The sequence below is a fragment of the Myzus persicae genome, unplaced genomic scaffold (genome assembly GCF_001856785.1).
Source record: "Myzus persicae strain clone G006 unplaced genomic scaffold, MPER_G0061.0, whole genome shotgun sequence".
Taxonomy (NCBI): domain Eukaryota; kingdom Metazoa; phylum Arthropoda; class Insecta; order Hemiptera; family Aphididae; genus Myzus; species Myzus persicae.
The window spans coordinates 211,874-272,271 of NW_019100825.1; the positions used below are offsets into that span (position 1 = coordinate 211,874).

Consider the following 60,398-nt stretch of genomic DNA (forward strand, 5'->3'; position numbering starts at 1 on the left):
ACTTTCAAAATTCTTATGGCCACTAATTTTTAATGTGCACAAAGAGTCATAAGTCATAACTTTATCAATTCAAATGTTGTTAACTTAATTTACAAGACTCACAAAATATGTTGTAAAATTTACAATTGAATGTGTCAATATTAATAAAAAACCCTTTTTATTTTTATTAATTCTTATTCAAAATTCTTACACAAAAGCAATCCAAAAAAACTGTTAGAAAGTGGTTACCGCTTTGCTGTGCAATAGGTGCCGTGTAAGTAACTTTAATGGATGTATTAAATACTTATAAATTTGAATTTAATTATATAAAATCATTGAACAAGAAAAACGATTCTGAGCGAAGACACAGTCTTTTAGTCTATATATTACAATAAGTATCTATATTTTATGATATTAATTATTATTCCTATTAATTATTAAAACCAGCGGTACCTACCTATTTTTCTTTTATTATTGATGATTAGTGATACAATATTGGCTATTGTCTATATTTATCAATAATAATGATCGATATTAATTTTTTCAAGTTTTTGTATAATAGTACATAATGTTGGCACCTCATTTGAAAATCAGTGCACCTCGAAGTGTTAAAAAATAAAATACAACAGTCTCAGTAGAGGTTAAAATATTTTGAAGACTAAATAGTTTAAAATTTTTAGTAATTTACATTTTAAATCACCATGGTGGGAGTTCGTCTCTCGAAGTTTCCCGCATTTTATATTAGTCATTAGGGTACTCATTAGACATAAATGTTCTCAGTTCTGCATTCTCTAATTTCCACACCCCCGATATTTCGCGGTTTCTAGTTGTTTTTATACTGGTGAATTTATCATTATATGTATACATTTATTACCAGCTATTAAGTCATACGGAATAGGTACATTTTGAATTCGCTAATTCTGTGGGTATTGTACCCAAAAGTTATTTTGCCATAATATTATACTTATTGATCTTTTATAATAATTGCTAAGAATATTATTAATAATCAATAACACTGAATGAAGGATGCTGTAGGTGCGAGGAGGGAGGTTAAATCGTAGTTATCCCTAACTGTTTCTTTAATAAATATACGGCTAAATGCTCTAATAGTCTAATAGCTCTGATACCTATACAACATCACTGATAACTACTATTGTAGTACCTATATTGTCTTTGTCTATATAGGTATTAGGTGTGGTGGTTATATTTCAATTTGGAAGTATTCACATGTATAATATGATATGCCTATCTGCTATCATTGGGGAATACTAAGCTAAACAAATATTTTTCAAAATAACACTACAGATAAGTATAATATAACATTATATTTAGAACACATTATAATATATTATTATGCATACATATAGAAACTTAAGTTTCGAAATCGAAATGGTTAATAATTTGATATTGTTAGATATTGCTCAGACCTATTATAGGTACCTATATATTTACTCTTAAAGTCCCAGCACTTTTCATCAAAAATATATTTTATGAATAATAATTAGTATGAATATAGGAGGTATGATACCTAATATCTATTTTGTATAAAGACAAGTTGTTGTACATATGGCTAAACTACTACTTATATTTATTAAATAAAAGTTACTCATGATTTCTAATTGTTGGTATTAAATGTGTTATAATTTTATAATTAGAAAAATACAATTTTAAGAATAAGTTATTATACAAATAAAAGCACAGTATTCCGATTATTTTAAAATAGTAGTTATGTATAGCCGTATAGGTACTTACAAAAAATAAGTGATGAATATTGTACATACAATTTTAATTCAACTAGTTTGTATTGTATATATTAAAAACTATTATTACTATTACAGTAATACATATCATAATTTATACTAATATTATTAAGATACATCAAAATGAATAATAAATACTAAATATTAAATCGATATAATCTTATAATAAATAGTTTAAGTGCAATAAACGAAAATATTGAACTACGCGTTCTTTAACCACGATATCCTTAGACATATTTTTGATCAAATCTAACTTGTTTTGAAAATTTGAACATCATAATATCTAATAATATTACTGCTACAGGTTTCGTCGAGCCCTAATCTTTATGTTAATAAAGAATATTCTTCGGACATATTTCATTATATTTTATAATGTAATTAATCTAAAAGTCTACCTACTACGATAAAAAATGTTTTAGTTAACATTAAGTTAATTGATTGTACAGCCACAATTGAAATCGTATGAAGTACAATTGTGTCCCAGCATTAACTTGACTGCTTTCTCAACATCTTCATATAGGCAAATCTTGTTTCTGTCAGATTGACGTTTTCGCCGTAATTCTGGATTTGCTGTAGTTGTACTCGGTTCTACAGGTAATTCCTCTATGACATCGCCTATACCGTAATTTGTATAATATTGTGGTAAGAATTCATGTACAATACGATACCGATTTTTTCTATGTCCTGCACTTGTAGTTATTTCATCAAGAAATTCCCAATTTTGATGATTATATGGTGTTACTGAATGCGGAAGTAGTTGTCTAAACAAGTCAGTTACTCGATTAATAATAAAAAATTTTTCAATTCGCTGGTCACTGGTAGACTCATGGAACATGGTTTCAAATGTAATCATATATAAATTTATTAGTCTCAAGATATTATAACGTTCGGGTCCAATAACGTATAGAGCATTTGTTTCAAAATCATCGCCTGGATCATCACTTCTGGTGGATGGACCGATGAATATATTGGCATTTGGCAGGAAACCATACGAAAAATCTGTGAATGTGTTTTATTATTTCTAACGGATTATGAGCAGTTTCTATCAATTCTCTGCGTGTAACGGTATTAGTACTTAATAATAGTTGTGCAACAAAATTAGTTCTTATATTACCTATGTTTATGTTATCAAACCCATTATCTGATGTAACAATAGACATTACAGTGTCCATAATAGCATATAATGCATTACATACATTTCTTTGAATTTGTGAGTTAAATGATAAAACCCTATTAAAGAAAGTTCTTATTCGTGAAAATGGTATCACATGATGTCTTGAAAATTGTATATTTTCGTTGTTAAAAATGTCTCGATTCAATACATCTGGATTGCGTAAATCTATAGTAGTTTCATTTGTCAATGATCGACGGTCAATATGTAGACAATTAAACTCTAAGTAGTATTTCGGTGGTATACCACTATGTACATTTAAAATCAAAACACACAACGACATGAATACCACGAAAATTAGTTTCATTTTTTTGAATACAATTCACTGGCGCCACCGTATGACGTGTCAAAAAAATAGAATAAACTAACACTCGTATCATTGCATTGGTCTTTTATACCTCTTTTTGTCATAGACATTGACTCTTTTTTATATATCAATTTAGACTCTACTCTACATAGTAGAATTTAAATCATTTAAACTAAGGTTATTATAATTTATGATAATAAAAAATATTATTATGAATATACTCATTTTTTTATGTCTTGTAAATTTATAACAGAGGTATTTGCATGCAAACACAATTGTTGAATGAATGCGCAAGAGCAACAAAAGTGCGATTTAATTTACGGTGTGAGTTGTTGGCCCGTTTGTACAGATACATCGTATTCGTATTTTTACAATTTTAATTGTTGTAACGGACAGCAAAGAAATATAGACCAAGATGTTGTAAGTTAGGAAAATGATAGATTAACATTTTATCATAATTGGATATCGGATTAGGTACCTAAATTTATTAGAGAGCTGTGCTCCATCCAATTCTTACTCTCTACAAGTTTTACAATGTGTAAAATATGGTCCATCTTATTGTAATCGATATTCACCATAATAAAACAACAGTTTAGAATATTTTAAATGTATTTTAGTAATTTTCAAACGTTTAATTAACTATTCATAGTACGCATATATAAAATTGTAACAAATCAGTTGTCGGGTGAATAGAGAATAAACAATTTTTTTTTCGTTAATTTGTCCGATAATGTCTGTATCGAATAGTCAAGTGTACGCACGTCTGACGAGTACATATTCATTTATACTCGTTTAAGAATTTTATCATAACAATTAAAAGTTGAAAATAAAACTTGGATTTATACAAACGATCAATACGCAACCAGGTCGCAATAGCTGAATAGCACATAGATGAACAGGATTATATGACTGATTTGAACTGTATGAACCGTGCCAAAAATAAATGACGAGATGGTCAGGAATTGTGTTCGGCTAGACGTGAACGTTTTATTCTATTCTACAGCGAGAGCGAGTTAAAGTCATAATTTCGCACAATTTTTGTAAATACAAAAGCATTTGCAAATGTAAAAACGTACCTATAATGCCTAGCTATATAAATTTATGTTTAATGACGCTTCTCTGGAAGAATGCTTCAAGGCTTTAGAAATATTATTTTTATTTTACCGTACATTTATTAAAGTTTACAAAATTCTGCATAAATTGTATTTTTTCGTTTCCTTTTCTTTTTGCTGTAAATATAATTTCTCAGTATAACTAAACACTAATGATGAGTTACAAATAATATAATTATTGATATCCATTGCGATGTCCTTACGTTTTTATTGACACAACACGCATAACGAGTATGGGTTTCGATAATTTTTTTTATTTTCAAATGACAAGTTTTTTTTCAAGACCCATTCCAGTAATTTTAATGTACTTATCCCTTTATATGTATATATATATATTTATTCCTGAGGACTGTCGTCTGCCTTTAGCTGAGACGAGACTTGCTGTTCTCGCGGTGTTTAGACAGAAGTCCTGACGTACGCGTTTGTGGAAAATTTATAAACGGTTGAAACGATGAGAAGAACTCATTCAACACATTGTAGAAGGAAAAACAGCCAACAGAGAAGGTTAATCACAGGTTTATAAAAACTGTTCAGAGATTAGAAAAAAAATGTGGACCATAGGTGTAACAGTTATTATGCATGTATACCTACTATATTTAGGTACTTATTTATTTCAATAAATATCTTATTAATAGCAGTTATAGAGTCCAATGACCAAAGGTCAATTTGTATGAAACAACTTTTGGGCTTTAACTCTTAAAGTAGGTACTAGATATGTGCTATTTAAAAAAGTATATTGAAAAATGTATGGTGTGTGTAGACAATGCAAACACAATCATTCAGTGAAAATTTCATGAATAAATATTCATTATTTTTAGAATATCTAACAAGATAAGTTTATTGAATGACTGCGAGGCTCAAATTGTTTTTAAGAAGGTCGGTTTTGGGATTGCCTGGGATCAAGCTTAAAGACACATATTATATCCTCAACTATGGAAAAAGTTGTTACTTTCTTCCCTTCCCATCAATTTTATCTAGCAGAAAAAGGATTCAGCGATGTTGTTCAGCTTTTTTAACGAAGCAAAGAAATCGGTTGCATATATGCAATAAAGGTGATCTGAGTTCTTTAACCAACATTGATATAGACATCGAAACATTAGCTGCTTATCATCAGGCCCAGACATAGGTATGATATGACATTTTCTTTGTGTAGAAAAGTTTAAATTAGAGTAAAATTAAATCATTTATTTACTAAACATAAAGAGTTTTTATTTTTATTTTAAAAAACTGATCCATAAAGGTATGAGAATTTTTGTCGGAAGGGGGGGGGGGCGTAAGCCGTCAGACACTGAACCGAAAACGGTAAAGAGCCACTGGTCTAAGATGTATACAATTAATGTCCAGACTCTAGACCTAATAGGTAGTCTAATCATACATATTATTTTATATAGCAACCTATTTGCTAGGAAATAGGAATACCCCACATAAATAAAAAAAAAGTTATAATTCCATATTACAATACCATATTGTTATCAAATTGATAACGATATTATCATGACAACGTTATCAAATTTTGAATTCCATAGAATATAAATGTTGCGAATCGCGCGTAGAGTGCAATATTTATAAATGTATTGTGAATTGCGATTTTTAGATTCGTTGATTTTTGTAGACAATTACATGAATGAATGAATACCCTGGTATGGTATTATGTTGTCTAACAGCACTTAGCTTTTGCTTTCGACGACACAGTTTGCGTTAGTCATTTGTTTGTGCTCAGTTATTATAGTGGCATATGTATTAACTGAAATTATTAATGTCGTATGAAATACTACAGCCAAAATGCATTTACTACTGTAGAAAAACCTCGTAAGTATAAAACAAATGTTCAACTCACCTTTTTGTTTGGATATAGTCTGTTTTATTTTATCCCTTTGTTTGATTATTCAGCCTGTGGGCGTCATCAGAGGTACCTAGCAAAAATTAATGATAGGTATACAAAAATTGTTTGACTTGTTTGCTCCTCTCACTAATATCTGCAATCCTATACTTAAATATAGCTATTTGCATATATCGTTGCAATATTTTCAATATTTAGACCCAAATATTAAAATTAAAAATTAAAATCTGTACTTCTTGCACTCTTATCAAAAATAATTCAAACTATTACGAGTTATTAAATATACCAAACTTATTATTTGTAATTTGGCCATACTCATTTAAAATGGTTGCATAAGTTCCCTTCGATACCCTTTGAGCTCCTATGATTAAGTCCACAATGTGTGTTACGATTAAATAATTACTTTGGTAAGAAAAATATGTCCATTTTCATTAATTCGTACATAATCGTGCAAGCATAATACTAAAATAATCACTAAGTAGAGGATGAAATTTGTATTTGATTGAACATTAATCATTAATAGTAGAAAACTATCTATACAGTTGATACTGAAAAAATAGCTGTATGACACTAACAAAAAAAAGTACTACAACCTGTAATAATACAATACTAACTTTTGTTCTAGGTTTGGATTTTCAATTCAAAATAAAGGAAGTTGGAATCTCTAATATTTTTTTTAATTATTTCATAAATGTCTAAATCTTATGTTATCTTCTCTGTTAAAATAATTTAAAATGTTTTGCTGGCCATATTTGAAAAGAAATTTAATTTTTCGTATTATATTTTTACTACTTATTTCTTTGGTTATTGTGTACAATTTGAATTTTCTTAGTAATATTGACCATTTCTTAAATTCATCACAGAAACATTTAATTTCTTGTTACTTTGAAGAAAAGAAAGATAATTCTTTACCTGAATTAAATCCTAATGAAGTAACAAAGAATAGTATATTCTTTATTGAAACATCATGTAACCATAAAAATGGAATTAATTTAAATCTGAGACAAGGCTGTGCTATAGAATCTGCAGCAAATTTAAATCCTAATTTAAATATATTTGTTTTATTTGTTGCTCCTAGTTTCATAAGCAATGAATCTGATATTGTTAATAGATTTAAAATGTATTCAAATGTTAATCTAAGATACATAAATTTTGTAAAATATTCCCTTAATAGTCCATTACAAGAATTTGTGAGCTCAAACACCATATCCACAAGTCAATGGCCAGTTTCTCATGCAAGTGATTTATTGAGATTCTTAACATTGTGGAAATTTGGAGGGACCTATTTGGATCTAGATGTAGTTCTAATGAAGTGAATATCTTATTTTGTTGAAGTATATAAACAATTTAATTATTGATTTATTTATTGTTTAGATCTTTGGAGGGCTTATCAAATTTTGCAAGTATTGAATCAAACACATCAGTTGCTTCACTTGTATTGAATTTTGATGTTGATAAAATTGGAAGAAAAGTTTCAAATACTTCAATCAATGATTTCGCTTCTAATTATTGTGCTGATAATTGGGGGTATAATGGCCCTGGTGTTATAACCAGAACACTTAAAAAAATCTGTGGTACAAATCTGGTGAGTAAATAAAAAAAAATCAGTGTATATATATTATTTATCATAAACCAGGATATCTATCTTTATTTGATATTATAATTTAAAACTGGTTTAGGCACCTTAGGCTATAGATTAAAGTTATATAGTTTCTACAACTACTAAAAAAAGGTATACTAAATATTTACTAAACCTAATAACTTGAAATTCTGTTTCAATGATGACAATATTTTTATGGTATTATAAATTCGTACACATATCCATCCAACAACTTAAAATTATAATTGCTTGGAACAAGACTTTATAACTAAACTTTTTTTGTGTACAAATTATATTTTGCTTGGATGCTAAAGGTTGTAGAACACATAATATAATTTTATTTCTAGATACTGTTTACTATTTCAAATTTTTAATCGGAGTATCACATAGTCAAAATATGAGATTTTTATTTGGTGAGGGGTTCTAAATTTTAAACGCAATACCTAACCTTTAATTAAAAAATTGTACATTAATATCACACTCATAAAAATGAGTTACTAGGAATGGTAAAATTATATTAAAATAAAAATATGGATGTTGTTGATCTTTCATTAAATTCAGCTAGCAAGTTATGCCATGTACCTATATAGTAATAATAGAGACTTCAGCTTGCAAGGAGGAATCTTCTGAAGATTCTTAGAAACAATAAGATAAACTCAATTGAAAACAAAAGAAAACGACCGTCAGCAGGGCCGGATTAAGGTTTTTGCCGTCCATAGGCTGAAATAAATTTACCACCTAATTTACATAGGTATTAATATTTTACTAATATCCCAACGTAGTTTTTGGGTCACACCAAAAAAAAATTTGCCGCCCTAGGCTTTAGCCTACACAGCCTAAGCGGTAATACGGCCTTGACCGTCAGTATAAATAACAAAATAAAAATAAATGTATATTTATGTATTATTAATACATAAATAGTAGCAGATGTCAGTCCTGGGAATATAGATTAACTATAGTGAAAAAATAGAAGTGTTTGAATACCAGTTTTCTTAATCGCTTATTTTAACAATAATATTTATGCTTACTTTAATACTGAAAAATTATTCAAAATCAAATTTTGATTCACTTCAACAAATACCAACAATTTAAAGCTAATCAAATCCAAGTAACTGGATTTAATATATTTTAATTTCAATGCGGGTATTAAGAAAGCCCTTTATTAATTTTAAATTTAGACTAAAAAAATTTACATCAAATAATATTGACTGTAAAATAAAATATTTATAATTAAGATTTATATTCGATAGTTTAACTTTAATACAATTTTTTATTTTTCTAGGTAACTGATATGAATAAACAAAAATGTAATGGATTTATGGTGTTTGGGACAGAAGCATTTTGTCCAATTAGTTGGACTGATTGGCAGCTGTATTTCAATACAAACACAAGTGATAAAGTAATGATTAAACTTAAAGACAGTATAGGTATTCATGTATGGAATTTACATAGTAAACACACGCCTATTAACATAGGTTCAAAACAGCCATATGGTTTAGTTGCAAAAAAATATTGTCCTATCATTTTTTCCATGGCAAAGTCTATATTTTAATTCGTTTTAAGCACCGATTGAACAAAAAATAACCCAGAATTGTACAATTTTTTTTATGACAAATTCTGTATTTTTGGCAGCAATTGAACAAAATGAAACCCAGATCTAATTCTTTTGCTTAAAAAAGTCTATATGTTAACTAAATGAACAAAAATGAATCCAGAATCTCTAAATTTTAATTTTATACTATAATCCGTCCGCCGACTGAACGCTACTGAGCGACGAATAAAACTGGTCCATTTTCGCGCATAACCACCACTGAACCTCCCAAAAAACTAGCCGCTGCTACTGTTGCAATGAGTAAGGGAATCTATAGCAATGAGCAGGTAACTAGGGTGGGAGAAATTTGGATAGGCGAAAAAGTAGCTTTCTCTCGGCGACCGGATTAAAGGCCATTGACTTAAACAACCAAAGTTTGCAACTTATGAACTTGGTTATTTGTGATGCTGTTATAGTTATCTATATAAATTGAATGTAATGTCTTAATTCGGTAAATAAAAATATATTTTTTTTATCTTGTTTTTACCTTCAACCACTTATATCACAACATAAATTTGAATATGAGATTGAAAATTATTCATGAGTTGGTATTTTAACCGATAATATATTTCTTTGACTTTCCAGGATCCTTAAAACTGGGTGTTCTGGAATAGTTACATAAAATACGATCTCAATGACTATTATATAAAAAAATCTAGATGTAATTTCCAACTGAATGGATGATTATAAATTAAACCAATTCGTCTTTGACTTGCTAACTCCAGATTCAGTCCAAATTAATACATTTTAAGGATATTGGAAAATAATTAATTCAATACATAGGTAGACTGAAATGTCTCCAAAGATTTTTTATTTTGAGTAGTAAGCGTTTCATATTTTTTTCCACATAGTTTTTCAATTTCTTACTTAAATGTATATATTCAATTCAGTTTCTTTGAGTGCATCAATAAAAATATGAATACTTATGTGCAATGCATAGATTAAAAACTATTAAGTTTTTTTTATGCAAAATAATGATAACATGAAGTAAATCTTGTTAGTGGTTACTATTATTGTTTGTCATTATATATGGTACCTAAATAATTAGAAGATAATGATGATTTTTACCTTTGTAAGCAAGCATATTAAATTACCAGCATATTATGTTTTTTCCAATTTAACACCAATAATCAAATATTCCATATTGAAAACGAAGAGAATTATCTGATCATAAAATATTCATTGTTCATTTATAATCTCCTTTTATTACACTAAATTAACATTTATGTTAAAAATAACTACATGAGCACAATAAGTTTAAATGTAGGGATAATTTGATCATACATTAAACAAATATATTATGAGGTTAATACACATTAAAATTAAAAATATGATTAATGCTCTAGTTATTTTTCCTTTGATGTGTATAATCTTGTTAATGGTATTAGATTTATTGTAATTTTTTGTTGGACAAATTATCAACAATCTTACTGCTCAATTGTGGTAATATTTTAATGTATTTTGTAAAACATTGTGACGTACATCCTTCAGCTTCTTTTATATATTTATTCATCTAAAAACAAAAAATAGCCTATTAATATAATAAGATAAACAGTTAATAGTAGCATTTTTTTTTGACTAGGTATAGGTATTAATGTATTATTATATTTTTAATGAAAAGTTTGAAAATGAATTAAACTGAAAAAAAATATAAATTCAAACTTTTTGATAGGTAGGATTTTGTTTTGACATAGTAGAAAAAATGTTCATTTAACACTAAAATAAAAGGATTTAAATGTATTAATATTTTTTTATTAATGATAAAATCAATTTTTGGTATAACAAATACAAGCTTATCCTAAGTGGAACAAATGGAATAAGTGAATAATTAATGATAACTTAATCATTCTATGTTTCAGAAAAATATAGTTATTATCCATTATAAATACAAAAGTATTTGGAAATTAAAACCATAAATGTGTCAAAACTGCAAACAAATTATTCTGTCTGCAGACAGCAAAACATTTTTTGTTCAATAAAACTGTAGAAAATATGTTTTCTATTTTTAAATTTATAGGACATGTGTAGACTTAATCTTAATACATAAAATATACTTTTATAGTGCACAACTTAAACATGAATACATGATAATTTATTTTACTTTATCTACAAAAAAAAATAAGATCATTTGCCAAAGCTGAAGTATCATGAATTGTAAAAAAAACATGCATTTAAATAAATTTAAAAATTAATTAAATTTTATAAAATAGAACATATTAAATTGCAAGGCTTTGTTAGATTAACATGATAAAGAAAACATTTAAATTAAGTGCATTGAAAACAAACATAAATACATAAAATGTAAAACAAAGAATTTTACTAACTTTTGTTAAAAAAATTGTACATATACAAAAAAACAATAAGTATACTTCATTAACATGAAATTTATTTAATGATTCAAACTATATTAATTTTACAAACCTCATTTTCGTTTCGATTTCTCTCACTGGGCATTTTGTCCATAACAGCATCACCACAATCTTGAACACAACGCTGTATTCTATGCTAAAATAAAAATAAACATAATATGCATTTTTAAAAATCTTAATACTATGAAGATGTAAGGTTATAATACTATTCAATTAAATTTAACTAGTATTAATTTTAAAAATTGAAAGATAAGGACAAAAAAAATTCTCATTATTTCAAAATGTATAATATTTTTAAGTTTTCTAAGTCTACTTTTTTGAATGACAACATTCAGTTTTATACCAAAGCTGTATCAGTGTGCGGTTAGTCTGCAAAATGTTGGTCCAGTACTCCTAAATTCAATTTTTATGGAAATACTTATACAAATACTCTGCTTTCCAAAATGAAATTCAAATTATATAATTTTAAAAAGCAAAACAATTATTTTTTAATATAATTTTTAGTAAAAATGTTGTTTTAAAATATACACCATGTATTATACCATTATTTTCAAAAACATAAATCCTTTTTGAATAAAGTGTTATACGTTAAATGAATCACCCGGTTTATTATAAAATATAAAGTCTGTAGTATTTATCAATAATACTAACAATAGAATAAACTGTAAATAATATTAGTTAAATAAAATTTGACTTAAATTAATAATTGCATTTAAATTAAAAGAAGAGAACAATACCTGCCACTTGTTAAATTCATTTTGAACATAGTTTCGAGCAGCTGTTACTTCCTTTGCACAATTTTCATTACACACTTCCAATGATTCAATGTTTTTTGAAGGGTCCCTACAACATTCAATAGCGCATTGATGCATCTGAATCTGTGGAAATAAATTATAATAATAGTAATAATTATTATCATATGTGCATATGGATAAAATGCATATATTATATAATGCATACAATTTTAGATTATATAATATTAAAATATGTAATGTAAATTGAAATTATAAAATACTAATGCAACCACTGAGCAATATAATATATGTTACTGTGAAAGACTGACATTGTAGTAACTAGTAAATTAAATCTGAAAATATAACTGTTAAATATATGCAAGAAGTGTTTAAAATAATCATAATAGATTAAATAACTTGTTGGCTGCCAATACTAAAAAAAATGAGTTGTGGAATGATAATTCACAAATCAAAATTATAGATTATGTAAGGTCATCAAAAATTGGTACTTTTAGCAAATTATATATTAACATTTAGTAAGCAAAGAAAAGCGTTCTTGATCATATTTAAATGTAATTAGTTTGATGTGCATTAGTTGACTTTATTTCATCTACCATATAAAGTGATTATTGAATATTATGTCGAATGAAAATAAGAGAGGAGTATCTAAATCTTAAATTACAAATATAGTTCTAATAGTATCACTAATTTACGTTTACTGGATATTTAGTTAAGGTTATAAATGTTGCGATTGTAAAGTGCTTTACGAAAAAAAAATCTGGTTGCAATATAATGTTATTCTAGTAGATACGATAGATCCCACCTTATTGTAACAAATAGTATTTAAAATATCAATTCCTAAGAAAATGTTTTTATGGTATTAAATAAGCATGAAAAAAAACTAAAAATTAGATATTTACTTGCAAAGTCCTTAAACATTTTCTATCTATGTCATTTAAAACATCATATACTGCACTCTGCATGCGGCGTTGTTCTTCTTCCATTGTAGAAATAGTTCTGAAAAGTAATAATACTACCAATGACTTATACATTTTTTTAAAATTTTAAAATATACGGTTAAGTATAATTTATTTAATTAAAAACAATTTATATATTTTAAATATTATTCTTTATTTCAATCAATTCATAAATATCTTAAAATTATATTTATTAAAGGTAATTCTAAGGATCGGTATTTGCTATTGATTTGTTGATTTCCACAGCATAATTCTTATATAGGTATATTTATCTATATATTTACTTCTTGTTATATTTTATAATTTAAGCCACAGTATGAGTATCAGAGGGAGTTTGAAAAGTTGGTGATGTATAATACCAGTGCCCAAACAAAGTTTTAAGGTTGGATGGTCACTCAGTACATTGGTAGTATTAAAATACGAAAATTATAAGAATGTATTATATCATATATCATTCAAGTAATAATATTAATTAAACACATTTACAATAAGTAATTAGTTTAGTTGGCATTCTACAGAATAATATATATTTTATATTACCTATGCATATAAATTTTAAATTCTTATTCCAGTAGTGGTTATTCTAAAATGTGGATAATGATAGTATTACATCATATGTAATATAAATTTGTTTGCCAACATTAATCAATTAGTGGTTGCCTATTTAAACCGAAATAAGCAAAAACCATTTTTTACAATTTCAAAAAAAAAGATATTTCATGTGTACCTTCTGTAAGGTAAAACAAATAAAAATGACTACTAAATAAAATAATACTGAAAAATATTGCATACTAAGTAAAACAACTGGTTGAGTACAGTATGATGTAATGGCACATTGTCTAACTTGGTTATAGTGGATCTGGCTGACAAAATGTGTGTAAGATTCAAGCTTATTGCAAAATTCAGAATTTATTAGTATTTGCTATTTAGCATAATTAACTTCCACAGTTCTGCTGTTTTAAAATATTTTCAAGCCTTATCAAAGGAAGCAATGGCTCTCGATTGTAGGTGCTCAATTTCAAAATAGACCTTAATATTTTAAAGATTTGTATCAATCAGACAGTGGGCGATGACAAGCCAATACTAGCTGTGTCCAGCTGTGTCAATTAAAATAGGTAGACAATACCTTAGTGTATAATACGTCCCATGACTTATGCTGGAATACACTTCTAATCAGTTGACATTTCAACCATTTTTTATAATTTAAAATTTCATATATATAATACAACAAAATTTAGCACTTTAGGCTTTAAACAAACAAGTTAAAATATTTTATTGAATACTATATACCATAGTATTACAATATTAAAATAGATTATTATGTAGTTAAAAGGATGTCATTTTGAGGTTCCTCGACAGCTAAACGTAAAAGCCATAAATTAAGTTGGTACAAAATGAAAGTTTGTAACTTACATCGTTGGTTAATTAAATCAGTCACGAAAAAACTTCCACAGCACAGGTATCGAGAAGAAAATCTGGTCAAAAATAAATATAAATAATATTGAATACAAGTCAATGTTCAGAATAGCAGAGCATCACACCGGCCGGCAAAAAACGTGATATTCTTCCATTGACCTTATATATTACAATATATCGGCTTTAATTGGCTTGAATGCTTGATTACGCTTCTCGGCAAATCGCCACTATCTTTCGACTGTTATCAGTTATCACCAGTTAATTTTTTATCACAGTTTACCGTGTTTTCAAATGGGCGATTATAAATTCCACCGATTGACCGATTGCACATTTGTACCTTTTTTGTACTTAAATGCTACAGGTACGAATTGTTTTACCTATAAAAACAGGTAAATTGACGAGTAAAATTATCGTAAACTCTAAATTATAACATATTTTTTGGCCAAATATATTTTAGATCCTGAGTGGAGCGATGAATGTATTGATTTTACAATTTTGTATTTTAAATATTTTATGTGTCTGTACACGATTCCACGGACAGATAGGTTTACCGGGAAGTCAAGAATTTCCCGAAGGAAAAATGACTTATTCGGCTATCCACCCATGATACTCGAGATAAGTAAGTTGTCAAAATAATACTTCGATTTTGAACTCAAATTACTTTTCTGGTGGTAAAGTGAATCAAGTTGGTTCGATTGAGAGGATAAAATATAAAATTCACAGTATATAAGTAGTTAAATCAAAATATAAAATAAATGAATGATAAATGGGAATTTTTACTCAAAATCTACTTTTAATTTTGATTCAATCAGTTTATTATTTTGGTGTGACTAAAAAAAAAGCAGTTACTTGGATGTCGCTCTACTGATTAGGTCAGTAGGTTCAATACTATATGTGAGCCTATAATATCACTTAATATATTTGATGATATTATTGAGATTGAATTTATTTTACTACTAGGCTTTAGTACTACTGTAAGTTATAAATTTTATTCATTTTTGCCAAAAAATTTCATTTGAAAATTCATTGTGTTTAAAATTTAATAATATATTCTAAAAGTTTCAGTTACCCACGGATAATATTTTTAAATTATAACAAAAAAACTAAAATCGTTATTCTTGGTTTAGGTATAATTTATATATATATATAATTATAATATATATGTAATTATGTCCAAATTTGAAAAAAAATAACGATAAAAAAAACCATGCTTATTAATATTTAAAAAAAATGTTTAAGTATAGGAAACCATAAAACATACATTCTGTGTAAAATCTAATAGGTATCTACGAATATTCGTTATTATTGTGAATTTACTCTTAAATATTTTATTTTATTTCTACTAACAACTTTCGAGGAACCTTGTATTACATTTTCAAGTTTCTTGACCGAATAAAAAAAATTTTATTCGATATTAATTTTGAAAAAACTTAAAAGAATCAAAAATTTGATATGCCTATAAATAACTCAACATGAGTCTAAATATTTTGATAATTGTATGGTGTATAGAAAATGTTAATGTCAATATTCAGTGAACGTCGCATGTATCAACTGTTATTTGTATTAGATTTATACCAAAAATCAAAACCGATTTTGCGTAAAAAATAAGTTTTCTTAATTGTTTGTTTGTTTTTTCCGGTGCTTTTGAAAACTACTGGGAATTAACTATGTTGACCTCCCGAATGCACCGCAACCAGATTCACTTCCCTACCGGAAAAGATACAGAAGTTGAAAATTGAAGCATTATTTCGATTTTCGACTCCTTATCGACTTATCGTGAACACAATTATTTAAAAAGAAACAAACATCATTGTAAAATCAATACATTCATCGCATTCGCTCAAAATTTAAAATAGACCGTAGATATTTAGATATTTTTTAAGTCAGAAATACCGCACTACCTATGGTAATAATTAGTTAATTGTAAAACAGTGGTCCTCATTATTCTTTTTTCCGAGTACCTACCACCTGTCGGCCTACAAGCTACAGCCAAAAATGCCGTTAAGACATTTCCATGTAACATTAATTGACCTAGTAACCTTTTTTTTTAGTATCAAAAATGTTTACGTTATTTTACATAAATGGAATTTTATTGTATTAGAAACTACAAAATTATGGCAAATAATTATTTAATATCTTAATACCCAAAAAAAAAAAAAATAAAATTTTATATAGAATTATTATTTTTTTATTTTATTTTTATTTAAGCTTCGGCAACTGAGGCCATTAGCTATAGGTTATGTCTTATGTGGTACTGTAGGGTTTTGGGACTGTAGGGTTATGGAACACGTGTGTGTATTCTTATTATTATAAATATCAAAAAATCCAAATAATATATAATGTAAATAGATAGTGATCCATTCCATTTTTTTTTATAAAAGTAGATTCTAAACTTAAATTATGATAAAAAACAGTAAAAATATAATTGTTGTACGAATACCGGAATTAGCAATAAATAATAATACTTACTCTTGAAAAATAAATATAATTAGAACTTTAAATGCTTATGAAAAAAATCGTGCCTATCGCCTGTGTATTTTGAATATTTTTCAATTGCTATTTTAACAATATATCAATATTTTTGTACATTAAATTTTCATCCTTTTTGACCTAACCAATACAATTGTATGGACATTTATAGAAAAAAAATATAAATTTAAAATGTCCGTCAACAGCTTAAAACGTGTATGAATATTGAATTGATAAATTGTTTTTGAATTACAACAAAATAAGAAAATCGCTACAAGAGTAATCGAGTGAATATCCAATGTTATATCAATTTCAACTTCAACATTTTTTTTTTTGATAAAGCCATAAAGGTAGATAAACTTATACGGAATCTTGTATTAAATTGTAATTGTTTAAATCTTAGATATAAAAAGAAAAATTTTTATGAATTTCTATCTAAATATAATTTTGCAAATGTTCGTGATTTTTAAAAATTTTGTCTAAATTCTAAGTTTAAACACTCATAAAAGTCATTGTGGATTTAACTCAACTTTTTTTTTAATTCGCACTAAAAAGTACTAAAAACAACTTACGAGGAACCTTGTATTACATTTATACAAGACATTTTTTTTGACATAGGGAAAATTATTTTATCAACATTAGTTTAAAAAAAACAAATAATAATCGAAAACTTCATATGCCTATAAATAGTTCAATACAAGTCAAAATATTTTGAAAATTGTATGGTGTATAGAAAACGCAAACACAAATACTCAGTGAAAATTTCAAGTATCTACGGTAATTTTTTTTAGTTACACTAAAAACCAAAGTCGATTTTTCGAAAACTGGTTTTGAGTAAAAATTCTCGTTTTTTCTTAATTTTTTTTTGTTTTTCCCGTGGCTTTTGAAAACTATTGGGATTTTAAATTTTAACCTCCCGAATGCACCAGCTAGATGCACTTTCCTACAAAAAAGTTGCTGTTAAAGAAAATCGAAGCACTTTCACGGCAAGAAACTGTGATGACAGACATAAAAACAAATACACAAATGGAACAAATCTAGTTAAACTCGATTTATGCCGAATGGCAAAATTTGATGTTTCAATTTTCATGCAATTCGGCATTCGACAGTCAGGCTAGTGGCTACGGCCTACGGCATTGCGTTAATAAAAGAATATTCGAGTGTTATCACAGAATAGTTGTGTTATCATTAGGGTCTTGTGACCGTGGTTATTTATCACGTCGTGATTTTTCTCGTTTCTAATCACAGATATATGAACATGTATGTTTATATACCTGTGTTTCTAACCCAATCTTCGTAAATCGTAGAACGTCGAACTTCGTCCTTGTTGATAGTATTATTATTTGTTTCGCTTCAGATCTCGTTAGTTACATTTTGTATTATCAATTATCATTTATTACTGTATAATTCAATATTTAATATTTATACTGTAGGTGTCTGGTGTATATACTTTATTTTTATATTGTACTAAATTGTAAATTGGTTTGGCGGACAGCGATTTAATTGCTTAGATAGAATAGTATATTTATTCACGTTTATAATTAATGTACTGCTAGTGTTTTTGGTTGATGAATTTAACCAGGTAAGGTCAATTTGAAACAGCTTAATTTTTCACTCCATACTTGTTTTTATTTTTGAATCAACTTAAATATCAATAGGTCTTAAGCAACAATGCCGTTAGAATTCAATCCAAATCAATAGTTTCTCAAAATTATTTAGTAAATATAATTTCCAGAAATAATTTGTAACAAAATATTTAAAAAATGTACTATTCATTTATCCTTATAGGTTTGTTTTTTGTTACAATTCTATCGATTGGAAACAATATGTGCGCAAAACAAAATGTATTAGTATAGTTTAATTCTAAATACCTCTGCATACCTGCATCGAAAGTAATGTCATCTTTTGGAAACAAAATGGATCAGTACCTATGTGTAAAAAAAAGTACAGTTTAACTCTAAATACATTTCTACATCGAAATTAACCATAATTATAAATTATTATATCAGTTAAATTTTCTAATAATGATTTCTAAATAACATAGCAATTTAGTATAAATCAGTTACACACTTGTCAAGTCCATTACACAATTTTTCATTTGTAATATCCAAATAATAACATTTATATTATTTTCATGTAGATACAATTGTTAACATAATATTAACGATAAAATATAGAATTAAGCCTCATTCACACGGCGACAGTTGCATGACACCAGTGTCGCGATATCAACGAAATTAGATGTACGACACTTGTGTCACGACACAATATCATTAGTGTCACCGTGCGAACGAGGCATTAAATCATTGTATAAGGATTAATAATATTACTAAGTAAACAATGATTTCGTTTCCGTTAGTTTCTACTGCGTTGTTTTTTGTTGTTAATATTAGGTAAATATATTATATTCTTTATTGTTTGATTTATTTATAATTATTCAGCAATGTTTTTTGTTTGTATCCATTTGGATTAAGCTGTAGTAGTAACAAGTAACAAATATTAAACATGTATTATAAGTAACATATTTAAAATGCTTATTCTCCAGTATCCAATATTATTGGACCTATTATTTTTGATTCATTGAAAGAAATGCATGCAATTTTTAAAACTACAGTAGAATCCACTTATAACGATCTTCAAGGGACTTACCGAATCAAATAATTTATCTGAACGACTAAAACATTCTGCACGTGAGTTATAAACCAACCAAGTATATGGCTGGAAATTGTTTTATTCGCAATAATGTTATATTTGGCATCGTAATAAGTGGATTCTACTTTATATTTTTAATATTAAATTTTATCGCCATTTTAAATTAAAGTAGGTTCTTTATTCTAGCTTTAACATATTATTTTATTAAAAAATAGTGTATTTTTCATTTTTTTATTGGTAAAATTAGGTAAGTTAATGTCTAAAGTATGTTGTTTTACATTTAATGGCTTATGTGTTTCTTAACTATTGTTTCTAACCTTTGTTTTGTAACTATTTTACTACCATTGTCAATTCGATTTATACTATAGGGTAATACTCTGGGTAATTTGTATATACTAAAAAAAAGGTTTCTCTAGTATCAGAAACTGCAAAACAAATTATGAACATAAACTAACTCAAATACTTCAAATAATTATTTTATATTGATAGATAATTTGAACGATTTGAATAGATATTCTTATAAAAGGTATTACATGTCATACTATTTATAACTAATGTACAGTAAACTCTCGATTATCTGTGGTCTTCCGCAGAATAATCTGCAGCAGTGTTTCTTAAACTGTGTTTTTAAACCATTAAATGGAGATCACTTTAGGGTTCCGTATTACTTAAATGCTTTTTTGCAAATTTTTTAAGAAAATTATTTTAAAAAATCTACCTAACTAAAAATTAGTGTCGCTTTGCTATAATTATTTTAAAATAAAATGCAAATAAAAATTAAAAAAATAAAATAAACAAAAATTTGTGGAGGTTAGTGGAGAAAAATAATGTTTGTATATTAAATAATAATGTATATGATACAGTCTATACTTCTATAGTGTACTTACAGTGCTTATACAGTGTACAGAAATAATATTTTAACGTTGTTGGTAAAAATGTATAAAAAAAAAAACAAACTACTGCAACAAACTTGACATTGAAACTAATGTAACAATACAACTTTCATCAATGAAGCCCAATATTAAGAATATTTGTAATATTAAAAAGTAATTTCACTTATCTCATTACAATTTTTTTACTATCTTATGCTATTTTTATTATAAAACATTTTTGAATTAAATACAGCTTACACTTTATTATAAATGAAGTTATTATAATTTTTATTGCAAATAATCTTTACATAAAATGACATATATTATAACTATTGAAACAAAGTAGGAATTCTAATTCTCAAGCTGTAATAACTATTGTTGAAAGCTAAAAAACTAAAAAAAGTTAGGTTTTCCATGGTAAAAGTGGACATAAAAAAGGTTTCACTGATAAAAAAAGTTAAAAAACGCTGATCTACAGCACTAAAAATATTGTTATACATGTTAAATTAATGTTCAAATAAAAATACAAATTGTACTTACTTAATTTTCTTTAAATACTGCTTTATATTATATGATATTTTTTTAATATATATAATAATTGCCTTTTTTGTTTTAATTTGTATTTTGTGGATGAATCAAAGAATTTACTTATTCATGGTTGCTTTGCCGTCCTATTCTGCAAAGAACCGAGAGCTTACTGTATATATTTATTATTTGTAAATAAAATATAATATATTATATTTGGTTATATTATGTTTCAGAAAAATAAAAATGGACACCTATAACATTTTTGAAAACTAGTGTTTATAGTATTATGTAAATCATTCAAAATATTTTGTGCTTGAAAATTGTCTTTACTTCATCATGGCTACTGTTGAAGAAATTGATGAAGCAGAACAACTTAGATTCTTAGCATTAAAATCTATGGTCAGAAGATCCAGCAAAAAAAAAATTAGTTCTAATACTGATACTGATGATCAAGATATATTGTTACTAAGGGCAGCTGCCTTAAAAACAATTAATAATAAAAGTTCTCTAAATAATAAAGACGAAAATGTTGTAAAAAATAAATTAGTTAATGAAAAAAAAAGAAGTATAAGTAGCCAGGTGTCTCCGTTAGCAAGTAAAAAAAGCATGAAACTGACTGACATGAAAAATAATAATTTGGTTAACAATTTTACTTACAACACTAGTATAGGAAATACTACAAGAGTTTCGAAATATGATTCTCAACAAGAATGTAAAAGTAAGCATAAGCTTGAATCAAACATTGAATCCCAAAGTAAGCCTGAGGTTATCATTAAAGATGACATGAAGAAAATAGTAAGAAATGGTAGTATTCAGCTTTCAAATTTGGATTCAGAAACGTTTAATGAAACTATGATATTACGTATAACATTTAGTTCATCAGAAAGTGATGATTCATCAAGTGAATGTGATGTAGTTAAAAATAAGGTATGTTAAATATTAATTATGTTAGAACATATTAATGTTTCTAAATATTTTTAAGGTAATAACGCAGAAGAAAAACATCAACAATTGTGCATTAAAATCACCAGTTCCAGGACGAAATGTTGGAGATAACCATGTTGAGGCAACCAACGCTAAAACATTAGAAGATAATAAGTATGAATTTTAAATTTTATACTAAAATAGTTTTATTAATGTATGTTATTAACCGTGTTGCACAATTTGAATCTTAATCTGTTAAATTACTGTTATTCCTGATTGAAGAATTATGACATTGCTACAGGTTTATGGATTTAAACTATTTAAATACCATTTTAACATAGTTATTATGTCAAAGTATTATTATAGCTTAACAGTTTTAATAAGTAAATGAAATGCCTACTTTTTTATTTTTTGCCATTAGTTGCATATTTAAATCTGAATAATATAGAATTATTTTGTTCATCTAGCTATTATTTTGTGAGGTAGACAATAGCCGACCAATCTCATTTATATCTGTTTTGAAAGCATTTTATATTTCCTGATTATTATTTCGGTTGCTTTATTTTAGAAAAATAAAATACTTTTGATAGTAATAATTTACACACATTTTAGTTATTCTAAGAAAATAATGCCAGTTATGTAACATCTAATTTTATATTTATGCACTGAGCATGCACCTTTTGTTTATTCGTTTAAACATTTTTTTCTTTTGTCATTGGTTTTAGTTAAAGTACTTTAAAAAAGTGTTGTTTTATTAAGCAATATCACAATATTCATTTAGACCATAGTTATAACAATTTTACAGTGTATTCTAGAATTTGATTCTATCAAAATAATATTTAGTTGTTTATAATATGTCTAAGGAAATAGTCCCAATATTGTTCCCAATACAACCATCAGGTACTTTTACCAATTTTTAAGGGGCTTATTATAAACTAAAGATATTTTAAACAATTTATATATGGTTCAATGTTATATATTTATTTTTTTTTATTAAATTAAAACAATAAACCAAAATCCTTACTTTTGTTGTATGTTTTCTCATTTTATAGTTTTATATTATACAGGGCACGGCAGTCATACCTGACGATTTTAACAAGAACTGGTGGACAGGGCTCAACTGGTAGAGATTTCGGGAATGTTCTTATAGCTTTTAAATACCTAGAATTTAGTAATGATAGTTTTGTAGGCGCTCAACGTGCGTTTCGTTGACAATTTAGTCTATTTCCTCTCGATCCTGTGCCTTCTCCTGGTACCATCGAACTGTGGGTAAAAAACTTTGAAACCACAGCTAGCACGACTCAAAACAGAGGTGGTAGTATAGAAAACTAGACGGACTCAAGAAAATGCAAAGCGGGTGAAACAAGCAGTAGGGAGAAGTCCCCGAAAGTCAGCCAGGCGTCACAGCAAAAAACTTGGCCTAAGTGATCGAACTGCGAGGAGAATATTGAAAAAATAAAGTTTTTAAATATATAACATAAAATTCCACTTGTGTAGTTTTTATTTGTTTTTTTAAATCGTCGGATTTGACTGCCGCTCTCGGTATTATAAATTAATTTTATAGACCTTATTTTTTGAGATTGTAGATTTCTATTGTAGCTATAAATGAATATTATTTTACGTTTTCATGAAAATTCACTAATTTTAAAGTGCCACATACTCAAAATCTATTATTTATCCTTTTTGTTTAAAAAATACCAATATTTAATAAATAACACAACAATTATACTTAGATGCAATCAATCATGTAAAGAATAAATTGCAGTTTCAATGTAAGGAAATGAATATATTAAGATAGACAGGATTTACAATGAAAATTAAGGGTGGAACCTGGAGGGGTTGTGTATGAAAACATTCCAGGTGAAGAATTTCATTTTAATTCCCAACATCATCTACGCAGTAAGAAAACAGTTTGTTCAGACAAAATCAGGACTTGTAAAACTTAATATTGGTATTTTGTTTATAAAAATTAGTTTTAAATGTTACCATAACTATATTTTTAGAACTAATTTTTCAAGTAAATTTATTTTTATTGATTCTAGTTCTGTTTTAATTCTTATGTAAAATAGTATTGTTTAGAAGCAATAATTGATATTATTTTGAATCTGTTCATACATAAATTATGTTTTAATATTATTAAACAGTTGAGTAGTGACTTGGGTTTTAAATGTTTTAATATTGTTCGAAACATTTCTAATAATGTTGGTTAATTTTTATTTAGTTGTTATAATTGTTTACCACCTATGCATTATTTTTACAAAACTAAATACGTACCGTTATTTTTACAAATATATTTTAGCCATGATAAAATAACATAGTATGATGGCAATCTAATGATATGCATATTCTTTACTCCGTCAACTATCAGTATCCAGTATTCCGAATCAGTTCTCCTCTTTTCATTGGTTTTCATGATTAACATATATAATGCATTATGAGGCGAACTGAATACAATGATATACATAAGACCCATCAATATTTCAGATCTTTGCCACTATACCATATTACTTTAGCATGGTTGAATAAATATATGTACAAAAATAGACAATAATGAGTATAACATACACAAATGATTAGGCACAAGGACTACACCAATTTTACAATAATAGATATTCAGCAATATTATGTATAACATCAGATAACAATAAAATTGTTTAAATTAACTTTTTTTCAGATTAAAAATGAACAATTGTATGCAGCAATTATGCGTACTTATGAGACATTGTGAATCAGAAATTGAAAAACGTAACCAACAAGTAGAAATATTATTGCAAGCATATGAAAAATATCAAAACCATAGTGAGTCATTGCGTTCCATACTTCGGTCTATGAAAACAGTTCGTGATGAATTGTCATTATACAGTTCTGCTGACCATTAGTATCATTGAAGCCTAAGTTCAAATCCTTACTTACTCAAAAAAAAAAATGTTTTATAATTATTATTTATATTTGTTTTTATTTGGTATCTTAAAATATACTACTTGTTTTTATCCAATTAGATACAAACTCAGTATGACTGGGTATTGTGATTGACAATATTCATAATTGTCATTGTATATTTTGAATATAATAAATAATGAATAGATTCCAAGTTATAAATTGTATTGCCATTTACATGAGTATATCTTATTTAAAATAAAGGTTAGGATTTTGAAATACTGTATATTATAATATGTTAAATATATAATGATTATCTGTTTGTAATATATTGATGGCAATTGTCTGTGAATAAATAGCATTAGTTAAACTATTTGACATCTTAAAAATGTATATTTTTTTTTAATTCATGAAAATTTTAACTGAAATTCTAACTAAATCAGCAAATACTTATCAATGTATAAGGTGAATACCATATCACCTATTTTTTAAATCATAATTACCTAAACATTTTTGAATACTAAAAATAAGGTTAAGCGATGTGCTGTTTGACATATTTATGATAATATTTATCGCGAGAGATTAGATTTTTATGTTCTAAAATAAATTGTAAGAATAAGATATTTTGTGCGGTTAAATTATTATAGAAAAATATTCTCCTTAAATCTTTAAAATAATTACTTATAGCAACAAAAAAATAATTTCTTATGTTATGAGATTTAAGTGTTCTAACTTAAAATCTTAGATAATCTAACTACAAAAAAAAACTTTCAATAAATTGTTTAGCGTGTTAAATGTTTTTAAAAAAACTGCAACAAATCAAAATCACAATTATAACTTGAACAAACAAGTTTCATAAAAAATCATACAAATGAAAACCATTTATGACAATATTAAAGCTTAGAACCATCATTGTATTTGATCAATGATCCCAGATTGTTGTAGAAGAAAAATGCATTACATTAATGATTAATACTAAGCATTACTGCTAATACTAGGGATATTAATAATTAATAATAGTAATAAAATAATTATCAATTTTCATTTTGCATTTACTATTTTTTTTTTCAAATTGCCTTTTATTAATTGTTCAAATATTAGAAATATTTCTAATATAAGTCGCAGGAAAATGTGTATAATTTTTTGTTTAATGAAATGCTGAGAAACCTCACCCATATGATACTGCATAGCCTCAGTAAAATCCCAATAATCTAGTCTCTGTAATTATCACACAAAATATTATTACAATTTGTAAATCTATTAGCGACTAGTGTACAAGGTAAGTAACTAGGTTTCGAGCAATCAATGAATTAGTTAAACAATGTTATTTCTTTATAAGTCTCATCACATTATCATTTATCTATGTTTCAGTTGTAAATTTGACTTTTATGCTACAATTTTGGTAAATTTTTCATATTCAGGAATCAGGATAATTAAGGTTTTCTATAATCTATAGTGAAGCTTAATTTATTTTCTCACAGTGTCAATTTGTTCAACTCTCTCACAAAATCTTTTGTTTTTGTTCACATCTACGGCTAACATAAAGATGTTGTATACTGTGTTTAATACTACAATCGTACCTCGACAGCTAACTAGTTAGCATAGGTGTGGTTCATTCCAGTGAAAAGGTTGAGGTGAGATAAGCAAGTTACATTGACCGTAATGAACGAAAGCTGGTCGCCGCCAAGATATAATCTCATTTCGAACAGAATGTGGAAACTTTGTGCATTTTTAATTCTTGCTATATTATAAAAGTATAACTTGTTAAAAAAAACAGCGCATAAACACACATAATGTTCTTAAGAGGACGCCACACCCACATGTGTTGTTGCACTCTTATAAACGAGTAACATACCAAATTTACGCTCAGCAGTTCAAGTTCTATGCCGTTAGCTTAAAAAATTAGAGTGAATCACCCTATTATGAAACTTTATGTTAAGAACTTTATCTGTTTTGTTGGAAGTTTTTTTTACAATAATTCAGTTTTTAAGTGAGTTATGAGCATTTTTGATTTACATTTATTATACAAGCATACCTCACATAAAAACTGAATTGTTGTAAAAAAACTTCCAACTAAACACGGATAAAGTTCTCATCATCAAGTTTCATAATAGGTCAATTTACTCTAATTTTTAAGCTGACGGCATAAAACGTGAACTGCTGAGCATAAATTTGGTATGTTAAGCGTTTGTAAGACGGAGACAACACATGCGGGTGTGGCGTCCTCTTAATATCAAGTAGTTTCATAATAGGTCAGTTCACTCTATTTTTCCACTTTGACCACTAGTTACGTCTTCTGAAGTCCGAGCATAAGCCAGACAAATATTTATTCTCTTATTATTTCAATAAGAAAATGTCCAAGTATAGCAAGCAACTATTAGTAGATTAATTTTCAATGGTCTAAATAATAATTAAGTGTAATTAATTTATTGACTTACCTGTTTGTTTTGTGAAATTTCTGTTTTACTATTAAATATAACAGAATCATAGTTGCTGGTTAAAACCATGTTCACAGCAAGCATTGCATACACACACTTATACATAAGTGATAACTAGTAACTGCTAACATTATTGACTGGTAAATTTTTTCATTACCGTGCAATATATGTTTTTAATAATTTACATTTAAAAAATTTATCTTTATGATTCGTCTCATTTCAAAGATGTGACACCTTTTTTATCTGATCATATTATAATAGTTCAAATTGAACAACAATTTAAAAAAAAATATTCTATTTATTAAAGATGTACTAAATACACAGGTAATATATAATATATATATACTTGTATATAATTTAAAAATAAAACATATTATAATGTGTTATTATGTTTGCTGATAAACATTAATAAATAGTTAACCATACCACTTTATATAATACTCTTTAGTTACTCAATTGATATATTCTTACTTAAAATATATGTAATTTTTTTATTTAATTTCTAAAAGTAAAAATGGTATTTTCCTTGTTCTATAATGATGAAGCAAATACATTTTCACTAAAATAGGCTATTTAAATAGAATATAGTTCCAAAAAAATTGTTGAATATTGTCAGGTAGTATAAGTCAGGTTTATAAAAAAAGGAACAGAAAGATACACAAATAATTATTATAAAGGATATCAATTATATTTTTGATTACTACATAAATTACATAAAAGATTAACTTACTGGATTACGGTTTACTTAATAGAGCAATACATTAAAGGATGACTGTAGGATAATCTAAATAGTAAATAAATATATTACTATAACATTATAAATTAGATGGAGTATATTATGCATTGATTTATACGTAAAATATTAATATATTTTTAACTACACAAAAATTTAATTTTGAGATTATTATTGTTATTTTATGAAAACGAGAGATTTTTTTTTTATAAAAACTACAATTATGTTATTTTATTAATTAATTTGTACAAATAGAGCTTTAATAGTTAAAATAAGATCCCCAGGACTAGAAAATTTAACAATTAAAAATGTTATATTAATTAAATGAGCAGATCGAAAATGTATAGTATAAATGTAGATAATATTATTAAATTTCTTTATTAAAAATATAAAAATGTATATATAATATATGGAAAGCCAAAGAGAAAAAATGTTGCTTTTTAATTCTTACATACAGTATTTTTCAATAATTGATTGTATCTATTAAGTATAAACACAATAAAGATTTGAAATCCAAACTTGTTGACATGAAATATTATTATTAACATACAAAGCTTAAGAATAACATTACAGTTTATCATAGTTTATATACATATTAATATCATTTGATTTTTTCTTTTTAAATAATCATAATAATTTAGAGTAAAATAATTTTGATCTTAAAAATTAACTGATAAATATTCAATACTCCTTAATCAAAATGATAATATAATATGCATATTTATTTATAGTACTTACTAATTTAAAAAACATACTCAAAATAAAATATTGTTTATTTAGAATAATAATTTCATGACTTATTATTTAAATGATAGTTAAAAATATAGTAATTACTAAGTTAAATACAAATTTTAAAAATGCTTATTACTGGGGATATATTTTCTTCTTTTTCTTACAAGAACAAGACTTAATATTTTAACATGGCTTCAGTACAGTACAATTTGTGTATTATTTAAATCTATTGATTTTTATAGTATAAATCATAATAAAATTATTTAATAGAATCCATTTATCATAATTTAATATTAATAAACATTGCATGGTAGTCTTGTTCTTGGCGAACTCCGTGTTATATTTTTCGTTGCACTGTAAATAATTACTTTAATGTAAAAATTTAAATAAGCAAATACTTATAGATAGTGAAAATTAATAATTGTAACAGCTTATAACTTTTTATGAGTAAAGGACATAAGAATAATTCATTCTATAAATTTACCAACTCAATTTTTTTTTTTTAATTGATAGCAAGTTGTTTTAATAATAGTTATAGGAAAATTAATGTATCATTGAATATGATGTTTTACTTGAGAACAATAGAAATAAAATATAGGTATAAGTGGAAAAATTATTTAAGCAAACTGTATTCTAAACTAAGCAGTTTAAATCCATATATGAATAAGTTTATGTAGATTAACATAAATATAATAAATTAAAAGAAGTTGATTTAAGTAGTATCACATCTGTCTTTTATTATCATAATTGAAAGTGTGGTTCCACTTACATTCTTTTAATAACCATGGGCAACTAAATGATCTCCAAGTTTTTCAACTACCAATGCAGCCTGTTGTGGTTGAACCGGATCTTCGTATAATGATACAACAATCGCTATAAATTAAAAAAAAAAATGATTAAAAAAAAAGATTCACAAACTAATATATTATACAGATTAGAGGTCGGCAACCTTTTTGATTTCAAGAGCCAAAAAATTAATTTAAAACTTTTCACGGGCCACAATTTGAATAAACCTTATTTTATTTTTAACAAAAATTTCAATGCAATTATTGAATACTTAAAAATGCTATTTTAATTCTCACATCACTGTATTGTTTATACTAAAAAAAATTATGAAAAATTATCAACATCCTCGAAAATAATTAATTCGGATTTATAAAATAATATCCTATCTAAATTGTCCATGAAAACTTATAAAGTAGGGATAAATGGTCACATCAATGAACATTTAAAAAATGGACGAAATCATTGTAAGCTCAACAGTAAACATTATAATATTATGACAAGGGAAATAATGTGCTTGCGTAGTACCCGTGTGTGTTGTCAGTGATGACACAATAAAATAAAAATAATGTATACATATAATATTTATTAAATTATAACTTACTTTGTTGAGTCTTCACACAATGAGCTCCCACTTTTCCTTGTTTGGCTCTTATAACTTTGTCAGTGCCCGATAAATAAATATAGCGAACACTAGCCAATGTAATGCCTGAAGATGTTAAAGTATCTTGATTTTCAAAACCCAGAGCTATTTTGCTCAATTCCTCTTTTGAGACCTATAAAAAAAAACATTTAAAAATAAGTTCTAATAATCAGAACGTTTGTTAGTATCTATTTAATTTTCAACTTAATCTTGAAATTAACAAAAAAAAAGAAGATAAATATTGGTATCATGCTATATTTTTTATTCATATTTAGAACTTAAAGATTTATATCAATATTATGATTGCATTAAGTATATTTTATTTGTAACTAAAAATTTGTTATCATTTTAACACAGGTACCTGTATTAATAAAATTACGGTTGGATCAGATCATACTTTGTAACTATACTCGTTGCGCCGAGAGAGTGCAAGTCAATGGAGACCAAAACTCGTCGTAGTTCGCACATATAGCATACCAGTCCACTTGGTAGGAGAAATTAGACCTCGAAACCAGGGAGCTACTTCATTTGAATGCACGGCCAACTTGCACTCTCTCGGCGCAACGAGTATAAGTTTATTAATTGTCATAACTAGTAAACAGTGTGCCAACTTAAAACCACACTACATTTTAGGTGTTAAAGATCTTGGGGGAGTAATGGTAATGCAGCCCACTTCATGGAATGGTTAAAAATCTATTTTTTTTCTACAAATTCAATAAAAAAAATAATATTGCATAGGTACATTTGGTTACCACAGATTCTGAGTAATAACTATTTAAATAGTTATCTATGTTGATGTTTTTTTTTCTGTAAACTAGACCTAGATGACAATTTCTACTTAAATTATTTGAAATGTATAAATATTGACAATATGGTAAAAAATGATTTCATAACTAAGAAGCATTAACTAAAAATGCATAAATCTAAACGTTGTTAAATATGAACAGAAAGCAAGGATTCTAAAAAAATGGTCAATACAAAGCCTGGACTCATATTGATATATCACATATAACAAGCATTATAAATATTTTAACTCGTTGTAACAATTCTGAACAGAGTTTGACAAAAACAGTGCTTCCGAAATGTTTCCAAATTTTTTTACCTCTTGACAGAACGTTAAATAAGTGTCTATTTTTCTCAAAGAAATCCAAGCTAATGGATTTAATATGAAAGAAGTTTAATAAATTCAGATTTAATATGTATGACACTATATTCAGTCAGCACCTCAGTAGTAAGAATATAATTATATGAGGGCTATCAAACTGTTGATAAGTTATCGGAAAACTAGAGCATCAAACACACCTACGAGTTGGATATACGGCTCCCAATTTAAAGATTAAAAGTGAAAGGAAAACCAATAAATCGCATCAAGGTCTGCACATGCTGCAATGGTATCGGTTTTACAACAGTCGCTAGCAGCATAGTGTGTGTCGGGGCCTTCAGTCAGAACGCGATGACATGACGGTAGTCTTTGAAGCACGGGACTCAAGGCTTAGTATGGGGTGGATGAGTAGGTAAAAGGTGAAAGTCGGCAGTAAAATGGTCAATATTTATCATTTATGGAATCAGAGAGATACATAATGGTATTCTATCTTGTTTTTGGTATGGTTATGGGGTGGGTGTTAATACAAATACAGTGCCCCGAAAAATATGCAATGAATCGCGCCGCCACGGGCACACGGTTAACCTACAACAACTGTTTATACTCACGTCGAATCCGTCGGACTTGGCCCACACGTTGCCATCATGGCCGGCGATCGCGGCTTTGGTGACGCACCTGGATGCCAGTAAATGTTTGTCGACGTAATCTTGCCAGGACGACATGTTGAAGAAATTAGGGGCGGTTGTTTGTGCGTAGTTAACTGATGTGTGCGCGATTTGGCGGGGGCGGTGGCCGGAAAGCGCGTGGTCACCGGTGGTGCGAAAAGTGTGCGGAAAAGAAGACGGTCGGGAGAGGAGAAAAAATAGGACAGAAAAGAGAAATGGGTAGTAATCGTCTCGCGCCGGACGGTGATGGCAGTGTGGTGATGCGTCCGTGTTAGTGTGTCAGTGTGCGGCGTACGCGTTTGTATGCACGAGTGTGTGTGTGTGTGTATACGTGCGTGTGCGTGCGCGTGCGTGTTTGCCTGCGTGAGTGTGTGCGTGTACTCGAGTTGGTCACTAATTGGTCCGTCTGCGCGTGCGTCGGCTATCGCGTTGTCGTGTGCGTGCGCGTGCGGGCGACACCCGGCGTCCGCGTTATATAACGTTGCATAGGAGTATAGGACGTACGTACACATAAAAGATTATTATTGGATGACGGGCGGAAAAAAAGTACAACGACGTACATTGTCCCACACACCGCGTCATCGATGCGTACCGGTGCGCGCACCGCACCGACGTCACCGCTCACCGTTTCTACCTCCACATCGTTGTGGCGCCAAAATCAAACGCCCTACTGGCTGCTTATATTATAGTTATATAATTACTGAAGAAAACGATAATAATCCGTATATTAGGGCTATTAGTATGCCATGCACGACAGTGTAGTCTCCGTCTTACAACCGTACACCATATAGCAAGTATAATATGTTCCAATTTTCATTTGTGTGCACTTATTATATTGCTCGTTGACCGTTGTTGTGTCATTATTATAGTATGCCCTACCCTAACAAATATTGTAATGATGCCCCTGAGTAAGATTTAATATCCGACTGAATCGATCTATTCTCGATTTAGGCATAATTTGTATCATAAATCAGAATCTATATTTTATACCTATACCCATATAAATTCACTCCATTAATCAAGATAACTGCACTAAATTTGAACAGCTGAACACAAAATTGATATAATGATATGTAACCAGGTAGGTTTGAAAACGGAGAAAACACAATATGTGGAAATCGCCAGTCATGTAAATATGTAATCTTAATAAGTGGTCGGTATATGTCTATTTGACTGTAATAACTACTAAATTTAGCATTGTTCATATTAAACGTATGCGTTTAATATATTACTATAGTAATATAGCATTGAACATTATGTTTATTTAATACCGATTATTATATCGTTTTTTCAAAACGGAATTTTTTAAAGATTGGGTAATAAGGTGATGGCAGAACGCTTAGGCTAATTAAACCTACCTAACCCTACGTATAGTGAGAAAAAGTTTAGTAAGTGATTTAAATATAACTGAAGTGAACTTTTGAATTACCTAAATTGTTAAGTTTTTTGGTCGAGTATTTTTATCCCACAAAATAGTTAGGTACCAATAATCTCTCCGCTTACTATATGTATTTCTCCTATTTTCCATTTGCTTTTTAAGAATTTAAATTTAAATTTATAATAAACCACTGTTAGCACAATATAGCCAACAATTTTTTCATCATCTTATCTTTTTGTCAATTTGTCATTATTATATTTAGAAATTATAATATACACCTATTACTAAACTACCAGTCAATTGAACCACAACAAACATTTAATTAAAAGTACAAAAAAAAATTAATAATAATATATTAATATGTAATATTATACATATAAATGTATAATATTATAATACGCTATAATATGTACAATGTCCGGCATTCTACCTTAAAGTCGACGAAAAAAAACCGGTAAAAATATCTGATAAAATTAGTCCAACCATAGGCAGAGATTAAAGACCCCCTAAGAATATTAAACAAACAATACCGTAATTTTGTACAGTTTGCAGAACTTTTTTCATTATTTTATATTCTTATATCCACGATTATATAAGTGTACCTAGTACATTACATACACACTATTTACCAATTTATTATTTACGGTAAAATACCGAACAATTAAGTCACAATTCACAATAATATTATATTGTGTTTATATACCTAATATTGTACATTTTTTGTACCAATTGGCCATCTATATTGAATAACATATTATACCATTCTATTTTAGATGGGAAAAATGTTATTTCTTTTCCTGATTTTTGTTAATTCTCGAGAAGCGATAGCTATTATGGGACTATCGCTATAGCTATATTAAACCTATCGTTAAGTTTATCGCGATTGAATGAATCGTTAACCGTATTGACCATTTTATACTTTTTAAATTATATTTTACTTATTGTTTGATGTTCTTGGGAATACATTTCTTTTGAGATAGTGATTTAGATTTTTAATAAATAATTTAGTTCAAATATGTTTGAAATATTTAAATTTAAATCGTTTATTAATTATTCTTTTTTTTGTTTGTTACTATTTAAGTTGTTATGATAACGAGTTAACGAGAACAATTTTTTATGAGTGATCTAATGTAAAAATTAGTTTGTTGGGGGTGTGGGGGCAATGCCCCCACGGGTCTGTTTGTCATCAAATATTTGAGCCCCCTTAATATTTCACAAGATCTCCGCCTATGAGTCCAACAATAAAAATCCTGTAAAAATCCAATGTTTATTTTTATAATTTATAGTTAGGTATGTAATAGATACGCGGGTGTTATCATTTTTTTTTTAAATGAACACATGCGCAAATCACTTGCACATTTAACTTACTTGTATTTTACTTTGTTTAAATACCAGTAAGTAGGTATAGGAGGTACCTATACATAAATAAATAAATATAATTATATAAAAATCTTTAAAAAATAATACAAATTTATCACTATTAAAAAGTTCTTTATACCGTGAAATTTATATGAATATTTTTTATCAACTATAAAAACAATTTATGATGTACCTGTACACAATACAAAGCATATTATATAGTCATATATTTATAATGAAAAATAAATGTAATAAATTTGTTCCAGGGAAGAAGGTGTCAAAATACCATTCAATTGATACGAGGTTTTTTAACTTAAGATAGTTAAAATATTTAATTTATCCAAACTCAGCCTATAGAGTATAGACTATAGTCTTGGCCGTTTCCAAATACTATTCCCTACACCTACTTGAATTAAAATCTATTCAGTACTGAATTCTGAGTTATTAATTCGTTTACATAAACATCATACCTATGTTTGTAGTCTAGCTCTGCTGAATGCATATACTCTGATGGTTGTTTTGACTTTTTTTATTTATTTATTTTGGAGCATAATGTTATTTATTACCGATTTAATATTTATTTTTATTACTTACCAAATGTCGTTTTGCCCAAAAGGCTCTTACCTCAAAACTTTCCGTAATACTTATCGGGAGGGCTAGGAAGTTAAAAGAGCTAAAAAAGACAGAGTAGGTAGATGCACGCATATTGTATTTGCACTAAAACAAATGTAAAATATTCAAAAATACATTTTTATTATTTAAAATATTGCAAAAACTGTTTAGTATTTTGTCATTTTACTGAACTTTATAAATAGGTAGTTAAAAAAAATATATTACGATACTACTTCGGAATATTAGTGCTATGCTGCTGTAGAGATTTTATGCGTATCGAATCGTTGTCGTTAAATTAATAGTCGACAGTCGACTGCAACAATAACGCTATACGCCTATACCTAAGTACTGGAATGACCCATTTGCACCAAAAAAAAAAATGAATTCGTTCAGGGTACAGATTATTTGTGCCAAAATAGGAAAGGTATCTTTTCCGACAGTAAATTTGAGCCAAATTTACCTGTGTAAACATTTTCACATGACTTGGTTTAATTCATAGATTTTAAAGACACGTCATCCCTACGTGCTATGTAGTAACTAGTAACACTTGTAAGTTGTAACTCATATTTATTAGTTATTTTCATAAATCTATAGATTTTAATAGACTATTGCTTAGACAGATTGAAATCAAGTTTATATTAGTTTTATTATATGGTACGATGTAGGTACTTTTGTTATCGGATATCGCGTTATAAGTCAAATCAACGAATAAAAGTCAAATAAAATATGCCCAGCCAAACGGTTGTAAGACAAAATATAACTGCAGCATATTATGTAAGCGTGTGACTGTCCAAGACATAATATATAAATACATTAGTTCATTACAGTTCATAAAAAATGTGCACTATTAACTATGTTATTATTGGCTATGATTAAAAAAAATGTATAGGTATCTGTTATTAATTGCTGTTCATAAAAATAAGTATTACCTACTGATATTATTTTTAAAAAACTCGTATTTTTGGTTATAATTAAAAAAATTTATTATCCTTGCTTATTTAAAATTTTTGTAGTGCCTTTAAAATATTTGAATTGAACCAAGTGGTTAATGTAAAATGTATAGACAGGTGAATTTGGTGTAAATGGACTGTCCAAAAAAACATAGGTACCTTTTTTATTTTGGCGCAAATATAATATACCCATAACGAATTCATTTTTTTTTTTGGCGCTTATCGGCGGATGCCCATAAAAACCTGGTTCAAATAAAATTGAGTGATGATATATTAATTAGTATTTAAAATATAATATATAGGTACAGGTTAAGAAATGCATGGCACCTATAAGTATGAAAATCAAGAACTTCCCATAAAATATACAAAATAGGTATGTAGGTATTGTAGATTTTCAATTTTTAAATCACCATTAGAGCTCGTATTTCTTACTTATCCTTATAGTTCTTAAATTCCCACTAACTGGTAGACAAAGTATTTAGTATCTTGTACGAGTTGTACCTACAAACACGTCCAAAGAATCTAAATATTTTATATAGAGCTTGTTACAATTACAGTAATACAATGTAGGTATACCAATATTTAATTGTTTTTAATTTTACTTAGAAACTAGTAACTATCTAGGAGTTTTTTTATATCTATACATTACCATATTTTTTTAAAATTACTCAGGTAATTATGGCTTATTATTAATAATAACTGCATGTCTGCACGTAATTTGTATTAGTATTCAATTGATTTTAAAATAATGATGCTATTCAGATACTAATTAAAAGATATTCATTATATCACGAATAATGAAGATGGGCATTGTTAAATTAAACGTATACCTTAACTAAAAGCTTATAATTAGGGCTCGCGGATTTCGAAGCATTTGTATCTTTTTTTTAGGATATCTTATGCAATAAACATAAACATTTTTTGGAAATTTTTGACCTATTTCTCGTATTATGACTAAAAAAATTGACCTCATTGAAATATAAATACTACATAGTAGTGTAGTACTACGTAATATAAATTATTTTCATTTTTAACAATTTGAACTTATTTAACATCAGGTAATCCGATTTTAAATTAGAAAAGGCTGAAATTCATCTTTATGTTACACCATAAAATTAGCCTATTTTATTGCATACAACTAAACTTGTATTGGAGTATTTTCTTATCGAGCGATAATATTATATCGGTTGTCCGAGATTTTTTTTGCCGAGTGTAATGCAAATATAATATTTTCATTTTTTAATAATAATTTGAATTTATTAAATAAAAATGCATTTTTGGATATTATAAGGGCATTTTTTTTTAGAGTTTTTAGGTCATAAATGAATTTTTTTGATATTTTAGAACATTTAAATTCGAGCCCTACTCATAATACCTACTTAGTTCAGTGCCTTTAAAATTAACTTTAAATCAAGATGAAATTTGAAATTTTCTATTAAATTAAACAGGGTATAAACTATAAACTGATGATTAAATATTTTATTATCATTTTTATTAACACTAGTGAGCTAGGTTAATAAATTCTTTATATTGAATTACTTCCCAACTACCTTCACCTATTAAATTAATCCAGTGTAATTTATACTAAAATCAATAAAACTTTTAATTACGATAAAGCATATAAGGACCAGTAGCTTAGAAAATATAGAATTAGGTTTTTTCAAAATAGAATGTCAACTTTACAAAAGTCAATAAATTGTCAACACCCTCGATTCGAGCACAGTGAGCAAAACAATGCGATCTCTTGAAGTGTTTTGTGTGTGCTCAATATAGACTTCGCAGGAGCATTTGCTACTACTAGCCAAATAGTCAACTTATCTAAGGGAGCCAATTCCAGAGAACGAAAGGCTCTCAGTGACCCTGTAATTCTTACCGACAGGTGAATCATAAACAAGCCTTCAATACATTTAAAAAAAAAAAAGTACTATCATAATCTACTCAATAATCTATAAACCAACCATTTAAGCAATACAAATGATAAGTGTAGTTTATTAATTAATGTAATAATCTAGTGATAGTCAAATAACTCAAGTTAGACAACTATCTAATAATGATATTGACATTTATCTTAAATAATTTTATTTTGTAACATCACAGTATAAAATAAGTAAATTATTTTTCTACCCAAAATATTTTTTACAACAAATAACATTTAATTTTTGATTCAATTGGTGTATTGATTGTACTATATTATTTTTGTAGACAAATTAATTACTTATAATTTAGTTTTTTGGAACTGGAATGATACTCTTGGTTTAAAACTGAATAGTAAATTAATTTGTAATTAATTATTTATTTGGGATTTTTTTTTTATTTGATTTTTCAAATGAATTTTACTATATACATTACCGACCTCCTTTAATGTTTTCATAAACAATATGTTATGGTTCTAATTTCCTTTAATTTTAAGTTTATTTGTTGTAAAATATTATATAGTTAATCAAATTTCTAAAAAATAACTAATTATAATGCATTATTTAACATAAACAAAGTGGGATGGTTCTATGTATACAAAAAGGACTAATTATAGTTAATAATTATATATTAACAACATTTCTTAAACATTTAATTTAAGATGTCTGAGAAATAATTAAAAACTTATACATGTATACAATATCATGTAATATAGTTTCTTTTCTCTTGATAACAGTTCAAACCACCTTGGAATCTTTAATTTAAATGGTTTAATATTAATTATAGTTACAATTTGAAAATAAAGTTAATAATTCAAATACTATCAAATTGATTTGTAGCAGTACTTCATATAAAAATAAATAACGTATTTTTTAAGATCAAAAATTTTTAATATACTTTTTCACATCTCCAGCTACATACATGAATACATTTAATTTATTTTTAATGTACATGCACTTAAAGTTGTAATAAAAGTACCGAATATTATACTACGGAATTACATTGTATGAATTTTAAACAGGGAAAAACATTTTAACAAGCATTAAACCAATGAATGATTAAATATAACTATGAATTTTGATTAAATCAAATAAGTATTGATTTTCTCAATTATCAATAAATCTTAATAATATTCATGTGAAAAGTAAAATTAATATTAAAATAGTCAAATAGCCTAATGTCTTTGGATTTAAAAAAATCACAAAAATATTGTACATAAAATTGAATCGCATATAGATTGTAATCTATAATCTTTAACAGTTTTAATGTCAAAAATGTGTCATAGTTATTAAAAATCATTATATTGTTTTTATAACATTCAAATAACTATAATTATTTTACTCGTATAATACATTATCTTAGAAATCAATCAATTAATTAACAAGAAAGTATAAAATAATGTATTTTAATTCCTAAAATATGGTAATAATTATATGTACACAGAAAAAGAAAAAAATCAACAGTTAATAATAAAATCTTATGATAAAAAGAAGAAAAAATGTAAGAAATGTATAATAGTTATTTTAAATGTCCAAAAGTTTGCAAATCTGAGCTGTAGCGTAGAAGTCAGAGTCGAAACATCTTTGACATTTAGAGCCAATACTCCACGTAGGCCGCGTCGAAGGTAACACCATTGTCTTTTTATCCACTTTAGATGTTATGTACCTCTTTTTCAAAGTATCCATCATGAATTTCAAGTCTACCATGGCGGATGGAATTTGTTTGATGTACTGCAACACATAACCAACTATTTTAAACTAAAATTAAAGACGTATTTTCCTAGTTGGATAATTTCGCAGATAAAATTTTTGTACATTTCAATATAAACTAAATATAATTTAAAGGATGGAATACTTTTGAAAGTATAAGCTAATTTGTTAGGACAAGATTCACTAGATTTAGGCATTTCAATTTGATAATACATCAATTTACTCTAACATTAAATAAAACAAAGTTAAATCGAAAAATCGGGCATGCAAGTGTTATGTCCTCTTAAATAATATAAAACTAGAAATACTAACAAGTTTTTTTTCTGGGTCTTGAAGGGCTATCCAAAGCCAAGTAGCAATGGAACAGTACAATTTTTTTGAACTGATTTTGCCACAACACGTCTTCATCATTTTGATTAGGTCTTTCACCATATCAGCATTCACTGTTCTCTACAACAATATAATTTTAGGAGGATGTTGAGTCTTGTAATACAAATAAATACTACATAAAATCAGAGAGTACTTCTAATTATAACAACCTTAAAACCTTATTTAAAATGATTTATAATAATAAAAATATGGATAGCTGTTTAAGTACTCACCACCCAAATATGCCAAGAGGTTTCATGATATTTGAGTAAATTCGTCAGTACGCGGATTGCTGGCTCCCTTGCGTCAATACTTGGTTGTGACTGATTGGAATAATGCAAAAAGTGAAACATGCTGTCCACAATCATACCTTCTGATGTCTTCAAACATAGCTCTTTGGATAAGGTTGTACATGTATCTAAAAACAAAACATTGAACTTAAAAAACCATAGATATGATAAATAGTAAAAGGGCAAATAAATATTGAATTACTCTTAATATAAGTTTTAATATAGAAGATTTTGCACATAAGTAATTTAATAAACATCAATACAACTTAAAATATTTAATTAAATTATTTTTTAACATCAAAGACGTAGAAAGAAATAAACTTATTTTTTCTCTTAATTTCAATAACTTCAGTGTTTCAAAAATGAAAAAATATGACATCTTAATCTTCATAATACGTATTAATATGCACTTACTTATGCAGAATATATATGATGTCTGAGAAAATGAAAAAAATTAAAGGTTTCGAGTTATATAATATTTTATTTCTTTTTAAGTTTTATATTATAGTTAATAACAATTTCAGTTTTATCTATAATTTTGCTCGTCTACAGTATATAACTATATAATAGCTAAGATATACTACCTAGGTTCCAGAAAACTGTAGCAAGTTCCCGATAGGAATATTCATTTCTTCTTTGCTTATTTAATACATCAACCACGTCATTGTGTCGTTTGCCTAATGTGAGGCCACCTTTTTGAGGAATTCTTATGGTTTCTCGTCTACACTGATATCTCTTTCTGACAGTATAACCTCTCCATAACGCCTGTTAAATAATTTAATTCATATATAATTACACATTCATCTATTCTTGGTTGTACGATTGTATGAATATTTAATATTGGCAGTTTACCTGTATCAAAGTTGCAGCTCGCACAAGTTTTTGATTATGTAATTCTTCCTTGATCTTTGGTAATTTCTTTCTCACCAAAAATCCTCTGACAATAGCTTGTATTCTAGATGCTGCTACATTCTTTTTCTGTAAATGTTTACGATTTAACATTACATTTCTGGTCCAAATTTGTAACTGAATGGCAGCTCGCATTTCCATTTTCAACTCAAATAAGAACGCATGGCCAGCTAACAACCTTTTGCACTGTGTATGTTTAAATCTCATAGAATACAACTTTCGCACAAGTTTAAAAAGAACAGAATATTTTTCTTCGAGATAAAATGCGATATGTAAGACAAGCAGAAGAGAATGTAATACTAAATTACTAACCCACTTACTACTAACCAATAGTTATTATGCGAGCTGCCAAGTTAATTTGTATCAAGCTGCACACAGAAAGGAAAATTGTTACACAAATAATACATTAAAAACTTACCTCTAAAGTGTCTAACTCAAGTCTACGCTCAGCTTCCATACTATCTTTTAACTGTGGCCAACGTCTACGAGCCAAATATCCTCTAACATGAGTCTGCAATACAATTGCGGACTTTTTCAAAAGTTCATATCGCTGTTTTTGTATCAACATGGCTTTGTGTGCTCTGTAATGTCTTTGTATTATGATCACACTATCTTTTAGTAATAAATATTCTCGCTCTACTGTTTTCATTGCAACAATAGCTCGATATCTTGCCTGGAGATTCATCACAGACTGTCTTAGTTTGATATAACTTAAACGATCAGGAGTGGGTGGCAAGCAAAGACGCAGGAACTTTTTTATTGTATTACTAGCAGCAATCAATTGTTTCTTATTAACTTCTAATTCATATTTAGTCTTTGGCCATTTTTTGAGAACCAAATGTCCTCTAAAGAAAGCTTGTAGTCGAATAATCTTTGCTCTGGTTTTTTCATAAATGAGTTTCTGTTGTTTCATAGCCACGTTAGCCCTGAACCTTCTTTGAATCACAATAACATTGTTACGTAATAACTGATATTCTTTCATTTGTCTATTGGCTCTGAATGTACTTTGGATAAGAGTTGTGGCTCTCCTGAGTTTAAGAAAAGTTAAACGGTTGTTATTAATTGGAAGATTTTTCCTCAGAACCCTCTTGATTATATTACTACAATTGATCAAACGTTGACGTTTTACTATCAACTCATTTCGTAGAGATGGCCATTGCTTTCTTACTATATAACCTCTAGCCACACTCTGCAGTTTAAGGGTTACAGTTTTAAGTTGTAGATATTTTTGACTTTGACGCTTCATTTCTTTTAACGCACGGAATTGGGTTTGTACAATAATGACATATTTTTTTAAATCGAGAAACCTTATACGGTCTTCTGTTAACGGCAGATTTTTCCTCAGAACTCTTTTTATTATATTACTACAGTTGTTCAAACGTTGACGTTTCACTATCAACTCATTTCGTAGAGATGGCCATTTCTTTCTTACTATATATCCTCTAGCCACACTCTGCAGTTTAAGGGTTACAGTTTTAAGTTGTAGATATTTTTGTCTTTGTCGCTTCATTTCTTTCAACGCACGGAATCGGTTTTGTATAATAATGACAGATCTTTTTAAATCAAGAAATTGAATGCGGTCTTCGGTTAATCGAAGATTACTTCTGAGCGCTCTCTTAATCATATTGCTACAGATTGTTAAACGTGTTCTATTTGCTTTTAACTCTGTGTGTAATGCAGACCATTTTTTCCGTACAATGTAACCTCTAGTTACAGCCTGCAATTTGAGTGCACACATTTTAAGTTTTAAATAGTGATTTCTTTGTTTTACCATGGCTTGTTTTGCTCTAAATCTTTGTTGGATGACTATTGCACTTTTCTTCAACAAAATAAATGATTTCATCTGCACTTTCATCAAATTATTTGCCCTAAATCTTCTTTGAACAGTCAATGTTACATGCAATAAGTTTTTATAATACAATTCGTCTTCAGTGGGCGGTAAGTTCTTTCTTAGAGAGCGCTTGATAATATTGATGGCATTAATTCTATTCATTTTTTCTATTATTAAAGAATGTTTAATTTGTGACCAGTTTTTTCTTATTATAAAACCACGATACGCTTTTTGAATTAGTAAAGCTGATTGTTTAGCTTTTATATATTGTTGTCGATCTCTTTCCATTGCAATTTTGGATCTAAATTTTCTTTGAACAAACACTGTAGTTCTTCTTAAAATTATAAATTGTTTTCGGTCTTCAGTTAAAAGTTTAAGTTTATTTTGTAGGTATTGTTTGATTTTGGTTGACGCTAGATGCAACTTTTCACGGTTTACAATCAATTCAGCTTGTTTATGAGGCCAATGTTTTCTGGTCAAATAACCACGGACACAAGCTTGTATTTTGGTAGCAGCTAAGTGACGTTTAAACGTTTGCTTAGTTCTAATCCTTTTTATGATCACAAATTTGAGGTTATTGTTTCGCCACCAATGCTGAATTGTTTTTGCTGCTTTATTGTATCTAGGAGTTAAATACTTATAAATTAATTGCCAGAATAGTGATAACATTTTTTCTCTATGACCATTCACAATATCACGAGTACTTATATTTCCTTCGATGCTAATATGTTCAGATATTCTTGTTAATGCCAAATTTACATTATGAATTTTCTGTAGTTTCGATATAGCGGGAAGTCTTAGTTTCTGTGACAGTGGTTCTCCTTTGAACAAGATTTCTACGACTCTAGTGATTCTGGTGCCATCCCTGAGGTCATTTAATGATTTAACAGCATAATCAACTTCATCCAAATGGGTTTGTTTATGGGTCAAATTATAGTCAATACTACGTAGCCGACGATTTATATCTCCATTAGCTGTTACCATGTCAGCACAAAATCCCATCAAGAAGTCATGGCTACTCTGTAAATAAAAAAAATATTTGCTTCGTGATAAAGTAAATTATATCAAACATGATTAATTCACTCACTTTATAAGGAGAATCTATTTTGAAAAGACATGGATTATGTCTGATAAGTTGCTGTTCTTTAGCGCGGTCCAAAAAATATACAAGCATAAATATTTTTTTCAAAATAAATTTTTTCATGGCGATCTGCAATATAACATATATTAATTCAACAAAAATTAATTAATTTCTAATATTTTACTTTACATTGTATGTGGGAAGGTTCACTTGAAGAACAGAAGCTTTAGTAAACTTTTGTTTAATGAAATCATTATTAAACAAATGTTTACGTATAAACCATCCAAGTCCATCTAAGTCATTAGATCCAGAATTGATATGAATTATTTGACCATACACTGCTTCCAAACCAATTCGTAACCACAGTGGATTAAAGCATTTTAACAAATCCGTAATTTTTTTCTTTAAATCTAACAAAATACATTTTAACTATTAACTATACAAACAATTTTAACATTAAACAAAATCTCACTTAAATCCAAATGTATTTGGCGATCATCTCGTACTGCTATGAAATCTTTTTCTATTGATATAGTCAATTTTGATAAAACAGTGGCAACATTTGTGGATGTAATAAGATTTGATGTTGCTTTCCGTAAAGCACTCCATTGTTGTGGACACTGTTTATATATTTGTGATACAAACAGATCTTTTTGTGTAGCAAATTGCATAGGCTTATTTTTATGGCTTGTTTTGGATGCCTCTTCCCAAGCCACTGTTGCTTGCTTCAAGTCATCTAATTGTTCTTCATCTGCCAATTTATCAGTAGGCATAAGCAGTGCATTTAACCACCGAATCATATCAGATTCTTGACGATCTAACCATTCAGCTTCATAATATTGAGACCTAAAATACAAATAAAAACTATATTTATATCAATAATCAATACAATTTACTTTTAAGTATAAACAAACAATTAAATTATGTTTTTTTAACTAATAATATTAGATATAGTAAATTAGATTAAATTTCACCATACATTTTTAAAAACGGATCTTCAGCATTATTATGATATACAAGTTCTGGATTTGCTAAGCACTTGAGGTATTGATCACACTTATCCAATTTAGGAGTTCTCAAATGTTTAGTTCGTGGGCTAAGAATGCCTTGGAAAATAATTGTTAATAGATAAATTTCTATGATAATGTTTCAACCATTTAATATAAAAATAATAACTCACTGTATTGTTTCAATCTATTCTTAGAAATCATTGATGATTTTGGGCTACATTTGTAATAAGGAGAATTTTTTAAAACAAAGGATGGTCTTTTAGGCTTAGTACTGCTTGAAATAATCCCTAAAACATGAAAAATAATAAATAAATATAATTGATTCTAACTTACAGGTATTGAGTAATTTTGTAAAATTACTTGTATGATGCATAGGTGTTCGAGTAGACCATTCATGATTTTGTGATATGTCGAAAGATTGTTCACCTTTTGTAGGCAATGCAGATTGTTTGGGGCTGATATTTTTGATAAAAGTTTTATTATCTATATTTAATTTATTCTTTGGTATATCTTCAAATTTTTCACAAAGGTTTACAGATACTCTAGTTGGTTTTCTATTGTCAGGAGTGTAGACCTTAGCTGCGGTTGAAGCATCTATAGGCTTAAATGGTGATGTGTTGAATGAAGTAAAACCCATGTTTTCATCAGCTTTATCAAAACTAATACATTTTTTTGTGGTACTGAATGGAGAAATTAAGTTTTCAGTACTTTTCAATGGGGTCAAAAAAAAGTCATTAAATGGAGAATTAGTGTTGGTTAATTTAATGAGCGATTCATCCAGTGAATCATCTGTCATGATGTCACAATTTGTATTTTGGGTATGAATGTGATTGCTATTGAATGTGGTATATTGACGATTTTTATCCGAACGTTTAAAACTAGTGAAGGTTGTGTTATGGTCAATCATGTTATTTTCCAAATTTGGAATATTTTCTTTTTCACCCACTAAATATGTTTGCCGCCTCATAGGTGATTCCAAATTTCCCGCATTAATAGGTTCAGATATTTTTGTGGCATTATCAACTAAAATAATTCTTTCTGATGCACAATTAACAAATTTGGGTTTATTCAAAATTATTTTATTCTGACCACCATTAAATTTGTTTTTAGCCAAAATTGAATTTTTAGACTTGGCTAATGTTACTGAAGAACCCTGAAAAATATTTATCATAAATGAAACTTGTAAAATAAATAACCAATAATGAGATAAATCCAAAAAGTACAGAAAAGTCACTTAAGCAGCTTACTCTTAATTTCTTGTGTAAAGGGTCAATACAATTTCCAAAAATAACAAAATCATATTTTCTGTTGTTATCTACTTGTTCTATTTTAATCAATTTACGCATGTTTCCGTATACAGATGGTTGCCAAGTAATTGATAGCTTACGTTGTGAATTTGGTTGTAAGGTGAATTCATAAACATCAAAATATATACCATCATTTGAAGAAGGTAACACAAACTGTAAAAATGTAATTTAAATAATAAAACCAATAAGAGTTTCATTTAATTAAGTAAATTATAAAAATAGGAAAATTAAGTTTTATTACCTGTCTAGGTTTGTCAAGCAAATTAACAACCGTCAAAAATCTAATGGCTGTTTCTTTAATTTTTACATTTGAAAATTCTACTTGAGTCTGCTTTTGAAACGGCGATAATACCAAATAATACTCAAGCACTGTATTTGCTTCATCTTCGAGCTTTGATTTAAATTTCACGGGAGGTGAAAATTCAGTCTAGAAACAATTAAACAATCAAGACAATTTTATCCAATTAATTTCCAGATATGACAAAAAATGACAAATTAAGTACAAAACTATGAAGTTATGTAATTGTGTGTACAAATAATTAGTTTATTGTTAATTTTTAAACAAAAATGACAAAAATGATTATACCAGCCTCTTAAATTTAATTTTTGTGATTTAGTGACTAGGATTAGATAATAGAGTTTATTTATGGTTAAAAAAACTGTATGTTAAAGCACAATATTTACTTTCATTGATAATTTTTTTCATGTTAAATTTTTTTTTAGAAAAGAATAGTAACTTTCATATTTCAAAATTTTTGTACCTAAAAACCTGAACCCTAGAGTTGTGTAAGTCTTTTTGGAGAGGAACATCCGATTGGAATCTGAATATCACTTTAATCTCATTACTCGAATAAATGTTCAATAAACTTACTTTATTTTCTGTGGTTACTTGAATAAAAAATTTTTAATATAAAGGTTTCAATGATAAAAGTTTTTTGTATACAAAAAACATTTGCTTAGTATTAGATAATATGAAAATTTGTATTGATATTTTATGTCATAACTTCAATACCCACTCTAAGATTAACACTAATGTTATGGTAATTAAGATGTATATTGTAAGTTAATTATTCGGACAACAAAGCTCTAAATATAAATTCATTAAATTTTGTATTAAGCATGTGTTGTCTCCATCTTACAAGTTTTAAACATAGCAAATTTATGTATTTCATGTATCTAAAGTTAGTTTTTTGTAAGTTAAAAATTTTCAACAAAACTGATTTCGCATAACAGTTTATAATATTTCTTAATTTTTTTTGTTTGTTTTTCCAAATGTTTTTGAAAAAGATACTTTGCATAATATACTCCACAAATATTTAATGAAAACATTTACTGCATACTATGTAGGTAGTATACCGAAAATATAAATTATTTGCATAGGTAACATGTATCCATGTCAATATCAACCAAGAAAAGAATCCTTTATTTTTATAACTGTGTAATAAGAAAATTACTTAATTAGTTCGGTAATCGATATAAATTGAAGTTTTTATTCATACATTTTTTTTTTATTCAGTTTAATTTATGAGTACCTGCTGAGATTAGAAAGTACATTAAATTAATATCAAAATTCTAAGAGAATTAATTGTCTGATGGCAGTGTTTTTTCAACGTTTTCAAAGGTTGCATAAAAATGTAAATCATCTAGGAACCTACCATACCTGCTGTAATAAACAGAAAAAACTATTCAATGTAAGATAATAAAATATTTAAGTTCAGTTATAAATGCCTAGTACCTAGGTTTTTAAATAATATAAAAATATTCTTTCAATTAGGTGTCTACCTGTTATGAATATTTTTAATTGTTTCAAAAATGTACAACAACTAAGGACAATATTCAATCATGGAGAGCATGAGTACTGTTTGTTTTCTTTCTCTTTATCTTATACCCAACAGACAAAACATACTTACACAAAATAATTTTACATAAAAAATGTTTTAGAGTGGTATTTAGGTAAGATAATCTTACAAAAATTGTAAGGAATAATTTTTCAAGCCTAACTCTTGACTAAAGAACTAGTTTAAATATATTTTCAAAACCATTTGAAATCCATTTTAAGTTTAAAAAATATTTATATTATTTTTTAAGTTAAATAATTATAAATACAAAATCGATACTTTACACATACCCTCAAAAATATTTTCCTCCATTTTTTCCAATACCTAGATGCTTTTACTCAACTTTGTTTCATCTATGTCGAGTGGGTCTGAGAAAAAGCAAATTTCATGAATAAAAAAGAAGTCAATCCTATTGCTGGGCGGGAAAATATGGATAAACAATAGAAGTTTATATTTAAAGACAAGTTACTAGTACAATTACCTAGTCTCAGTGCTTGATTTGGACAAAAATTAGGAGGGGACTCAGCGGATGTTTGATAAACGAGCGTTCCACACAAAATTAACTGTCTCATTACCAAGGGGAGCTTTGCACTCCACAACCCCCTTCAGCCACCCATAATTCTAAAAAATCATTAAATTTATTATGCAAAAATTATTTTAAAATAAAAAAACACTTGTTCATTAATTATTTTTTTTAAGACATTAAATGTTAAATTATTAATTAATTGTTCTACAAAATATACAGTATTAATACTAATAATACTTTGGTAATTGGAGATAAGACAAATCATTATACATCATTCAATAACATAATTTATACTACGATTTATAAAGATTTAATTCATAAAATTATGTATCTACAGCATAATCATAGATATACCTATGCTTATATTTTTGTGGGTATCATACAGTTTCGTAGCAATTTAATTATCAATTTTTTTTTATCATAGTCAATTCTAATGCACAAATATTATGGCTATATATATATAAATAGGTATATTTTGCATCAGAAAAACTGATGATTTACAAATTCAGTATAGTAAATGCTGCATTCCCAGAGTTCCGTTTCAAATAAATAGAAGGGGTACGCTAAAAAAAAATTATAAAAAAACTACGTCCCCTACGCTCCACTCCCAAATCAAGCACTGCCTCGTCTTGAAGTAAATGATTCGACTTCTTCAACAATGGTAAAATCTTTGAACTATAGTGATATGCCCACTATTTGAGGTACTACCTACATCAGTATTTTATAAATAGTTAGGAAAATTCTAATTATACAAAAGGAAATTATAGTTCATTAAACAAATAATAAATTAAAATAATGATTCGCAGTAGGTACAGCTCTTTCCACTATATAAATATAAGCCCTACAGTAATTATACCATCATCTTATCTTTGAAAATATTGTGCTTTCACATTTCTAAACAGGCATTAACTTAAATAGAACTCATTTTATACAAATCTGTTAGTTAAAACGTGTAGTTAATTATAACAGAATTGTAGTGGTATTAATTCTGGACCAGTAAGCAGTCCTTATACAATTTACTGAGCACAGATTACAATACTTACAACAAATTGAGACATCTTGAAGGTCAGAGAATGCGAATGGAATCAAATTTCAGCAAGACTATTGATGGCGAGTTGTCTTACAACTGGGTGACCGATCGTTCCAAAAACATCGTTACAAAACCTGCATTAATAATTTAAAATTATTAATATAAAACGATAAACATCAACACGAAACGTCGCGACTGTATGCCGTCGTTAGTTCAAATACTGAACCGACCATTAATTACACGATAAGAGTGAAACACGGAAATAAATAAAATTTGTAAGAGGCCCGAGCTGCCGCAAAAAAAACCGTTAAAATAACGCAGTCGTAAATCGTAATATCTGTTGTTGTCGTGGGGAGCATTTGAGAGTGTGCGACCGGATCATTGTCCAATGACCGTACAGGCAGTCTGTTCTCCTAACCGACAAACAGCACTGATAGGATGCCACAGTGTCGCCAACAAGTTTGGCCGTGTTGGGGTCAGTTGTTGTCCCGATCGTGTTATCACATGGATGTAATTCGTGATAACATGACAATTGATACCTCGACGATAGTGCGCGTCCTTATCACATTAAATACTTTTGATGGACTTGAATCCATGCTATTATAATCTTACATAAAATTTAAATAATATGTAATTAAATTTTTTGCGCACTTTAAGACTTAATTCCACAACGATTCTGGCTATTCAATATTCCGAAATTGTGAGAGCTGGTGAGAACACAGAACAATACCGGTAAGCACTATGCGTTATTTGTTAATAACTTAATATTATATTAATTCTACCTAATTTTGTTACATTACACTAATTTTCCTCACAGGTTGAGAAATATTGCTGCAAGTTCGTGGTTATAAGGTAGTACTATAAGTATATCGGTTGTCGAGTGAATTTATTAAGAACCTGTCTGCTCGAAAAATTGTTTATAAACAATCAATTACAATCAGACTTATAAATTATGTTCAAAAACGAATTCCGCATCAAATCAAGCACTGCTCTAAAAGGCGCCGATCAGTAAATGCTCCCTTAATGCTCCCTTTTTTTAAGAAATATTAGATTTTTAGTATTATGGTTAATATTTATATTATGATTTTAGAAAGAAGCTCAAATCGACTATTTGCAAATGTTTTAACTTGACCAATGAGATACTGGATGAATTTTTGAATCATAAACAATTATCGCTGTTGAAGGTTATAACCTGTACGAATGACATAGTCAAGATTTATTGTGCTCAAGAAGTTGCGTTAGTTTTTGATTTTAAAGGCAAATTTTATCCAACGTTGTTTATGGTTTGGTCATTTCCTCACATAGTACCCAGATTAATATTACATGAGAATTTTAAATCAAAACTCAACTCAGCAGAACTAACTGTAAAAGATTTAACTTTTGTGAATAATGATCAACTACTAATTCCGTTGCCAGTTGATCAGTGCGTGAGTATATGTACCAACACATGTGAAAAAATTATTGCTATTGGATACTTGATACTTGATGGAAACACTATAAAAAACCATGAAAAAAACAAAGACATCTGTTTAAAAGTGTTACATTATCATAAAGATGAACTTTTTAAATCTAACATATTAAACATTATTCCTGATGTAATTTTAACGATGGAACGTTCTTTTAAAAATGCTCCTGAGTTAAATAATGATTTACCAAATCAGTTAGAAGATACTCGAACTGTTATTGAAAAAATGGATGAATTACTAATGGTATGTTCATTAAAAGCCTTAAAGCATTGTATTAAAAAAGAAATGCTGCCAATTTTAGCCAGTACATTTTATAAGAAATATGTAATGTCATTTTGTCCAGAAGGAATAGAACTTGACATTAAAAAAACTAGTTTTAAAAAGTTAACAACGTTTTTACAGTTATTAGATGTAGAAGGTATAATCAAATTTAATGTTGGTAGTAATGGTATTGCTGAAATAATTCAGGTCATTCATAATAATAGCAAATTTCAAGATATAAATGTAGAAGAAAATTCTGAGTTGAAAGAAAACGATGATCAATATACACCTCCAGTAAAAGAGATTTATATAGTGACACCAGGATTACAACCTATATTTTCAGAATTTCTTTGTCGGTTTGTTAATATTCTTTAAACATTTTAAACTATCAATTGATTATATAACCATTAAACTTAAATATTTCTAAATTCAACTTTTTAGAAAAGGAGATGAATTACCATTATCATCTGTTCGGAGATATGTTACGGAATATATTAAGAAATATGAATTACAAGATAAAACAGACCCTTCGTATGTATTTCTTTCATTTATACTACCTATTTTGATAATACTTTAAATAATAGTTTTCCCAATTTTTAAAGTGTTCTTCAATCTTTATTGATTATTTTAAAATGTTGTTATGATATTGACATACTATTATGAATATTTAAAAGATGTAACTAGATATAATTTAAATTAAAATGATTAAATAGTTAGGTATGTTTTATAAAGATAAATTTTATTTTTGAATACAGAATTGAAAATGTATGAACAAGTAATGTTTTTAATAGTACTAATATCAATGTATTAGTATACATCTCATCGAAATTTTTTTTCAATTATAATTGTTGTCGCTTAATTTAGATAACTGCCTATCACTGACAAAATTCTTAAGACCAAATCAAAAAGTCTAGTATTATCTTTGATAATACAGACAGAATATCAGCCATGGAACCTTTAAAAATAAATTTGATGGACGTTTAATTAATAAGGAGTGTATTATGTTCTCATTTACATGTAAATATTGTTTTATCATAACTGGTAACCAAAACCATTTTCAGTCATTTGAATAGATTAACTTGCCTAACTTGTTTACATTGGGATGGCTGGTACTATTATTCCTTTATATTAAACAATATATGATAATATATCTTATGCTGATAAAATATGAGTATTTAATATTTCAAATTCTATGTTTTTTATTTCAATATACTTCTTTTATTTGCGTGGCTGTTGCTTAATACGAAAAAAACCTCCGCTCCATATGTCAAGATTAAGCAACCTATTGTAATTTATTTTATTTTAGGATAGTAAACACAAATGATGTCTTAAAAAAAATATTGTCTCAAAGAAAAGACAAGTCTTCAATAACCTTCAAAGATTTAATTGAAGAAGTAACAAAAATAATGCACCGGACTGAAATATCAGTTCTAAATACTGAAACGAAAAAAAACTTAAAGAAAAAAATTAATAATATTGAAATGACTGTCAATAATCGAAGTGGAAATAAGAAGGTTTGCTTATAAACATGAAAAAATAAATTGTGATAAAATAAAAAAAAATTAATTTTATTTCTTACATTATTTCAGGTGACTCTAGTTAATAATTTAGAGCTATATGGTGTCGATGTTTTAAAATTTAGTAAAGAATGTCAACATGGTGTAGCTGCCAGTACAACTATTAATGACATACCAAATGCACAAAATAGACAAGTTCAAATTCAAGGCTCCCAAATTCTTTTTGTGTTTAAATTATTAACAGGCAAGTTTATAATATTATAAGTGTTTAAAATAAGTAATTTACACATAAAAAAATAATTTGAGCATTGGATCCTCCTGACCCTATGTCCAGAATAAAATGTTGTATTCCTGCAAAATAACTGTTAACCTAGTGTTAATTTGTGAATAATTCATAACCAAAAATTCTCAATTTATAAATTAGATTAGTGGTTGAGAATTGTGGCGCTTGAAATATATTTAAGTTTCTACGATTATTGTTATTATCAATATTTATACCTTTATAGGCACTGGATAGTATTTATTATGCTACAAGACAATGAAAAGACAAGTATACAATTCTTGACAAATTAATAAAAATAACTTATTAAACGCCCCGAAAGCAAATTTTACAGTACAGTTGATTACTGTAGGTAATAAAATAATAGACAATACTTAAATACTAGTACAAAATACAGCAATAAACAATACATTTACTATAATATAATTCATTTTAGACGATTCATATCTTGGTGAAATAAATCAAAGTCTTTAATATTATAAGTCATTAAAATTTATTCTGTTCAATTACATTCTGTTAATATGTCCAAAATGGCTGTAACTCCGACTGCGGCAAAAAAGGAATATTGTATATAGTACCTACAATAATTTAGAATAATTAATTTTATTATTAATAAGATTATAGATAGAACAAATAACAAGAAAATTTCTTCTCAATAATTAAGGGTTAATAATAACAGATATGAGACCTAGTAATTGGTACAAAATTATTATAATATTTTGCTGATTTATGATAATTTCAAATAATTTTATTTGAAGCCATTAGTAAATAATAGCGCACTGTAATAGAAGTTTGTGGTAAGCAAAAAAATAGATTTAATACCTGAAATAGGCTAATAAATATAAGATGGTTCATATAATATCAACAAAAGTATATAATAATATTTTCTTTGCAATTAAAATTTTAAAAATATAAACTATATTTTTGAGGTCTTAATAGAAATATGCAGAATGTTGAGCAACTACAAAAATTACTCGTCAATAATACCATATGTGATCAATTTTGATTTCATAGAAAGTGTTACATGTTGTTAGGGTATATAATGTATATAGCTTGTGTAAGTTACACGCTTTGCAAATGTAGAACATCATGTGGAGTTGATCTGATAACTGTTTTATAATATTTTGTTTAATAAATGAATAAAGTATCATTTTTAATTAAGTATATATTTTTTTTTCAGAACAATATAAAATTCCTGTCAAATTTATCAGAGGACATGAAACTTATATCAAGAAACAAAAAAAATAATTATTTTCTTTTAAATTCAATTAAAAAAAACTGTATAAACAATTGTTTTCTTATTAATTTATTTTCTACCTTTAGAACTATGAAATGAGTTATTAATTACTGAATTCAATTTGTATTCTTATACCTAGAATGATTTTATACTTATTATGATCTCGTTTTGTTACTATGAAGTCATAATGTATTTAATAATTATATAAGTTATTACTCAATAACATAAAAATATTGATTTTTTTATTATACTAATTATTTCTATGGTTATTTCTCCTAACACTAAACTTTATACTAATAAAAAAAAATTAGAATTACTCTTCATTTTTTAAATTTCAGTTTATTTTTCTAAGTATAACTATTATTAATAATTCATCTATTTTGTAAAGATCACTATACAAACTACTGTGCCACATTTAGAAAATCGAATAAAACATTCAATATGTAGATAACCTACTAACATAATATCAAAATAAGTTTCTCGTGAACTATAGTATTTAGTTTATTCTAGGTCTTTTGTGATAGAATTATTTTATTATAATTTTTGTTATACTGAGAGAGTTGATGGATATTTTTGTAATGTTTACTTATGTCTTACATATCTTTTAATTTGGGTAAAAAGGAAAATATTAACTTCGAAAATGTTAGATATCAATATGAATATATAATTGTCTAATTTCCACATGATACGTTGACATAAATAATCTGTGTGTATTAAATGTTTATTGTAGATTTTTTGCTTTAGTAGTTACAAGATATATGATATTTTTGAAATTTATAAGTTATAACTCACTGCAAGTTTAAGTTTTACCTATAAATGCAATTAAAGTTACAAAAGCCTAAAAATGTATGTTCATTTTTTTTCAGAAATTCATAGCACTAGATACTAAATATTTGTTTGTTGAGTTCATTAGAAAGAAAGTACTAAAGATATTTAAGGTACTTATGTCAGGCTATGTAATATCATTCATGATTACAAAATATTATGTACACAAAATATTAATATATATAAATATCAATATCAAACTAGAATGCATTGGCATACACCAATAATATCTACCTACCTATAATAATTATTTACAAATTGTTTAAATTAAAAAAAAATAAAATAACAACTTATTACACTAGTTGTTATTATTGTATTATATGAAAGTATGTTAGAACTGTTTTTGAATTTCGTTTTGTATGTCTGTTTGTTTTTTCTTTGTGCATTCTTACGATACAACCTCCATGAAAGTTTTGTGGCGGGCTTTAGCCATCCCAATGCAAGGTTTCTAAATTATCACGAAAAAAATTGTATACACCATACAATATATTGTGTATGATAAGATTTCACGATAAGCTTTATAAAGTAAAATAAATCATAACAATTAACAATAGGTACTGTTTAATTTAAATGGTGCACTTATATAATTCTTTAAATTTTTATGACTTGCGTATCTATATATATAAGCTAATGTATGTATCTCTTTGACTTTTATGCATTCTTACACTATTCATCCCATCGCCGTGAAACATGGGAATTTGTTGATTACCTACACTTTCTCAAAGGTTATTGCCTTATTGGCATATCACATCCTGACCGTATTGCAATCTGAACTGAGTTACGTTAAAACCAAGATACGCCAATTTGTATTAGATAATTCATCATTTTTTCCCTGGCGAAATCATCCATGTCAAAAACCACCGGATGGCACATTATTGTATCCAAAATCCAAATCCAATCCACCTTAGATTGAATTAAGTAAAAACGTCAAATTTGGTATAACTTTAACACTTGAGAGTCAGAAATTAATAATTATATACTTATAACTTACGTATATACCTCACGGGGTCCTATTCTCGCCCACCTGATAATAATATTATCATAGTATATTATGCTGATCGCATAATCACAAGCGAATCTCACACAATACGAGTAGGTATCTACAGTTCTTAATTTTTTAATTACCGTCCATTTTGACCTCCTAGAATTGACCAATTCCAACTACATTTACTTTCCCACCAAAAAAATGCTTAAGATGAAAATTGAAGCATTATTTACGTATAATACGTATAGTTACGTCTTATCGTGAATAAAATTCCGTAGAAGCGTTGACACACTTTTTACAGTAAACAATAATTTTTGTTCTTCAACTTCAAAAGTGGTTCCCGCCGTTCCCGGTTAGTTGGTGCTTAAGAGGTGAAAAGAGAAATCAATGTGCTTTTCAAAATAATCGACAATAACCAAAATAATAATTAAGAAAAAACGGGTAATGTTATGCAAAAACTGTTTTTGACTAAATCTGTTGTTTTTTTTTTGTAATTCGATATTTAATTAATGTAGATTAATTTGTATTTTTCACTAAATATTTATGTCAGCATTTTAAAGATATAATTGTCAAAATATTTCGACTCTTTTTTGCTATTTATAATTATTTGAAATGTACTCACCTTTTTTTTGGTTTTTTTTTTCAATTTATCTATCTATGAATAATACATTTTTTGTTTTCAAATACCTAAATAAGTTTGAACATTTAATACAAATACAAGGTTCCTCATAAGTTGATCTTACTGAAATTTAAAAACATCAAAAATGCATATGGGCAATGACTTGCGGATGTAGGATGAATGTACTTATTTACTGTTTTTTTAAGTGATGTGTGCTTTTTTTGTCTGGGCAAAATACACAAAATGTTTCACGTATACACAAATAGTTATAGGAAAACTTCTTCGACTTTTAACTTTTAGAGTGGTATTTGATAGTAAATTAAATCTGAGTGTTAATTTTGAGAGGTCAAAATTAAAAACTCTCATTACCTTTAAAATAATCGGGAAAAACCAAAAAACTTCGCCAAGTCAATGTCAGCATATACATTTCCTTGATTTTTGATTTCTGGAGAATTTTTAACTGTATGTATTTATTTTATTACAATAGACGTAAATCAAATTGTTCTTTAGAGTTTAGGCAGTGCTCAAAATTGAACATTTTTTGAGCCAAACACACATTTTTACAAAAATAATTTATAAGTTTCCACCTATAAAATGGGGTACAATTCATCATATACTTTTTGGTCCTCTTAAAATATTTAAGAAATTGTTGTAGTTGGTGCTTTGTTCTTATATACACTAACGGCCCATGGATCAGGTTTTTAAGTGGCCCTAAAAAAATGTACATGCCACATATTTTACCAAATTTTTTTTTGCCCTAGATCCCAATAATTCTCAGAACGGGCATAAGAAAAATGAGCCTAAAAACTATGTACGGTTAAATAAATATGTACTCCCTACAACATAGACCAAGCAAATAAAACATGAACGAGACTCTAGAGAAAAAATGACGGGCCCCGGCCTCGTACACTGAATAATGTATACCTATATAGTTCTTAGTTATTTTTCTTACGTATATATGTAATATGTGTGTGATGTAGAACTTTAAAGTACTGTATTGTGAATGAACTATTAAATATAAAGGTCTGAAACTTTTCACTGCACTTTTCCTAACCAATTGCCAATGTGATTCAAGCAAAACCTTAAACCACAGAATATTCTCTAATTTCGGAGATATGAGTTACTTATATCGGATCTATATCATTAATACATTATCTAATATTGAAGCTAACTTGATTGGGATAACACACCTAGCCACAAAATTGTATTATTTTCCTATTTACAAAAATTAGGAAGTTATAAAAATCCAGTCTTTTTCATTTTAATTACCATACTTTTTTGATTAAAAATTAAGAAAGTTAAATTTTGAAAAAACGGAAATTTTTACGCAAAACCAGTTTTTGACGAAGTCGATTTTATTTTTTTGGTGTAGCCATGTAGTTAACTCAAAAACGAATACCTAGCCTTAGATATTTAAAATGACGAGGTACACTAGCTGGACTACAACTGTACAGTAAAACTGCTATCTACTTTCCCACTTTCATAATATTGTACCTATCTCGTATGTTTTGCATACCTATAGTAGGACAAAAACAAAGTTACATAAAACTAGTTTTCAACAAATCCGATAACGATTTTTCGCTCTGTCAACAAAGTATAAGTTGTTATTAGTTGAGTTTAAAAAAAATGTTGAGTGTAACAATTCCACAAGTATTTTTATGATCGTCAGCTGGAGTTAAGATTTTGTAGGATAAATAATAATATCTAACCAAATAATTTTCATAATTCATAAACGAATAACTGTATTTATACTTGAATAACATTTTCTATACATGGACACATGGTGTAATGTTTAAAATGGTTTGACTATTTTTTAAGCTATTTATAAACAAGTGACATTTTTGATTTTCTTTAAATTTTTTCTTCTATAAATATCGTTAAAAAAAATTTCGTTTTGTAAAACAGCTTGAAGATTTAAAACAAGGTTCCACATAAGATATTATTATAATTTATACCTATTTCAAAATATTATTGATTCATAGTCAAGATTATTTTTTGATGCATTTAAAGTTCATATTTTTGAAAAATCCGTTAAAGTCACGAAAAATGGTTAACTGTTTTGTAATTAAAAATGTTTAAATGTTCTACTTTTAAATCTAAGTCTTGAAATGTAAGTACAAGATTCCCTGTAAGTAGAGTACTTGAACCAACAATTCTAAAAAAAAAATTTACATTAACACTATTATTAGTTAAAATCATTCATCATTGACTTCAAATTTAACACTTACATTATTACAATGACTATATCTTAATGATGATGTACACTTGACACCTACTTCTTACTGTACAGCAGAGCAGTTAGGTATCTACTTTTTTATTATTTAACTATCTATATGGTATAAAAATGACTTCAAAAATATATTCTATGTTATGTAATTTCAAATAGTTAACAGCTGTAGGGCAATAGCCTAGGCCCTAGGGCCCTAGGCCATTTAATATTCGGACGCCAGTGTAATGTTTTATGTATGGTCTTATATGTATAATTGTATTAACTTATATTTCTTATATATTTATATAGTCTGGTGCATATTTATTTACTATAAATGTCTACTAATATGTCAAATATTATGTCCATGTGCCTGTGTATATTGATGTGTGCCACACACGTCACTCTTTGGCGGATGAGACAGTACCATCACTCAAACAGAACATGGAATTAATAAATAGTATTAATAATATAAAAATATTACGTATTGTAATTTGTAAGTCGGTAGGTAGGTTACGAATATTATAATATAGCCAGCTGCAGCTGCTGCAGGTGCCTGGTTGACGTAGGTACCTTTACGTATATATAGGTGTATATATATTATATATATAAATA

The 60,398-nt window shown here is 27.4% G+C and overlaps 6 protein-coding genes and 1 pseudogene across 7 annotated transcripts; 3 read left to right on the forward strand and 4 right to left on the reverse strand.

The window, feature by feature from the left end:
- Window positions 1–1,874: 1,874 nt before the first annotated feature.
- LOC111026325 lies at window positions 1,875–3,245 on the reverse strand (annotated as a pseudogene).
- Window positions 3,246–5,841: 2,596 nt separating this feature from the next.
- On the forward strand, window positions 5,842–9,835 carry LOC111026322 (lactosylceramide 4-alpha-galactosyltransferase-like). Its single transcript, XM_022304381.1, has 4 exons — window positions 5,842–6,138; window positions 6,795–7,481; window positions 7,544–7,754; window positions 9,052–9,835. Exons 2-4 carry the CDS (start codon window positions 6,904–6,906, stop codon window positions 9,319–9,321), a joined length of 1,059 nt encoding a protein of 352 aa, XP_022160073.1. The 5' UTR covers window positions 5,842–6,138; window positions 6,795–6,903; the 3' UTR covers window positions 9,322–9,835.
- A 710-nt stretch (window positions 9,836–10,545) lies between these two features.
- LOC111026323 (protein FAM136A-like) lies at window positions 10,546–15,068 on the reverse strand. Its single transcript, XM_022304382.1, has 5 exons — window positions 14,854–15,068; window positions 13,384–13,480; window positions 12,467–12,607; window positions 11,782–11,865; window positions 10,546–10,873 (listed from the first exon to the last, which is right to left on the reverse strand). Exons 2-5 carry the CDS (start codon window positions 13,465–13,467, stop codon window positions 10,751–10,753), a joined length of 432 nt encoding a protein of 143 aa, XP_022160074.1. The 5' UTR covers window positions 13,468–13,480; window positions 14,854–15,068; the 3' UTR covers window positions 10,546–10,750.
- Window positions 15,069–18,698: 3,630 nt separating this feature from the next.
- On the forward strand, window positions 18,699–25,567 carry LOC111026314. Its single transcript, XM_022304371.1, has 4 exons — window positions 18,699–18,907; window positions 21,611–22,304; window positions 22,360–22,475; window positions 24,976–25,567. Exons 2-4 carry the CDS (start codon window positions 21,714–21,716, stop codon window positions 25,178–25,180), a joined length of 912 nt encoding a protein of 303 aa, XP_022160063.1. The 5' UTR covers window positions 18,699–18,907; window positions 21,611–21,713; the 3' UTR covers window positions 25,181–25,567.
- A 3,747-nt stretch (window positions 25,568–29,314) lies between these two features.
- On the reverse strand, window positions 29,315–32,585 carry LOC111026327 (profilin-like). Its single transcript, XM_022304388.1, has 4 exons — window positions 32,218–32,585; window positions 30,469–30,640; window positions 29,851–29,954; window positions 29,315–29,435 (listed from the first exon to the last, which is right to left on the reverse strand). Exons 1-3 carry the CDS (start codon window positions 32,329–32,331, stop codon window positions 29,857–29,859), a joined length of 384 nt encoding a protein of 127 aa, XP_022160080.1. The 5' UTR covers window positions 32,332–32,585; the 3' UTR covers window positions 29,315–29,435; window positions 29,851–29,856.
- A 6,784-nt stretch (window positions 32,586–39,369) lies between these two features.
- LOC111026316 (protein abnormal spindle-like) lies at window positions 39,370–50,757 on the reverse strand. Of its 2 annotated transcripts, none has more exons than XM_022304375.1 (15): window positions 50,401–50,757; window positions 47,235–47,420; window positions 46,934–47,146; window positions 46,047–46,839; window positions 45,857–45,973; window positions 45,656–45,782; window positions 45,149–45,522; window positions 44,866–45,086; window positions 44,683–44,805; window positions 42,183–44,615; window positions 41,708–41,950; window positions 41,440–41,620; window positions 40,799–40,983; window positions 40,509–40,646; window positions 39,370–40,217 (listed from the first exon to the last, which is right to left on the reverse strand). In XM_022304375.1, the coding sequence occupies exons 1-15, from the start codon at window positions 50,413–50,415 to the stop codon at window positions 40,011–40,013; spliced, it is 5,556 nt and encodes a 1,851-aa protein (XP_022160067.1). In that variant the 5' UTR covers window positions 50,416–50,757; the 3' UTR covers window positions 39,370–40,010. The 2 variants fall into 2 exon arrangements, with proteins under 2 accessions (XP_022160067.1, XP_022160068.1); XM_022304376.1 differs by having other exon boundaries at window positions 41,708–41,833; window positions 50,401–50,756.
- A 177-nt stretch (window positions 50,758–50,934) lies between these two features.
- LOC111026318 (eukaryotic translation initiation factor 2D) lies at window positions 50,935–55,179 on the forward strand. Its single transcript, XM_022304378.1, has 7 exons — window positions 50,935–51,119; window positions 51,205–51,395; window positions 51,478–52,470; window positions 52,556–52,645; window positions 53,421–53,628; window positions 53,704–53,875; window positions 55,092–55,179. Exons 2-7 carry the CDS (start codon window positions 51,340–51,342, stop codon window positions 55,157–55,159), a joined length of 1,587 nt encoding a protein of 528 aa, XP_022160070.1. The 5' UTR covers window positions 50,935–51,119; window positions 51,205–51,339; the 3' UTR covers window positions 55,160–55,179.
- The last annotated feature ends 5,219 nt before the right edge of the window (window positions 55,180–60,398 follow it).

Excerpts from the sequence above, each read along its gene's own strand:
- LOC111026322 (XM_022304381.1), top strand. The coding sequence starts at position 6,904 with ATGTTTTGCTGGCCATATTTGAAAAGAAATTTAATTTTTCGTATTATA. Across the intron at positions 7,482-7,543 it reads CTAGATGTAGTTCTAATGAA|ATCTTTGGAGGGCTTATCAA; the intron begins GTGAATATCTTA and ends TTTATTGTTTAG. Across the intron at positions 7,755-9,051 it reads AAATCTGTGGTACAAATCTG|GTAACTGATATGAATAAACA; the intron begins GTGAGTAAATAA and ends TTATTTTTCTAG.
- LOC111026323 (XM_022304382.1), bottom strand. The coding sequence starts at position 13,467 with ATGGAAGAAGAACAACGCCGCATGCAGAGTGCAGTATATGATGTTTTA. Across the intron at positions 12,608-13,383 it reads AATGTTTAAGGACTTTGCAA|ATTCAGATGCATCAATGCGC; the intron begins GTAAATATCTAA and ends TTATTTCCACAG. Across the intron at positions 11,866-12,466 it reads ATGAATTTAACAAGTGGCAG|CATAGAATACAGCGTTGTGT; the intron begins GTATTGTTCTCT and ends TTTTTATTTTAG.
- LOC111026314 (XM_022304371.1), top strand. The coding sequence starts at position 21,714 with ATGGCTACTGTTGAAGAAATTGATGAAGCAGAACAACTTAGATTCTTA. Across the intron at positions 22,305-22,359 it reads GTGATGTAGTTAAAAATAAG|GTAATAACGCAGAAGAAAAA; the intron begins GTATGTTAAATA and ends AATATTTTTAAG. Across the intron at positions 22,476-24,975 it reads AAAACATTAGAAGATAATAA|ATTAAAAATGAACAATTGTA; the intron begins GTATGAATTTTA and ends ACTTTTTTTCAG.
- LOC111026327 (XM_022304388.1), bottom strand. The coding sequence starts at position 32,331 with ATGTCGTCCTGGCAAGATTACGTCGACAAACATTTACTGGCATCCAGG. Across the intron at positions 30,641-32,217 it reads CCAAGTCCGACGGATTCGAC|GTCTCAAAAGAGGAATTGAG; the intron begins GTGAGTATAAAC and ends TTTTTTTTATAG. Across the intron at positions 29,955-30,468 it reads TTGTGTGAAGACTCAACAAA|CGATTGTTGTATCATTATAC; the intron begins GTAAGTTATAAT and ends TTTAATTTATAG.
- LOC111026316 (XM_022304375.1), bottom strand. Across the intron at positions 45,783-45,856 it reads GAATAGATTGAAACAATACA|GCATTCTTAGCCCACGAACT; the intron begins GTGAGTTATTAT and ends TTATTTTCCAAG. Across the intron at positions 44,806-44,865 it reads TGAACCTTCCCACATACAAT|ATCGCCATGAAAAAATTTAT; the intron begins GTAAAGTAAAAT and ends GTTATATTGCAG.
- LOC111026318 (XM_022304378.1), top strand. The coding sequence starts at position 51,340 with ATGTTCAAAAACGAATTCCGCATCAAATCAAGCACTGCTCTAAAAGGC. Across the intron at positions 53,629-53,703 it reads ATCGAAGTGGAAATAAGAAG|GTGACTCTAGTTAATAATTT; the intron begins GTTTGCTTATAA and ends ACATTATTTCAG. Across the intron at positions 53,876-55,091 it reads TGTGTTTAAATTATTAACAG|AACAATATAAAATTCCTGTC; the intron begins GCAAGTTTATAA and ends TTTTTTTTTCAG.